Source organism: Glandiceps talaboti, chromosome 12 (assembly GCF_964340395.1).
Source record: "Glandiceps talaboti chromosome 12, keGlaTala1.1, whole genome shotgun sequence".
In the NCBI taxonomy this organism is placed as follows: Eukaryota; Metazoa; Hemichordata; class Enteropneusta; family Spengelidae; genus Glandiceps; species Glandiceps talaboti.
The window spans coordinates 19,746,162-19,813,254 of NC_135560.1; the positions used below are offsets into that span (position 1 = coordinate 19,746,162).

General features: G+C 34.3%; 2 protein-coding genes across 2 annotated transcripts; both read right to left on the reverse strand.

The window, feature by feature from the left end:
* Positions 1 to 1,099: 1,099 nt before the first annotated feature.
* Positions 1,100 to 14,796, reverse strand: LOC144443072 (glycine receptor subunit alpha-2-like). The gene is made up of 9 exons (XM_078132446.1): positions 14,708 to 14,796; positions 8,174 to 8,274; positions 6,876 to 6,946; positions 5,276 to 5,493; positions 4,217 to 4,299; positions 3,563 to 3,700; positions 2,842 to 3,071; positions 2,139 to 2,276; positions 1,100 to 1,381 (listed from the first exon to the last, which is right to left on the reverse strand). The coding sequence occupies exons 1-9, from the start codon at positions 14,794 to 14,796 to the stop codon at positions 1,100 to 1,102; spliced, it is 1,350 nt and encodes a 449-aa protein (XP_077988572.1).
* A 4,341-nt stretch (positions 14,797 to 19,137) lies between these two features.
* Positions 19,138 to 37,405, reverse strand: LOC144443073 (glycine receptor subunit alpha-2-like). Its single transcript, XM_078132447.1, has 9 exons — positions 37,341 to 37,405; positions 36,695 to 36,804; positions 35,105 to 35,178; positions 33,829 to 34,046; positions 25,116 to 25,198; positions 22,643 to 22,780; positions 21,253 to 21,482; positions 20,275 to 20,412; positions 19,138 to 19,413 (listed from the first exon to the last, which is right to left on the reverse strand). The coding sequence occupies exons 1-9, from the start codon at positions 37,403 to 37,405 to the stop codon at positions 19,138 to 19,140; spliced, it is 1,332 nt and encodes a 443-aa protein (XP_077988573.1).
* Positions 37,406 to 67,093: the final 29,688 nt, after the last annotated feature.

Genomic DNA, 67,093 nt, shown 5'->3' on the forward strand with positions numbered 1-67,093 from the left:
TTGATTGATTGATTGATTGATTGATTGATTGATTGATTGATTGATTGATTGATTGATGATCGATTGTTTGGTTGGTTGTTCGCTCTATGGTGCAGGACAGGAATAATACTATAGTAGTAGCTCATATCGCTGTATAAGTTACAAAGCTTTTCCAAACAGATGCATCTTTATATCCTTGAATTTATCGGCAGTGGATGATGAAAGAAGTTCAAGTGGTATATTGTTCCATAAGAGGGGCACTGACCGCCAGAACATGACTGTATTACAATGGGGTACAGAAAGTAGACTAGTCTTGTGTTAATATAAAGTCAAACGCTTGTATCTTCATCAATTTGTTAACTAGTAAGGGCTTATTTAAAAAATATCGGAGATGTACACCTCAAAGTTTGAACTTATGGACCTAAAAATGTCGTTAATATTATCTTCCAGGCATTATGACAGCATTGAAGGTAAGGTGATTTAATCTTATCTTATCATAACTGAATATCACGAAAACTAGGTAGTATTCATGCTAATGTTGGGCTAATGATGAACAACAAGGTTTAAAATTAAATAGTATTACATTATAGGAATTCTCAATTCCTAGAAGCTCCCAATTCCATATGAGCTTAAGCTTACTAATCATATACAATCTTTTTGCGTGTGCACTTGAAACAATACACATTTGAAAGTAAAGTATATAATGTTATATATATGTATATTAATTCATAATAATGTGCCCCTTGTATTCTTCAATATTTTTACTTCTGTAATCTGATCCACAAAATTTCACTTTCAATCGGCGCTGATTCATCCAGACTATGTCACGTGACGCACAAAGAACCATGTCGTAGCAATTGTACTCTGTCCACACCGCGCCGCATCGGGCATTGTACGAACCAGTGTTGTGAAAGGTCACCAGCGGTGAATCTTCTCATTATGCAATATTACAATGCAAATGTTTAACGTGAATGATAAAGTTCAAATCGCTGTACAAGATATCATTGCAACCTTTAGGTACCAGCTGGCATCTTACAGTCTCTCAGGGAAGAACTAACAAGTAGATCCCATTGGACCAAACTATTGCCCACTATCTAGGCAGTAGATCCAAACTTAATGCTCATTGCATTGGTTTTCCATACCCATTTATGTAGGTGGATAGGAATATACTCCAGTACAGGATATTGAAGATTATAAAGGTAAGTGGAAATAACACCCTTGATGCTTTATCAAGACGTAGTGACATGTCAAAGTAGCGTTTTGACATCGAGGCAGCTACAATGACGTCATCTTGTTGAATGTGATTATATCCTTCATCTTCAGAGCTATTGAGTCGATGACGTACGCTGCTTGAAAACATTGTTTCTTGCACTTTATCGGCACTATTTTTCGTCACATTTTTCTGTACAAAAAAAGAAAATAACAAAACGAAGCCACAAAGACTGGTCAGTATAAGCACAGACAAGGAAGAAAATGTATGTGGTACAAGGCACATTACGTCTCAAGATTTCCATCAGTTGATGATCAAAGAACAGTCATAATTTAATATTGTTATTGACTTTATCGCTTGTACATTACTGATTATATGGCTCGCTTGAGTTATAGTAATCTCAGCATAGTTTTACTACAAAAGATGTTCAGATAAATAGAATACGTTATGACATATCATTTTCATGTTGCCTTCAGTGATTGGCTTAGATCATGTGACATGGTATGACTAGGGACTCAAAGTGACACCATTTTGCATAGCGCGGCCACTATTCGGTTTCTATTTTCCCGAGGGCACTATTCATGTAACACATGAGTGTTACCGGTGATTTGCTTTGACTATAGAAAGAACATGTTCCCCAGAATGTGATGTGTTATTACAGTGTAAACACCTATATTGCCTGGCCTTATTGGGGAACTAGTATGATGCCACATTACCCCTCATGCTGTTATGTATCAACTATTTTCCTCAGCTTCAAATTTTCAACCTTGGGAAATACACTAGTTGCTGCACAATAGCCTTCTGATACTATATGTTTCCTAATGCCCTCTCCATAGCCAGGCAGTAACTTTACAATAGCAAGTCAAAGTTCTAAACCCTTTACAGCTAACAAAATCTAAGTGTGACACATACAAGTATTAAACTGTACAGTAATTTATTCATAGCCTACCTTCAACACTTTAGAGTTGCTTCTTTTCGTTTTATTGTTGTATCGAATCCCCATATGATGAAGGAAATTGGCGATGGAAAACTCGACAATTGCTCCCATGACGAAGACAAAACATGTCGCCATCCAAATATCAAAAGCCTGTCAATGGGATGAAATTTTAATATTTAGAAAACGAAATGTTAGTATTGTATTTTACTATGTGTGGCTTGTTTGAATAATTTTATCCGGCCAATATGGGCCCATGGCAGTTGTTAGATCGACACCTCTAAATTAGTACACGAACTTTCATGTAAGGCCTAATTTCAATCATCTATCATCAAATTCATTTGTTGAACTTTTTTTAATTTTAAAATGTTACCAGTGTTGGCCATCCTTACAAAAACACTTACAAATAATTACCTGTCGGTATATTATTGACTTCAATTTAAACATATTTATAATACTTATAATTGCACAATTGAAGGTGTTGTTGAAAATAACGATGATAGATAGTTAAGTAATGAAATAAATATGAACGATGTTGGAAACTTAATTACTATCAGAACAACCTAGTATCATATTTCAAACATGTCAGTCCCCTCAATATTAAAAACGAGAGCTAATCTTTAAATAAAATGAAATTATGTGTGTGGGGTGGGGTGGGGTGGGGTGGGGTGGGGTGTTTGATGGAGAGGGTGCGTTCTCATGGCAATGAACATCATACCGTGATGTAGGACACTTTAGCCATATTTCCTCTTTGTCCAATCGTCTGTGTTGTTGTGGTTAGGATAACGGTGATTCCAAGACAAATTCTGGCTGGAGCTGCGTCTGCCGACATCCAAAACGATATCCAGGATAATACTACCAGTGCAAATGTTGGACCATATGTATTTAATACATAAAAACCCAATTGCCGTGTAAAATGAAAAGATACAGAAATACACGTAAAGTTTCCTAAAATAAACGAAAAATAAAGCGTTAATTAATTCGAAGGGCACTTTTATTTTCTCTCAAACCATCGCACAATGCAAACTGCCTTCCCTAAAATCCTTTGGCAAACACTTTGTGAAGACTCGCATTTCTGTTGATACTATAAATGCTTAACACAGAGAGTGGATGCAAACGGTAAGGGATATAATATTCGAGGTTTGAGTGAACATCATATAGGCTTAAATCTATCCTACTGAATTTGCTGTTGTTTTGAATGGCAACAGTTTCAGGATAGGACGTGAAACTGTTGCCATTCAAAACAACAGCAAGTCCAGTAGGATAGATTATCGTTATCAACTTCATACCTGGATGATTTAGAACATTCATAGACATCATATAGGCTTGATAAACTACACCATATTTAAAACGCCGAATTCATTATTTTTCTTAACTAGACCATCGAATTGGCCTATTTATCTTATCAAAAAAGTCAAGTCACTTGACAATTCAAATACCTGTCCAGTATTCCTTATCGCATCTTACTGTGTCGATCTCAAATAAAATAAAATGTGGTAAGGCGAGTTCTTTTCCAAGTTGTACCGGATCACCGTCGTCTTTCCACTTAAATACAAGGGACTCATTAGTGTATCCAACTGTAAACATACATTTAGTAGAAGAAAAGAGAGGATTAATCTCAGTAGAAAACAAAATTGGTTTTCAATTTGAATAATTTGTCTACACTTTGTACTGCTGGGTACACCAAACTAACTGCACCATGCATGGCACACATGTGAAACATGTCGTATTTTCAATGATTCTCACTTTTATACAATCTAGATTACTTTGTGATGAAAACAGAAACTATAGATTTGACTTTACGTATTAGAATACCATCTTCAAGTATAAATAATGTAAGCCATCCTGATTAAATGCATAAACTTAAATGATTAAGCGCTGAGATATGCATCTGATTTCTTGCTAGCAGTGTTTTAGAACTCTCATGGGTGTTACTATAGGATGTCAAATGTGTAACTGCCAACACAGCATATCACAGGGGAAAAACTGAATAATTGAATGCAATGAAGGATGATATAGCTGTCGGTATATATCAAAAACCATTGGAAGCAATTGACATTGGTGAGGTGTATTGACAGAGTTAAAATACTCACAACTTTCCATTTGTATTTCACATTCCTGGTGATCCATTGGAAACATTTGCAGTGTCATTTGACAGTGAAGTTTTAAACTTAACCTGTGTTGTGTAAAGTAAAGGAGAAAGTTAAAGACAGACCGATTGATTAGATTAGATGTCTGACTCGTTATCAATAAATAAGTGTAACACAGTTATCTGTGAAGGGCAACATCTTGTGAGTACACTGCCTCAGGAGTGAATTAAATTATCTTAGAATGTACAAAGTCCGTCATATTTTATTTGTATGTACTAACTTTATGTACACCAACTATATTTTGCCCATCCATATCAAATTAATTATACCATTTTAGGACACATCCCTGTAAAGTTGTTGGCACTAACTTTGATCCCAATTTCTTAAGAATATTTAATCTGTCAAAAGATTCCATAAAGCCGGATAGGATTTCGCACATTTCGAAAAGTCAAAATAAAAACCTCAAAGAAGAAGAATTTTCGTAAGGTTTTATGCGTTAATAGCACGATTGTACAGTTGTACCTTTTTATATTAAAAGCGTGTTGACCTATAACGTCTATGTGTATATCAGGGTTAAGCCTAATAAAAAGTTGTGGTTCCGATTACGCTCAATTTTAGAATAGGTGGGGAAGGTAGATTTTTATTTCATTTTTAAATATGTTTTTCATGTGTGAGTGTCTAGTTTAGGTAGTTATGTTTTCCATTGTTTTCCAAATGGTCTCTGTGTTATTGGTTTCTTCCCATCAGATGAACGGCCATTACAGATTGGAAGAACAGTTTTATATTGTCTTTTTAAGTTTCCGCATCCACTATTTCTGGCGAGACTTCACAATTTTCGCGATTTTATTATTTTTTTCTCTCGAATATGTAAAACAATGTTTAGGGTGGGTAGAGCAAAACTAGATGGGGTCAGGTAACTGGAACCAAACAGTTTTTAGGCCTTATCTAAGGAATTCTGATATTTGATCAATGGTTTTTACGGCGGAAACGGTCAATACGCTTACAATGGTTGTTTAATGCTTGTAAATTGGAGAGAATATACATGATGTCTAATGTCCTTACCTTTCGCTGATGAAAACATCGCCATCAGGTGAAATCCTCAATAATACATTATCAGTCGTTAAGTCATGCCTGACGCCGCTTTTGCCATTGAAGAAGAACAAATCAGGTTTCCAAAGTTTCGGTAAAAGATTGCTACTGGTGGGAAACTTTCTGTCAGGGTCGTGCTCCAATCTCTTATCCCGCCACATCTGTCGCAGATACACAGTGACCCCAAAATCCTGTCACCAAAAATAAGTGAATGGCATTCATTCATTCATTCATCCATGGATCTCTGATTCGAGGTTATACTTAGCATTAGATAGATGCACAGGTTGGCAAACAAGAAAACAATAACAAACAAAACTAAAATATAATCTTTACAGTTGCATTGAAAAGTCTACATTGTCATAGCCATTAAGCTGTCTACGATAGCGCTTTTTTGTGACATTATTTAAGTTACGTATTATAAATTATGTAACATCTCTAATAGCTGACATAATTGTATAAATGTAGGTGTTGACAATTATATAAGGTAAAGCCTATTTCTCTAAACACATTATTAAAGTTCTCCAGCTATTTCATTGTAATTGTAATAACAACGTAATTAAATGTTATCAAAAGCCTTTGCGCCTATTAAATTAATATCAATATTATATTGGCAACTATTAATGTTAGACTATTCCGGAGGGAAATTGTTGAGGCGGTGAATTTAGTCTGTATGGGATGAAATCTCTATTACATGTAAAGTAGTTTTCACTGGGAAGTTTAAAGAATTGAACGGATAATATTATAATTATGGATTACAAACTTGTAATTATACAATACTATATATATATATATATATATATATATATATATATATATATATATATATATATATATATATATATATATATATATATATTGTATATTCATATCTGATATATCTCTGTATATTCATATCTGACATATAAACAGCCCGTTTTATAATATGCCATGGGATGTGTATTATCAGAAAAATAAAGCGAATGATTGAAAAGTGCTAATATGATAACAATTTAGGTTGATATTTTTGTTACATAAGTAATTTAATTTTTAAAGTCATGAGAAAAAAAACAACTGTAAAGTAGAAACATATCTAATATTAAATTCAGAGAGCATAAACATGATAAAGCATGTAGAATCTTCTTTAATTTACAGATTCACTAATTTTATCAAGTGCTTATTACTGTACCATAGAACTGTGGAGGAATTTGTTACTGTATTGGGGAGACTCACTAGAGTTGAGGTCACCACCAAGCAAACTCTGTTTGATTATATCAGATCCAGATGAACCTCTGTTAGTTAACTTTATTAGTTTGCTGGTAAGAAAACATACTTACTACTGCAAAATGAACGGAACTAAGCTAAGTTTTGCAGGATTGGCGTCCTTTATAAGACGGATATATCAGATAGAGAACTTCATTGCAAAACAGAAAAACAAAATGACAGTGCATTTGGAAAAGTGGTCCCCTATATTATTATTTGTGCGATAATTGATGTTGTATTCACACAGAAAAAAAATACTAGTATACTAGTATTATGACTTGTACATTTAAGAAAGATACCCAATAAAGTACTATAAATACAAAAAAAAACTTACCATAGATGGTTCATTGATAGAATCAACATTACTCACAAAGATGTCACACGTGACAATAGTTGGAGTGCTGTCTGAAAGGATAAAATTACAATTGTACTTCTGGGTAGACTGAAGATTTCGCGGCTGCGTAAAGACTTTGAATTAATTTTAAAATGTTTAAATTTGGGAAGTACTTACATTTCATAATAATGAAAGTTTTGTATTGCAACATTTTACAACCAAGATCAAAGTTATGTGGAAAGTACAGGCCATGCAAGATCAGTATAATGAAACCAACATTCTACTTCCGATTGACCCAGTGACACGTCGACAATCTTGGTTCCTATCGAGTCATGAGTCTGTAGTAATAGCATAAGTTTTAAACCTGTACTATACTGCAATTGAGGCGGGGCATCTTTTTGATCAAATAATCCGAGATATATATAGTTACTGTAAATTGTTAACATACCAATAATGGTATGTTAACATAATAATAGTGTACATGTTAATTAATTAATTAATTAATCAATCAATCAATCAATCAATCAATCAATCAATCAATCAATCAATCAATCAATCAATCAATCAATCAATCAATCAATCAATCAATCAATCAATCAATCAATCAATCAATCAATCAATCAATCAATCAATCAATCAATCAATCAATCAATCAATCAATCAATCAATTTGTATCGGACCAAAATCCAATACGACGTAATGTTTTATGGTGCTGAACAGAAACAATAGTAGATCGCAGTAAAAGCTCGAAAGCTCTTGCAAACAGATGTGTCTTGATATTCTTGATTTTATCGACAGTGGGTGATGAACAAGTTCAAGGGGTGCACAGTTCCATAAGAGGGGCGCTTTTCGGGAGAACGCTCGCAACTATGACTTTGTATTACAACAGGGTACATGAAGTAGACTTTGATTGTTTGAACGAGGTGAACGAGTTGCGGGTTTACTGTTAATCAAGTCAGCGATTTAAGCAGGAATAGTGTTATTGAGTGCCTTATATGTAATCAGTAATACTTTGTATTGAATCCTTGGGAGGTTGTTTTGCTCTGCATGGGGAGGGAGGATACATATCCACAATGGGACTATACATGCCAGTAGGTTTCATTGATGGGAAAGGTAGGCTGGCATGTGTAATTAGGATTTCATCCAGTTATATCCCCCTAAGTGTCTGTTATGCTTAATATACTCGTTTATTGCCCGTGGGCACAATAAGCATAATTACCCGGCAAGTATCCAGGGTTTTCCTATCTGAAACAAATTGCAAAATATTAAGGTATATGTAGTAAAAGATGCCGACTTACCGTAAAATGTTGGAGTTAGTCTCTCATCGTATCCTTTCAGTAAATCGTCAATATATTCTGTGACAGTTGTCTTGTTATGTTGCTGATGTTCAAGCCGAGTACTTGTATAAAGATTGATAAGACAATGTGAGGTTAGATATAATTTCAAACAAATATAACAAGATGTAACGATATTTAATTTACATGGAAATATATGTTAGCCTTTGGAAATAAATCATGAATCAATAAGTACAAGCCTCCTTCTCAATAGCCACATGTTTTCGACAAGGTCATGTTCTGAATAGCGTGTGACTTTATTGAACAAGGCTGAAGTGTGAAGTCAAACATTTCAGGTACCAATTTATTGCTGTGTATCTCCACAGTTGATAAATCTCTTTGATAAGACATATGAACAAAATGTCGCAAGAAACTATGTTCATTAAACATGGCTAGCCTAGCATGTGCAGTTTCATCTTGGTTTCTGTGTGGCTGTAGCAAGAAGACCCAGGGAACACTAACATTAAACGGACTGTATCTATTGATTTTGGCGTAAAACAATTGCGTGGTTCCGATTACATTCAATTTTAAGATAGGTAGGGTAGGTAGATTTTTTATTATATTATATTTTATTATACTTTTTTCAGTGTGTAGTTCAGGTTTTCCATTGTTTTCCAATGGTCACTGTGTTGTTTATTTCTTCCTATCAGAATACAGCCATTACAGGTTGGAAGAATACTTTTATATTGTCTTTTTAAGTTGATGGGAGTTTCCGCACCCACTATTTCCTGCGAGACTTCACGATTTTCGCGATTTTATTATTATTTTTCTCAAATACGTAAAAAAGGTTTAGGGTCGGCGTGAAAAACTAGGTGGGGTCGCGTAACCGGAACAAAACAACTTTATTTATTTGTCCTTAGAAGAAATGTGATATTAAAACTGATATCCTTTTAAAACAAAATCCTGACATAGAATGACAATCACGTACTTTAGAGTCCCTAGATTGAGCATATCTCGTGGTTTATGTGTCACACCTTATCATGAATAGATATGGACAAATTAAGTGTAATTTATCCAAAGGCAATTTAATGTAATTAGTAAAAGATATCATTATGAAGGATGAGCATCGAAGGACGTCGACACACGTGAGTTGAAACATTTGCCATTATTAGTCTTTAGAGAGATCTTACACTATTTCCTAAACCTAGGCTCCATTTAGTCTAATGTTAGCTGGGTAGGATTTGTCGAAAGTGTCTTTTCTGCCAACTTAAATTGCGAATATGTTAACTGGGTCGATATTATGTTACAACAGTTTTCACATAACAATATTGGATGAATTGTTCTCCAAGAAAATACATCATGATTTCTCGCAAAATTATCAACCGCCCATGTGTCTTCTTAAATAAATGTCAAAACTTTCACACATTTTGTACGTTATCATGCTAGCTATATTTGTTGTAAGAAAGAAAACCTTCATATCTTATCATTAAGTTGTCAGTTATTACAGCTGACGTAACACAGTCTACAAATTCTATGTATGACGCAAAAGTTCAATTGCAATGGCCGTATGGAAATGGCGGTAAGTCCTGGAAAAGAAATACCAAATTTACCTCTTTTTTTTAAAAATAAAATGAGCTATTTGTCTGTCTATAAATGACTAATTAAGATCCCACCCTGTTACAATTACATGAGTTGTAGTTATGTATCATACAGTCACTGTGGATAATAACACTTGGTTCCTAGGATTTCATATGACCTGCAAGCAGGAAACTTAGTTTTTGCATTCAACAACATTTACCTAACCAAGTTCTTCATGTAAGCCACATAATGCATAAACAACAATATTAGCAATCCATTTCGAGTTTATTTCACCCAGATAAATGCATAATTTAACAAATTGTTGTTCGTTATCGCATATTTGACACATAAACTAATAAATTATATATTGTAAAGAAGAAATTCAGTGAACCGCGTATAGACATCATCAGAAACCACCACTTAGTGCTCAACTTATTACATAATGTTTGAATTTTGATTCAACTCGGACCTAATTACTAACATTCGATGAAGGTATCAATATCTCGTGTGAGAAGGATGCAATAGATAACGACTGTCTATCACCAGCAAACTATAAATTCAATGATACAAACATAATATATTAATTACCAAATGTCTTTTATTTTTAGAATGGCGTGAATCACAATATCGAGCGAGCCTATATGTTAAAGAATAGATTATTATTTCAGTTAGTTATTCTTTCTAGATAAACATTGTACATTTTACTTGAATGTTTGAGTTTCCTTTAAAATATGGAGATGGTATTTATTCCCAAAGGTCTTCAGGTTTTAAGATGAGTTCTCTCAGACAGTTGATTCAAGCATCTTTCTACTGATCATGTTCAACTTCTATAGAACAGATTATATCGTTATTATTATTATTATTATTATTATTATTATTATTGTTGTTATTATTATTGACACTCTGAAACATTGGTATAAAATGAATAGAACATAATCCAAATGGCATTCTGAGCAAGGTTATTGTATAAATAACATGAACTTAGTGGTCGGTCATTTTGGAATTGCTGGGTTTTTAGTTTTTCGAAGTAGAGTTTAGGTTTTCTCAAATTGTACTCCCTCTTTGTGATGGCCAAAGCTAATGGGAATATAATGCCAGTTTTTGGGTGACAAAACAATAAATTATTATTTGGACCTATCCTCCCACTGCAGTTTGCCATCATGAATTCAAACGAAATATATATCCATCTGGTTGCAATTTGAACATTAAATACTTATGACAATCAAGTGATGTAGTCGTTATTAATGTTAAGTAGTCAACACATGTAACACATTACATATGTAACCATCCATGTAGCAACTTGTATTCAATATTCCGTCGCATGTAATATAATTACAAAAATTCTTATTTAAAATATAGAAATATTGTATTGTATATAATATTAGAACCGATTCTAAAGGTAAAGTAAAGCTTATAGTTTCAACCTGCTGTCTACGTACACCGAAGTGGTGATAACTAGGCATTTTACTGCTATCAATGAAACACCTACTCAATTAAAATGCACCATTTAGGATACGCTATCTCAACAGAATTGCATCTGTCACCAGGAACACCGCAAGAAAGTCGCAAAAACGAGTTCTGTTTGGTGCGATGCTGTCCCCCTCCCACGAACATATCCCCAGCTATAGTTAAAAGTGACCGGCCCTTACTATATAAGGGCTTTCAAATGTCAAAGGAAGATTGATTGGTTTAGATATCTGACCATAATAATAATATGGGCGTTTTAATCAAGGAATTTCTTGACAGATATACCCACATTTGCACTATATTGCCTTCGTTTACAAGCAATAGTTCAATATGCTGCATTTTCTATTATAATACATCAATACACACATCTGTTTATCTTTCTGCCAATAGATATCACAATACTGCCTGGAATTACTGAACAAGTCGTGCATAACGATGAAATGTATCTGTAAAGATACATCAAAATGCAACTTGTGTATCCTAGGTCCCATAAATGTTACCTAACATTTGATTACTGTTAAAACAATTTCCTCCACTGAGATAAGAATTAGCGAAAATGGCTTTAATTGTGACTATCTCGTATTTATTATTCTGTAGACGACATGATAGTGTAATTTCATATCCGTGTACGTACTCAAAGGATGAATAATAAACGACGTCCTTGTTACAGTAGACGCTAGTATCCATTACGAAACAATGCAATGCTCGGTACCTGCAGTAAAATTCTACCACCTAGGTATGTCACAAAAATTAACGAATATGCGTTCACACCATAAGGCGTAACTTTCACTCGCTACACATGCGACCTTCTTGTTCTATTTTGACCTTCTAGCATAAGGCAAAATGCTATTGCAGATACTGAGAATTCGGTTTTATAATAGTCAAGTTGGCTAAACTTGAATTCAACCTTTATTTGAACATTCGTTATCCAAAGTTATCTTTGTGTGCATTTCGATATTTTTTGTAAGCTAATACCTTATGTTAAACCTGCAGTAGCTGCAACTGAGTCATTTCAAAAACTCAAAATCATTCATACACTAAAATTAGTCAGTTACTTATAAAAAGATATTGTATCTGTGCATAATTAGTGGTCAATATTATTATCCGTAGGTAGTGTATGGACAAATTTAAATCTTGATGGAAAGCTTGGTTTTCAGTTGGTCAGCATGTGAAAACTTTTCTAGTTTGTAATTGTAGTAGCATTTTTCTCTGAGACAACCACCACAGTCTATTCATTGAAAAATGTTAAAATGCCAATAATTACACATTGTACATGCTAATTGGAGGTGGATTTTTATCCATAAGTGGTGCATCATCGTGATCCCCGTTGAGGGCGCTGATTTTCGGTGCGGACTCAAAAATTAATTTGATTTTACGTATTGTACCGTATCATGTGTACAGCTACTGTCAAAACAAATGCGTTCACCTACTGTGATTCAATACAGTTCAAGGTATACCATATTACGATAACGTTATTGTATCTAGCAAAACATTTTCAAAAAATATTCACTTGCAGCTTCTTTGAAATTCTAAAGTTGCTATTGTCTAATCTAACTTCAACTTCTAGCCGCCCTATTATTGAAACAACACTCTTTTCCATAACATTCATGCTCTTCTGATATTATGATTGTTGTCATGGATACTTATCTCTGAAAAATAACAACTGTCATTTTGATGACTATATATAATGATGTAACTTTGCTACTAATATTGATTTTAGCGAATCAAAAGGTTAGAGGTCGCCTACATACTTGGAATATTTCTATATATTGTACTCATTGAGTATATTTTATTCATTTTTTATATTGAATCTAATAAACGATAAGAAATATCGAGAGACTGTCTGCAAATGTATATGTAATTAAATACAACATCAAAATATTTTGAGCCGTCACTTCCTAATTGTTATTAGCGATGTTTTATTGACACCAAACGTATTAGACGTTTAAGGTGTAATACTTGTCTCCTTTGATAAAAGTAGTAATGGACCTGATGATGCTGTGCTAACAGGGCGAACACTTGTGGGAGTTTTTGAAACGTTTTGAGTTTAGCTTTGTTGTGACAATTGCATGCACATACATACATACATACATACATACATACATACATACATACATACTTGCACTCCGGTGTGGGCGTTAAATGTCGACTGACAGTTACAAATGAGGCTATTGACCAATCAGGGAAAAGCATGAAGACTGGTGTATCAGCTGAGTAACAAATTTATCTAATATCTTTGGCGGGAGTGTATTTTCTGTGTATGAGATCCAATTAATGCCATCCTGGGAAGAGTGATTAGATGCAGACAATCATAACAAAAACATGGCCCCTGACTGTGTGTGACCAGGAAGAATGATTAGACACAGACAATCATAACAACAACATGGCCCTTGGCTGTTACTGAACTGATAAGACTTGGTTCACTTGCTGAACGTAATGTTTAGTAATAATAAATGTGAACATGACCACAGAGGGTATTTATAAGGTGAACAATATCAGTTTCTTACTTGTCTGTTATAAATTCATGTAAGTCGCAACTTGCAAGGGATACACAGTATCATGGCAGGGAGAAAGCGACGGTTTGCTGTTATGACATTTGAGGTCACAGATGATAGCAAGTACATAGTGGTATGAAATACACTGTCCATTGTGATGTAATTGCTATTTTCGTCACAACGTATGTAATGATATACGTGTGTGTCATTGAATGTTGACACCGGCGTGTATCAATGTTGTCGGCTTTAGGCGTCAGTCTTCTTATCGGAAATCAAAACACAGACGCTGGATGTATGAAGTTCTTCCTGGGCAGAATATGTCACTACAAATGAAGTTCCCGGGGTACAAGATAAATGCCACCCGGGCAATACACGCCTCCTACGTCGGCGTGTACTTACCCGGACGGCATTTATTACATACATACATACGTACATACGTACATACATACATACATACATACATACATACATACATACATACATACATACATACATACATACATACATACATGATACTCATATTCGAAAACTGTCAAGTGCACTCAACTTATTAACCAGCCTTTTTTTCAGAGTTTATGAAAGTGCACCTACGATATTTTACCCCATTTAAAGGTGTCTTGGCAAAACACACTAAACAAAGAAACAAACACACAACAAACAAACAAACAAACAAACAAACGAACAAACAAACAAGCTCCACTTGTGATCCGGATTGTATTTACCATACAACTATGTGGCATCAAACCTGCCAAGATTGCAAATAATTTTAGAAACTTGATGTATAATTTATTTCAATGGTTCACAATTCGAGTAAACCGTACACTGATGATGATACTATAGCCAACCTGAGGTATGCTGTGATCAAACTATGTTGACTGTAGCATTATTGTAGTCACAAACACCTATATTCATCTGACTCGTGTTACAATATTTGATTAAAAAATGATGGCGTGAAGAGACGTGAAAATTAAAAGTTAGTATCGAATACAGTTACCGTAAATAGTTTGAATGTACTTACCAGATAGAGCAATCAAACACGGATAACATTAAACCACTCAGTAGCCACAGCTTCATTGCTGATGTGTGATACTGCCAGTAATAGTCCATGACTATAGGACGCGTACGGCTGTCGTCAGTGATGCTTCCAAAGAAGATAGAGCTATATGTACCTCATTTGGTCCTTGCGCCACCATGAGAGTAACAGCGTTGTGATATACATATTGGAGTGGGTCTGGGATGTCACGTGATCACTTATCATCACTCGGAGAGAATATTGAACATGTTTCACGTATCTATGTTTGCTCAGAATCCATCGATATTGTGAGATAAGAAATTTGATCGTTAAGGTGTGACAAATGAAACTGTCATGAAAATAATTACACTATGCCGGTATACAAACGTCCCATCGGAGCGCCTATCTTCTAAGTCTGCTGTTACAAATGAAAAAATATTTCAAGCACTTGACAGGCGAGAAGTTCGGGTTATTAGCATATCTCCCCGGTATGACTGTTCATGGATCAAGGAAACGTGTCATTGCTATCAACAAATCCTCACGATGGCTTATCATCTGTATAAATCACCTCTTTTTGACCATTGTATTACAATGTAACATCTGCTCATCAGCTGTACTGCATACGACCTCAGTTGTATTGACCTCAAAACTATTTTTGAGAGGTCATTCTCATGTAACGTCCTCGTCCTTCAGCCTAAAATACTTCAGCACATCGTAAATTTAGAGTGAATAACAAAACAACCACGCACTTCAACGTAGCTCTAACTTTATTGAATACAATTGTACATTTAATCTTCCCAACTGTCAATCATAAAAGTTCAAGAATTTTACAACTAAATCATTTAAATATTTACTCCGTAAATTATACAACTTAGTCATCAACTATTCACTATGTATACCTATTGTGCATAGAAATATTGAGCAATTGTATGTGTTCCCTTCACCTTTATGCAATAGTTCAAAGCAAGGGAGCATGAATATATAGAACGATCATCATGTGATCATTTGGGTTTTTTAAGTTATTATCAGAATCTGTCAGCGTCAACTTCAAGGGGCAAATTTATTAGTCCTGATGTTAATAATCAATTACCATATCTCTTAATGAAGAAGACGGAAATAATTACTTTTGTACTCTTGGTGATTGTAAAACAGTTGAAGATAGCAATGATGGTGCCTATCAACTAAAATGGCGCCAAATTAGAGGCCGAGAATGTTGTTAAGAAAACCAAATTAGAGCATGAAGATTCTATTACTCGTAATTTTGTTTACATATGATAGCATTGGATATCTGGACAATTGCCTGCACAGTGCTTAGCATTGTAGGTTAGTCTCGCAGTGAAGTACATCTATTTAGTATGTGTATCGAATTGATAGCAAATCAAATAGCCCACTTTACCCTCTACCAACACGATTAGTGTTTATCATTTTCCACATCACGTATTTCCAAACAGTCAAGTTTGATTACTCACAAATAATTGCACCGGATTGTTAGTTAATGAAGTTTTACGTATTGAATCTCATTTACTTTTACGAGATCAATCTACTTGGAACATTATTTACAAGTGACGATCGACGTGTACGAGAATCGAGAGAGCAGATGATTACTTTGTAAGTCTAGGCTTAGTACTGACTAATGTATCAAATTCACATTCACAGACTCATTAGTTTGGTATGGGATATGAGATACAATCATGACATAACGTGAATGTTTGGGTTTCTGCATATGGAACATTTCCCTTTTCATAAGATAAAGTACGCATAACTTGTCATTTACCCCATAATTTAGGCGGCGAGGAACACTGATATAGTGATTGGCACACACGTGCATCCAATGTTACAGAAATGTTCCCGTTTGTACCCAATTGGTGTTACTACTGCGGAAACCGAACTTTTAGCTTATTAAGATACATTCAAACTAAAGCTTATTGTTTTTTAATGTGGTAGATTACATAAGTGAGCTAGCGGTGCCTTTGTTGTGTGGATATAACCATCCTGCAATCAAAATAGTGTAAGTACGGGAAGTCCCTAAATATGTACATTGCAAGTTCATGGAAGTCGTCAGACACGCCACTCTACTACTAGTACAATTAAATCAATGTCAATTCAGGAGTATATATCAATGTCGAAACAGTAGTTTTAGTTTGTGTGTATCTTATTTTACTGCCGAAAGGTAGGTTTCGCTGTAGTATTTATTGGTGTTATTACACTGCGTCAGACTAATGTTTGTTCCTACAGGTGTGGCATTTACTGTCAAGTAACGGATACATGTACATGATAAACAGCCAATCACCAAAAGGATTTGTTGCCACATGTATGGAGCATGATGTCGTGTAAAACACTCGTTTCACCTTTTGTTGATTGAATTCATTTTTTCAACGGTAATACATGCAGGACATTGTTGTTCATGAAAGCTGCACTGAAGAACACTATTGCTTCGATATTAGTGTGTAACCGTTACATTTCAATCCATTCTGACATGACCAAAATGTTCGATGAAAAGTTCAACCCAATGAAACTTAAAGTAATGACACATTGTTATAGTTTTCACAACAAACTTCACAATTTTACACCTTGCAACAATATTTGACATGTTTACCAACAAGATGAGAATTTAATCGATAGCGTTGTAAAGGTCGTGTAAGAAATTGTCATGACAATCTATTATATTATATTATATTATATTATATTATATTATATTATATTATATTATATTATATTATATTATATTATACCAACGAATTGACCATTTTATCAAATTGACATTGTCCAATATATATATATATATATATATATATTGCTATAATTAGCTTTTAATACTAATATTTGGAAGAAAACATACTATTTTATTAATAGGGCTACTTTCTCATCAAAGTTTCTCTGTAATTCAGTTTGATAATATTAGCATTAATATAACCTTACTCCGTTCTCAAAGAACTGTTACAGCCCTGTTTTCAAACTAGTCACAAGTTTAAGACTGTATATGGCCAATATTATTCACTGTACAGGCTCCCAGACCAGCAGGAAGTTTTATAGTCAGCAGTTACACTTTAAACTCAGTTGAAAAATAAATGTTAACAGTTTACAAAACTAACTAATCCATATACAGTGATTTTCAGTACAGAATTTAACCATGGATAGTGGCGGAGTTAAACACAGTTACTGGTATGGTGTTATAACGACGACAAGATTTACAATCGATCGCCAATAACTGACTTCTAGTTTGTTGTACAACGCATCATACTAAACATCGGACTATTCACTAAGTTGTAGGAGTTAAGTGAGACGAGTTGTATTTCATCTATACATGAGGTACACTGAGAACATAGTATTATTTAACATTACAATGCATTACACAAGAAGGTCATAAACACACACACACACACACACACACACACACACACACACGCACACGCACACAAACAAACACACATGGTATTGTACATTTGTCCTTAACACTGTGGAACACATGTTTGGCGCAACCAGTGGTGCAATATTGTACACAAGACCGACGATTAGCATGGGAAACACGAAATCGTTATACAAATAGCTTTGCATGTTAGTTTATGCGTGAAAAACGATTACTGCCATCTGCATGCTGTTCACGATAACTACTGCTAAATAACTACTAAACCCCTCAGTACTGCCCTCGCCCCCTCCTGCCCACCACCACCGCCAGAACCACTATCATCTTCATTTCATTGTGTTAACCGTCTCTCCTTTCATGTTGAAGTATTTTAGAACTTTATTTCAATTTAGAAGAGACATTACAGGATACATTTATTTTAATTTCAAAGTACCCTTATCTATCTATCACAAAATTATTCGACAGTGAAACATATGTGACTCTTAGCAGTCTATGAAATTCATTTCAATTAACCGTACTAATTATGCAACACCTGCAAGTAAAGCTGTCAATTTTGTTCTTCTAACTATGCTACATTCAATATTTTCACTAAATCTCTTAGTTGTAGTCAGGTATTGACTTATACATGAATTATCAGACTAGTCATCTAAATTTATGTACAAACTTGGAGACATCTTAAAACAATTTTTAACGCATAGTTTCCAATTTATCTCCGTTAATAGATGTAGTCACACATAAGTAACAACACGTTTTACAACGACCCTGGTCTCCGGAGGAAAAAAAAGATGTCTAGCCCTTACAGTGTATTTTCAGACTAAAGTATGCTGGCATTTAGTTGTTAAAGTTTCTCACTGAGTTTTAGTTTTGATCCTTCTCTTTATTTAGAGGATAAGTTTATGCAATATATTTTCTTTTTAATAGTCTACAAAAACAATTAGTATTCTTATAATAATAAAATGAAAACAACAATCTTACAACATCGAACGCGTACGTCTCTTCTGCAAAGTTCTTTACAATGAAATGTACATGTTGATGTTCTGTATAATTCAAACTTGAATCCACAAGGTTGATATCAATTTCCCACGTATTTAGATGACTTATATGAGGTTAGATATATGCTCCAATAACAAACATTAAAGAGAAGGAAGGAACAAGGGAAGACAATCTTTGATACATTATCAATTCGTGTAGACATGTTATAATAACGTCTTGACAATGCTGCATTGGACACAACATCTTCAAGTGGGACGTCTTGATATTTTGTAGGAGTTCCCAGTCTGTGACGGACTGGAAAGCCAAAGCTTGAAGTGTCATTGTCGGAATTGGCCACGCCATCTTTTGTAGTTTTCTGAAAAATACCGATAATGTCACATTAATTCTTCATAGCTTTTGATAAATTGTAGAATGGCTATTGGTATTTATTGTCAAAGTCGAGGTCACTGCTACAAACTATAAGCTTAATCTTATGTTCTGATAAGTTGCTGTTAGGATAATCACAATAATTTAAGAATTGATATAATTACGTCCTATATATTATATTATAATAGAGTTCTGCGAGCTGAGCCTTAGTTGTCTCGAAAATTATTATAGTGCTTTTCACGGAAGAGGGAATTCCGTGTCCCGATTTTTATATTCCTTGTTTTTCTGGAACTATTCACAGTATACTGCCTGTTGATGGCATTCACACTTTGTAGTCACTAACTCGTTCCAGTTGTATAGCTGACATTCCTATATTCCTAATTGTTACAGTTTCATGTCTAATCAAGTGAATCTGTCATGTTTCAACATCTGTGTAATATTACAGATTGCTTTCTGGAACTCAAAGTACAATTAAGGCATATTTTGGAATCATACGGCTGTATGATTCACCCGGGACATCATGATGGTTCTTTCACCGAGATAATTCTCGACACTCTTAGCAGTCTACTATTCAACATGTATAGTGTATCGTAGCCACAAAATCATTTTCTAAACGAACTATTGCATAATATATTTATCATAATATAAATACCATGATATATTTTATATATATCACCCGCAAACACGTATTGATTGAAGAGACATGCTTCGCTCCCCATGTTTCATCATAAAAACTACCTTGGTTGAAATGTTCGATTTGTCAGAAAGCTAATATGAAATTAATCTGTTGAAAAAATACCTACTTATTTGTATGCAGGCATGATCTAGCTCAATTGAAAAAGAAACATACCTTCTTTCCTTTCAAACTGATTGATCGCTGTGTGTTGCTGTGTCGTGCACTTAGATGATGTAGAAAGTTAACGATAGAGAATTCAACAATTGCACCCATAACAAAAATAAAACAGGTCGACATCCAAATATCTATTGCCTGTAAAACAATTAAAAAACAACAATGATATATGTGCTAAATAATTCCTCACGTGCCGATCTTATACAAAGTTGTAACCCTTTCGGAAATCGTCTATCGCGATGACTGTGTTCTGTAAACAATGTGTGAGGGTTTTTATTTTAAATAGTAATAAAGGAAGTGAACAATTATAACACACACATACAACACAACAAAAACGAAAGACAAAAACCCAATGGAACTGGCGAAGCATAATGAACGTTTTATCATTGTACGCACGCACTCACGTACGTACACCGTATATGCGTTTGTGTGTGCGCGCGCGCGCGCGTGTGTGTGTGTGTGTGTCTGTCTGTCTGTCTGTCTGTCTGTCTGTCTGTCTGCCTGTGTGTGTGCGCACGCGTTTGTGTCCCTTCACTTACGGTCATCATGACACCTTAATTGATATCAATTCTAATTTAATCCATCCATCCATCCATCCATCCATCCATTCATTCATTCATTCATTCATTCATTCATTCATTCATTCATTCATACATCGCTTCCATGTTCACCCATTCGCCCACTCTGATGTTGCTTTGTATTTAAATATCAAAATGATATAATTTAATGCATGAATTTTGGAAACATCTAAATCCTGCCTCACAGAAGATGCTTGTTAGTTTCTGTCTTGTTTTTGGTGTAGTACACAATTGTGGTCATTCATGCAAACACTTTTTTTTCGGAATCTAATTTGTTCATTGTTCAAGTTTTGCTATATTGAATTTTATTTTTATTCAAAATCATAAATGAATAATAAGTAATGATATTTTGTGCAAGATATGGGTGAAATAAAAAACTATAGAATTTTATTAAGAATACCGTTATGTATGAGACTTTTGCAAAGTTTTCTCGTTGGCCTATAGCCTGTGTTGTGGTGGTTAGGATAACGGTAATGCCAAGACTAATTCTAGCTGGAGCTGCATCTGCCGACATCCAAAACGATATCCAGGACAATACTACCAGTGCAAATGTTGGACCATAGGTACTCATCACATAGAATCCCAATTGTCGAGTAAAACTGAATGACACACTGATACATGTAAAATTTCCTACAAAAAAAGATTAAGAATAGGATTAATCACACCGAATAATATTATTTTTATCCGAACAATCCTTTATGATTATGGCAGTTCCACACTCTAGGGGGAAGTAACCACCAGTGTCAAATAAAATCATATTCATGTAATATAAAATGTATTACTAACACAGTCATTTGATAACCTTCTTTACTTAGGAAACATTCGATTACGGATTAAATCTCTAACTGTATTGATAATACATATGTACATCTGTTTTATCTTCTCAAAAACAAGATTCATTGGATACTGCGTTGGTAACATGAGAGTCAAGTCTTCGCGGATGTTTCTAGCGCCATGTTGCACTTCGAAGCTGTCTGATATTTCAAAATCGGAAGAACTTATTTCGTGTCGTTTTATGTACAGGAACAACGTTATACACAGACTAAAACTGCTATTGCTACTGTCGTACATAAATACAAATAAAAGTACGAAAACAGGTTCATTGTCCATAATTGTAAAACTTAATGGGAAAAAACGAAGGGGAATTTGTCTTTTTTGTTACTCTGGACAATGTCAATTACATACACATTTATGTACACTATCAACACGATGCTAGCAGTACCGATATAGAACCACTGTCGGGTCAAAGGTCTTTTCTTCTGCAGTTTCTTCTTTACACAAAAGGGGAAAATTTAAAATGTCTGAAATGTGTATTTCTCCGTAATTAGTTACAACAAACCATGGAGGTATAAGGGGAGGTTTATACCTCTATGATGTAATGACAAAAATCAGTCTCTTAGACCCGATGCTTCCTACATCTACATTCTTCTTTGATTCAACATAAGGTATACAGGGCTGCTATCATGACAATGGAAACCGAAGATGCAAGAACGGGGAAAGTGCTAGATGATAAAATCAGACTACAGCGCCATCAACAGTCAGAAGTGCTATTATTTATGTGGAGCGCTGACATTTGATTTGATCTCATTACATGCGTTGTCTACGTACATGTAAATCGATGTATCGGTCATTGACTACTGTACGCAATTGCTTCTTTAATTACCTTAATTAATCATCGCCTTGTTATCAAATGATGTACATTAATTATTAAGGTTAATAATCTCTATGTCACTTTCACTTAATTAACTTATATTTCATTCAAGTTCATAATATATAATCTGATCCCTCACCTGTCCAATACAGTTTATCACACCTGCCGGTTTCCTTACCATACATGGTAAAGTGAGGCAAGGTTAACTCAGGGTTGAGTTGTACTGGATCGACATCATACCGCCACTTGAATATCAGCTGATTATTTGTATATCCAACTATGAAAGGTTTACAAATGATATACATGAAAATTAGGTCTAAACGGTTCCGTATGTATTCAATTCGTTAGTGTCATCGACATGTACACTCTACTTTACGGTGTCTGTTAATTGTGTTACACAGAGCGTATATTTGTAGATAGACCACCTTTTGCAAATGTAACGTCATCATGACCATATGAAAGTGCGCTGACCCTACTTCAAAGGAGGTGATCATCAGACTAATGGGGAGGGGGTAATTACATGGGTAATTGTAGGTTTCAAGCAGACGTTCAAACTCAAAGTGTTGCTATACCCACATTTTACATTAAAAGGATACCCTTTCTCATACCAAAGCCTAATGTTTGGCAAATTCTGACATGGTAATAAATTTATTGTTCCATTGGTTCTACTATGGTTTTAGAACCCTACCTAAAATGAAAGGCAAATAAGATTACAATTATTTACAAATATAGAGGAGAACGTAATGACCACCCGAATCAACAATTCTGTTTAAAGTTTCAACATGAAAAATATATAGAAATATATCTCATACTTCAGGAGTTATAAAAGACCCCTTCACGCGGACCCTTCCCGTATTGCCGTTTATGACAGTTATCCCCTTGGGAGACCATTGAAATGCTTTCAGCTCAAAACTGTCATGTGCTCTCATCAATAATAAATTTGGAGTGTCGAATAACTAGAGGTCACAATACATTCGTTATAAACTTCATACAAAGAGTACAATGTATAATTAATTAACCAATTACTATAGAGATAAGAAGACGATTCACAAGAGGCTAGGTGAATACACATATTCGTATCAATACTGATGAAATGTTCAACCAAGGATACACATTCATTAACATGACGTGAATGATAGTAATATTTGTGACATTTACTGACTTTGCACGAACTAAATGATACTTAATTTTGTGTTATTATTATATGTACTTTCATAAAACGAATATTTGCTAGGACATGTAAATCAGCAGAGCAAGACTATACTATTTACTAGGAAGAACAAGCAGAGGATGAATGAGCTGAGGAGGAAGAGGAAGAGGAGAAGAGGACCAAAGAAAGGGGAGGGATGGATGAGCAGGAGAGCAAAAGAGGCGAACACTAAGACGATGATCAAAATGAAATACAATTGAGAAATACGTGACGGTGTCAAACAGTCAACACCATTTACTTGATGTCGGAATAAACTCAATAAGAATTGAATTATTAAATATGTTCAACCATCTATATGCCTTGTATATAAATGATGAAAATATTTCAGTGTTTGACAATCATTACTCTATCCTGTTTGTCTCCATAATTTGAATACGTTGTCAAGCCCCTCCTTAAATGCTTTGAAGCGTTGACATGATTCCATATAGTTTGAACTTATGGGCGCTAGATATCAATCAGTTGGCAAAGTACTATATATATAATTAACCTTTACTTATGTATCATAACATAATTTGAATATAATTATTGCTGACCCAAAACGTCTGAAATGATACTCTGGAAATGTTTCGTTACTTGAGAGGTCCCAACTGAATCATGCTTAAGCATGTACACACTGTACAATTATCATAATGATGGTGTCTTTATGCAAATATGTTATTACTAGTATTAAAGACTATGCAAATGTAGATACCATGCGGTAAGAAAATATAAATCGACAATACATTACATTGAACAGGATGAAAACTTAGTTGATTTAAGCTACTAATTTGCTTACAAAATCTTCAACTTTCACATGTTTGTATATCATTTCGAATTTTCATGACGTACATCATGTAGTGCGCCCTTTACGGCGTGGTTATAATTTCATTTTGTTTCAAGGATTTATCCTGGTCGCGGTAATATATCAAATATATCAACCATTTTATATAATAATTTCTTTTTGTAATGTATCTTACAACTAAGAGATCTTACGAATTCAACCATTAATTATCTTGCATAATACATGTTCTTGAACATTGAAATACAAAATATATGATTTTAAGATTGGCGTAGATCTGAAGGGTTCTTTTACCATATACTCTACAGTCATGTGGCCACTAAGTATGTGGGCTTCTCTACCAAATGTAGTAACTGTAAGAAAGATTCTCAACCATCTATATATGTCTTGTATTATTACTTCATATAAAACTCGCTCCCCCTGCGCGAGAGGCGAGAGAGAGAGAGAGAGACAGACAGAGAGAGACAGAGACATAGAGAGACAGTGAGAGACCGAGAAAGGTGAAGGGAGAGTATGTTGTGTTCACGACCGTCGTCCTTATTCTGATCTTCAATCAAATGGACAAGATGTAAGGTGTAGTGCAGACCATGAAACCATTGATAGCTAATAAACACTAATACTCACAGCTTTCCATTTGTACCATGCACACTTGGTGGTCCATTGGAAATCGGTGTAACGCCATTTGACAGTTGAGCATTAGACTTAATCTGTGGTAAAGAGTGATAACAGGTAAATGTTTATATATAAAAGGAATGGGTTTTCCAAAGCTCTATATATCTAAATAGATATACGTCTTTGAGTGAAAGTGGGTAAGAGAATATCACCAATTTGTGATAAAAAACGGGGGTTTAAAATATGAATGAAATCATTTTCAATGAATTCCTGGGCTTATTTTTACAGAATGAACAGGACAATGCGTTCAATTGTATACAATGAACAAAGGCTAGTCCTTTTGGTCAACGATCATTAGTCAGTATTATCATTTATCAGTTTATGGTGTATATTTTTCGACCTAGTTTCATTTTGTAGAATTAAAAAACAAGGACTCCGAGATACAACTTGATCGAGATTGTAAGTGCAACATTTTCTAATCTTAAATCTTTATGAAAATGAACATATGTAGCATGTATGAAATATGTCAGAGTTGTGCACCGTCTTTATGAAAGTTATACCTGTGTCAGGAAAGTTTTGGCCTTTCATTCTAAAATCTGTTTTATCTAACTTCTAACCTCTGTAATAAGCTTACCCATAAATATCAAGGGCACTTTCCTCAGGATGGTGTAATTTATAGTGTGCTTCGATTTATGTAATGTTGTTGGCTTTCAGTCATCGTTATTTTATAGCCAACCCCTACTTGAGTCATTTAACAGTCGATAAAGCATTTTATGGTGTTTTTAGATTAGTCATCGAAAAATAGTCCTACTATAATGATGTATAACTTGAAATTTCGCTAAACAATTTGATAGTTATATGACACAGTAACATTTTACGATTGGATGGATTTCCGCATTCTAGTCGAGAAGTAATTTAGTGTGATGTATCGATACAGGTTATTTCAATGAACCGAGAAAGGGTTGCAAATAAATGAGCAATGTTGAAAATATGTAACTGTGCATTCGACATTACAATTAAGTACATCGAATTATTCATCATAGGATTGGCAGTTTGCAGGATATGTGTCTTCTGTGGTATCAACATCAAATGGTCGTTGGTATCAGCAATGAATCGTGTGACTCGTGATATGACGTAATGATTGGTTTTGGGAACAAAGTCGATTCTGTAATATAACTACTGAAATTATCTTAGCTATATAACATATAGCTAAATCCGCAATACTATATTCACATATTGTTCTAAATAATGTTAATGCATGAAAATATGGATCACAATGTATAATTTCGTAGACGTGGCTATAATAACTAATGATGTCGGTTAACAGAGACTGTCCTTGCCTTAGCATTGGATATGTAAACCGACGACATCGAACTCATAAAGCACTGAAGGAACGATTACTTGAACCGGAAAATACGAAAAACATCAAAGTTCATCGTCTACTGATTAAAATCTGTCAAACGCTACATAAACCACTATATTTATGTCATTCAGGGATAATGTTGTAAAGATACCGAATTCACCCCACTTTCGTAATCATTAGACGTTAGTTCCTCGGCCTCGTCAAACATGATTACGAGGAATTTGAGCAATGTTTCAACTGCTGTCCAGAGGGCATTATTCAATCTCTCCAGATGTCATTTAATCATACATTGATATATTTTTGTTATATGACAGGTACTTTTCTACTATAATTATATGAACGGGAAAGCCAGTAGATATATATTAAGTTAAAACTGTAAGTTAGATATAAAGTGAATAAGTCCGATTGATGCCTCTATGGTTTGCTTGTACAAAACTTCTGTAGCTATGGAACGATTTGATAATGGCTTTGAAAATAGAGGTCAGGTTCAAAGGTCAAGGCCTTTAATACGAGAAAGGGGTAATACTTATGTAGTCAAGTCCGAATGGCGTCCTCTGTTTATATTCATACGCTTGAGTTATAGACATTGTTTGATCAAAATGTTTAGGTAGTAGAATAAGGTAACATGCATTTAAACCCTTTGACATCTGACACGTGTGCCAGGTTTGATTTAAATCGAGATGAGCGAACACGTGGACATACGGATGGATAGATGGACATACATATATGAGTCATTCCTATAGTGTCTCTGTGTTGTGCTCGTTCAGGGATACACACAAAGTAACCCCACGAATTATTTTAATGACACTGTAAATTATACATGTTTGTACTATAGCGATAATGGTGTTATGTCACGGTTTATAGACACCATATCATTGCACTTTAACTATTCAAGGAATGGGGGTTTCAATTTTTCTGAACACGATCACCATTGCCACAAAGTCCAGCAATAATTATATTTTATTTTCTAGGACAGTCGCAACCACATTTGATTCAGCTTAAATAATTTACTTGTGTCGTTGCTTTGGTTGTTAATGGCTGCCTATACAAAGTCATACTACTAGACTAGTGACTAAAGCGAACACAATGTATCGAAATGATAGGGTTTGGTAATTATAAATAGTAAGGTTTCATTAGCGACCCTATAATTGCCGAGTAGTCGGATTTGGTTTTAGTGATACTATTTCTATGGATGTAGTCATTGTTGCTAGGTAATTTTGATTTTGGCATATTCATTTCCTCGGTTATCCAATGTCGTGTTTTAGGCCGGCGACACCTCAGTATGCAGTTATATAAACCTACTACTCAGATTTTGTCTTGACTTGCAAATGCTATTCATCTATGTATCAAGATCAGTAAGACTGATCACCAGGTTTCATGTTGACATAGACACACTAACGATGACACACAAACACTCCTTGCACAGTGTCTGCTCTGTATTTTGCAGACCAGTTGCAAACTAAGACGAAATCTGATGTATTGATATTCATACCAACGATAGTTAAACAGACGCCTGTAAAACTGGCTAATAAACTCTCTCTTAATAGTGACGATGTCATTTTATGAAAGGTGATACCGACATATATTTCAGTTCCTTAAAAGTGTAATATAGTTCATTTGAAGGTCCCGGCTTAGCAGATTTGTGTCGCCAGCTCTTCATTAAAAATGCACGTTCCATTGTCCTATCACACAGAACAAATATTCATTATATATAAAGGAAAGTTTACATGATACGTTCGGCCTTGGCATTGTTATAAACAACTATAAATTTGCACTAAAAACCGCAAATTTGCATAAATGCATAAAAGAGTACACATAATACATTCGACCCTGTCTTAGCAGTATTACAAACAAGTGTTCATTCTCATGATTTCTCATTCATATAAATCAAATTTTATATGAAGTATTATAAATTATTTACAGGTCGTTGTTCTAAAGTAATTGATAACCTCATAAGAAATATCCTACTGTTGCTGCAATATCTAATATGATAGCTACTTTAAAACGTACTTCTTGTGTTATCCCATATACCCTCCATACCAAAATAAATGCCCAATCCTCATCCATATCGCCACTTTAACAGCTATACGAGTCATAAGAGTTATGTAATACTACCGAAAAGTGCCGATGAGTAATTTTCTCCTCATTTTTGACTTTAAAAACTCCAGTCTTGTCTTGAACTAATTTCTTGTCAGACACCCCTTGACATCCATTACATTAAATCAACGAAATATTCAATCATTCCTCCCAACGGTTTTGTTTAGCTTTAGTCATTTAACGTAAGAAAATCACATTTTGGCACATGTTATGATATTCCCAGTGAAATACTTTTGCCCCTGGATAAGCTTATAAATCACACACACGATGCACAGGCTAATGGATGATAGACAATGCCTGAAGCACTTCCTAAATCATTCAATTTCAGTTGTTCTAAAATATCAGTAGTGAGAATTTATCATTTCACCTATCCATTTCATATGATGACAAACATATTCCGCATAAAAATATGAAATGATTAAAACTATAGAGTAGTCTTATATGGCTCAATTGCTATCAATTTGTATTAAGCTAGTAATGAAACGAATTCGCAACGTTTAACTTTGCATTTTGTTTTTGAGAGGCCTCTTAACAGAAGTGGCATGACCTGTATACGTTCAGTAATGCACAAAGCATTTATCATGTTACATATGTCCCATTCTTATCATTGAAATCTCGTATGATTAATTTGTTTTATTAGATAAGTGTCGTGAGTTTGAGAAGATGGATTGTACTAAAAAAGACATATTTAGGAAGATGTAGCTCATATGTGGTGACTAATGACTCTGTTTGCCACAAATATATATAGCATTTAATATGAACATAGCAACTAGATGTGTATTTATAAATATGATGAGACTCATTATGACAAATTTACATACGCATTTGCAAAACGTTCAAATAAATGCCATGCAACATTTCTTTTGTCTAACATGAACGAATTATACATTGCAGCCATTAAATTCGGACATGGATCCGATATGTTCTGTAGGTGTTCAAAGTCTATAATTTCACAAAGTTTCATCTGTTGTACTCGTACTGAACCACTTTTAATTGTAAACAAAACATTTCATATATGTTACTACTGTGGAAACCGAGCTTTCAGCTTACTTAAATACACACAACTAAAACTGTTGTTGTTCGGTGTGTGGTAGATTACACAATTACAACAAGTGGGTGATAGCAGTGTTATTGTTGTGCGGAAATAATCACCCTATCATCAAGATAGTGGACAATATACTTTACAAGATCATGGAAGTCATCAGAAATGCCACCCTACTGTGAGTATATAATTAAACGACTCTTTTCAACAGCTTATATCAACATATCACGACAATAGTTTTCGTTTTGTGTGAGTTTGATGAAAGCCGGGTTTCCGCTGCCATATGCAAAACATGTATTGTCGTTAAAAAACTTCAGGTGTGTCAAATGTTTGCAAAGTAGGAGACATAATGTCGCCAGCTAAAGCTGACAGCTTGTTTGTCATAGAAAAATGCAGAAATGTATTCTCGACGGATGAGAGAACTAGCCACGATAGCTATTAACCGTGTAAAGAAGATAAGATAACATAAAAAAATTACTAGTACGAATATCGTACAACATCTTGGTATAATTACGGTGTATGCTTGAAAGATTGAAATGACTCTCAATTTCGTGATAAACTATTCAACAGCAGTCGCAGGGGAAATTTTGTTAATTTGCTTGATAAGCATTTTGTTACACATCTCCCAATTGGCCTCTGACAAGTTGTAAACATAACGATACATTCAGACATACAGAATAAATTAAAGTGTGAAAACATTTAGTGTTATAATATATGGTTAGGAGACAGTATTGGTGGCAATACAGAATAGAGTAATTATGATGCAATTATTGATCCTGAGAAAATGACTTCTCGTCTTGGGTTGTATTCAATCTAAGAAGAATGAGTTGCTTCGGACATGTCATCTCATTTTGAAAATGTATGTAATGTCTCTCGAGCCAATAGCTGCAATTTTTAACCAGTTGCTTCGGATGGTGTCATGGTAATAAGGCAATTCGCATATGATTTTCGTGTGATTGTTTTTTCCCATATATACACTCTAAAGATTTTGACGCTTCGGACAGTGTTCTAGTTTATAAGATTTTAAACATATTGTATGCGTTCAAAATAAAAACACTGTGTTCTAAATCTGAACACACGCGTTCTAGTATTTATATTGAACACATATACTGCGTTCAAAATCTGTTACAATTAAGTGTTCAGGAACTGAACACACCACTTTAGAGTGTAGCATGTATATCGCCAAACATGTATATCGCCAAACACCTCAATATTCTGAAAGTCCTGGATAAAAATCTAAATATTAAGATATTCTGTTATTCGAGCAAATTACTTGATTGGTTCAATTATAGAATCTGTTACAATATCTTGTGTAACCATGGTGATATGTGCATGAATGTAAATGTCAATACTCTGTATGAGCTAGTAGTAGTAGTAGCAGTAGTAGTGGTAGTTGTAAGGTTGTTGTGCAACCTATACCAGCATTTCGACAATAGTCAACTAGAAGCCCAGTAACTGTTGACTTATATTGCAGTGGTCATGTGTGAAATTTTTATTATCTGGATTCTATGATAAAACCAGCCATCGGATTGCGATAGCTATGTTACAAATAACAGTACAGAGAGAGTGTTATATCCATACCTTGTATAGGATTTTATCAGCGGAGATATTCAGAAACAGTTAGACCCAATTTCAAGATTCTGCATCCTTACTTCGTCTTGAATATATCAAATAGAATAGGCTAGAAATGCTCCTGCTTTGCGATGTACGATTCCAGGATGTCTAAGTTTGAATTATGCAGGTCCCGACAAACAACACAGACAATCACACAATCTAGCACAGACGGTTTACAGTGGATTGAATTATTGAACCTATGTTTTAAACGTGCTTTCTAACCCTAAGATCTACACAAGTATTGATTTGATTTGATTTGATTTGATTTATTTCAGCACAATGAAAAATCATTCAGTATACAGAAAACAATTACAACAGATGGGATCGAGTTCTATATAAACAAATGGATCGGATAGATACATCGGGGCCAATCCAGTACTAACTCTATATACATGGTTGAGCTTGATATATGTGGCCGAAAGGGAATCATCCCAATTCTTTAAAATGGGCTGATTCAATATGAGCCCGCGGTCGCATATCCAGGACAAATTGTATAACCTTATTTTGAGGAGTTTGAAGTTTTTGTTTGCTTTTCATAGTCAAGGCACTATACCAATATGAGCTGGCATAATCAAAAATGGCATTGAACTAGACAATTAACATTATTCTTGGACTAGACTGACAACTCAGTAATAGTCGCTTTTTGATGTTTCATTAAAATGTATTATCTGAGAACGCGTTATGGCGAGAGATAATGGAAACTAAATCTTGAGAAATGCATATGGCCGGTTGATATATTTCACTGCCAGATTGACCAAATTACAACATCCAGATGAAAAAATAGCCTATCAATTCAATGATGTAAGGTTTATCATACAATACTTTAAGAACGTCCTTTAATATTATCTATTCATTGGACGTTGTCGTACTCCTTTTCAATCGAGAAAATTCCATCAAGGCAGACGGCAAGCTTAGTAAGTTAAGATACGGTAGAACTGAGTAAAAGTATCATAGACCGAAACAAACACGACAACTTTAATCCAAACAATGATTTATAAATAACATTGTATAAAGGCAACTGTGAATACAGCGGTATATGTCATGACTTGATATAACGGACGTAATCGACCCAGTCATGCGAAAGACGATGGTATAAGGATTACCGGTACCTCTATCTGACAGTATTCCCTAAACGAAAAGTCGGTTTGAATAAGGGAATACTGGTTAGATCTATCACTTGAACCACAGTGGCACGTATTATTGCTTAGATTGCCCTTTTCTTAGGAAAATATCTTACGAATCCTGCTTCTACAAATGTATCAATCTCTATACTAGTAGAAATACTCTTTTCTCCTTTAATACATATAGGAATATATAGTCAAAATGTTGTTATATTTAGTCTGTAGACCTGGAAAACAACAATCTATGAAATAGTACACGCCCCTATGATTTGAACCATGCTTATGTCGTGTATTTCAATACTATACACCCATATCATAGAGATGTAAATAATCAAAACATAGATATGTGAATTAAAAACACACACATTTAAACGATATAAGAGTTGGGTAAACTGTGTTATACATTATCGTTCTTTTATGTTGCCATCAAAGTGTGAACACATGGGAACGCGTTCCATATTACTATTTAAACATCCAGTGTGTTCACCTTAAATTCACACTTATTACAGTTTTGGTGTAAGGTTGGATGGAGGACCTTAACCTAAATACTGTAAATCTAACATGTACAATTATTCACTGCCTGGTGAATTCGAAGTTCTGACATAGGTCCATTTTTATATGAATAGATATCAATTCATGCATGAGTTTATAAACAACGTATAAATTCATTATTTGTTGATATTTACTTCACATACCATTGGAATAAGTAAAGCATGTACACAACTTATTTTACTATCTCCAAAGTACGAGGCAAGTTGATTCTCCGGATAAATCTCAGTAGAACCAAACCTAAGCTTCCCCATTATATAAAAGACCTGTACTGTCGAACAACGTTTGGCAAATATATACTAAACTGTACCATTTGCTCTTTCGCGGTGTTTGTAACAGCAGTTATCTTGAATAAGTAAGCTTACAAAGAGCAAATTCAAAACAATGCCTGAATTCATAAAGGCTGAACACACATTGCAATTTCGACATATTGTGCAAAGGAATAGGAAACTTGCAATCCAGACTGAGCATGCTCAGATGCAACGGACTATAGGATTATCTGCGGTTATCGTAATATCTTATCTGGAGTAACCGATGAAATAAACCTCCCACACTGGTCAGGCTAAATATGAATTGATCATTCGTGGTTATAAACAACGTAACAATATTGTTTACAATACTAATTGATTAGTATTTATTATCACATTTCCCATGATGCAACATTCAACATGGTGGGTTTGCAAGTTCCCTATTGTTAGACGTTTACACATGTCCTTCTTGTGGTATTCGTTTAATACGGAGTTTGCCCTATTGTAGCCACCTGAGCTGTTTCCCCAGTATTTCCAGTTTACGGAATAGCGTACAGATATGTTTCACTTTCTTATACACTTAACTTAAGAACCAAGTTTTGCAAAGAAAAAAAGAGTCGTTCCGATGACTCTACGCGTAATATCCGTTATTGATCGGACTATGTATGTTCATTGCCAGCTCTGTACGTACCTTTGACTAACGAAGACTTCTCCGCTATGTCTAATTCGAAGTAAAGTATTGTCTACGGTCAGGTCATGTCGATTACCCTCTTTCTCATTCGTGAAAAATAAATCTGGTTTCCATATTCTTTCCAATAGGCTACTGCTCGTTGGAATTCTTCTATTAGGACTGTGTACCAGTCTTGGATCTGTCCACATCTGTCGCAAAAAGATGGTGACTCCAAAGTCCTAGGAAATACAAGCATTAGAGTAAGTAAAATCTGGATTCCTCTTTAAATGATGATTATCATTCTTAACTTTCCTACATTTCTTGGAGATCTTTTCCATTTGTTATGTTTGTCCTCAGACCATTATAGTTCTCCATAGTGGTCTGAGGTTTGTCTGCACATATGCATTCTGAATCAATGATTGACAGTCTTCAATCTCATTATAAACATTGTGTTCTTGAAGAAAAACAATTGTCCAGAAAGAATATTTATATACTTGTCAGAAATCCTGTATGTGAGTTACGAAAACACTGCTGTAGTATTTAGTTGCGAGTGTCTAGGGTTAGATTTACGGCTTATAGTATTCGGCGAAACGAAACGAAACAAGGCAACTGTGAATGAAAAATGTAAGGGCATATGCATAACCCATAACACCAAAGTAAAGTGTTTTCTGCATGTTTGCCTTGTTTCGTTTCGTTTCGCCGAATACCATAAGCCCAGATTTGTCAGGTTTTGGTAATCCTCTAAACTCTATTTCCGTTTCATCTACCCCACAACAGACGATGTTAACTGCACGCTGTCAATATATAGTTGTAACGTTTGTAGTAATGCGTTGGATTAAGGACAATTCTAAATATCTAAACTATAATGTCTATCCTCATTCATTCCCTGTATGTTGTCAGCTTTTTATAACTGGATATGCACAATGATATATTAGTAATATAAACAACGTTTTTAAACAACACTACCCCAAAACAGCTCCAAAAACCAACACACAGACACTTCAAAGTGGCGATCATACGCGATATTTTGGGTTGGGATTAATTGAATCCCACACCCCAATGGATGGAATAGCTCACACGTTATGAGGAAAATGTGTTGAATATAAGGCAAAAATTCCCCTACGAGTATAAGGTAGTTCATCTTAGACCACCTGGTCGGTGGGATTATTATACCGCCCTCTTTATTCTGACAAAAACAAAATGCATCTCACTCATTGATACAGAGTGTGGGATCAACCCGACACTTGTTGTCTCACACTGTCAGACTACAAGAGTGTGAGAAGAATGAATATCTTACCATTGTGGATTCCTCAACGCAGTCAATATTACTGACAAAGACGTCTATTATAACAACGGTTGGGACATTTTCCTCTGATGATAAAAGAAGATGGTTTAACATTAAACAGTAGAATTCTCGGTATCAATGATTTAAGAAACACCTTTTACTCTCCCCACAATATCCATTTTCATCGATTGTGTGGGATCCCATAAAGGCATTTGAATACAAATAGTCTTGAAAATGTTATTTAAAAAGACCATCACGTCGTTATCTTCATGCACCAGGCATTTATCATTCAAATAATAGCAATAATTACTTTCTTGGGGACCGGAACGATTAAACTCGGAAAATTCATTTGAAGATAAGCTATAATAAAGGAGACAACGTTAAAAAGTTGCTCAGAAATGGGACATCAAAGCTGATGCTTGACTCTCAGCTGTATAAAGAAAACAGATGGCAAAGTTTTAGACTGTCACAACAAACCCAGCTGATAGAAAGTTTCTGAATTATTCCAGTTCAACCTTAGAATTCGACGGTTAAACATTCGTCGAACTTAAACTGATCGTTACAGTCATACATAGTCAACTACGCTCAAACTTAATATAAAAAGGTTGTTACATATCATACGATTGGGTCCTTACATGTAAATACATCAGTATCATTTTTCTCATTAGAAAGAGTTGTGGCGAGCATTTCTCGGTCATGAAACGATTTTGATCAACGGATGTTCGAACCATTAAATCACAACAGTCGCCTAGGAACGGTTATGTTTTCTGTATAATACAGTATTAGTTATTCAACTATTTGTAACATATTGTAATGTCTCAGTACTTTGTAAACCCAGGGCGAGCATAAGCGCTGTCACATGAAATAATGATTAAGGATGACGTCATTGTATTATCATTCTGTGTAGATCTATCAATTTAGGAATATTTAATTACTGTTTGACATTACCTGCAAAGAAGAAATTTTGTACAATATTGAAGACAGAATCGTTACATACTGGGTGAAAGGTCCCGAGAGGTTATCGAAGGAACGAGTACCGTTCCACATACATGGCTATTATAATTGAGAATATGGAGAATTGAATACATTGGGTAACGTTCCATATAACTACATATAACTAAAACATGGAGTATTTAATGTTTCACTAATTTCGAGAAAGATGGTTAAACTCAACCAAGTATTATACAGAACAACATTTCAAAGAGGCTAAGCAAGTAATGTTAGGTAGGGTTTACTTGTATGTGTTACATTTGACCAACTATACACTTATGTGATCATGTAAGAAAAAGGATATTCAATGTATTATGCATATGGAGAGAGAAAATTAGCAAAATACATTCTTTAGAGCATTTACAAATTATATTACCAATTGCGCAAATGGCCACTTATGTACTGACGGATACAGACGAACAAGCCTCCGTTTCGTAAAAACTAAAAGGCATGGACATATGGTTTGGAAACCAGAAATGACTATATTGATGAAAACGTATTTGCTCATTAAATGATGGAATATATCATTTTAAAAGATCCACAATGACACGTGATATATCTTGTAATTTGTTACAATCATATATTGATACAGCGAATAAAACGTGTAATTACCATGGAATGTTGGCGTAAGCCTTTTGTCGTATTCGCCAAGCAGGTCATCGAGAAAACTTGTTGCTGATGTCAGATTTTCTCTTTTAGTCAAATAGTCCTCGTCTGGCTGACTGAAAATTAAAACGTAGTAGTTCGATATAAGGAACAGAAGAATGTGATATTATACAGGGATAAAACAATGATAGGTGGCGTTGAAAATGAAGATAGACACATGTATATATATTGTGTATTGTGATATGCTAGGAAAAATGTGTTGGTAGTAGAAATAACATTTAATTTCTATTTAGCGGTATCTCACATTTAAAGCGCAATCCAGTATTAATTCTGGTGTTGACCTACAACAGCTGTTGTATTTCCTAAACTCCAAAGGGCAGCACACAACTCCTGCTGCCTCTATGAGCGCATAGAAATCAACCTTTTATATGTCACCCCAAGTATATCCAGGTCCCAATTTATACTTCTGGGTTGACAGGTACAGAATACGAGTCAATTTCTACCACTCCCTTCATACATGCGATACCACAAAAATAGCGGGGATCACAGATGAAAAATTCCCGTTAACAGTTGCAAGAGTGGACTTTACTCCATCCTCAACAATAAAACAAGGTATGCTTTATGTCATAAATGTTTGCATAAATTAATCCACCAGTCTAGATCTAAGAAGTATGGCTCTTTCAGACTTTGGTATGATAGGTCTGGTAGTTGCGACATGACGTTCGGACATAAGTTCGGGATTTCACGACTGCTAAATGATGAGTTGAGGGTGGTATATGGGGTATGTTAGGGGAGGGAGGGAGGCTGTGGTAACGGATGAGCTTTTGCAGTGATAACCTCTTGCATATATATGACGAATATGGAAACTTTGAAATTATGGAAATCAATTCTAATGACTTTAGGTAAAATAACATAAGTTCAATCATTGCATCGGTCTTTCATAAGTGCCGCTTTTATACATGTATGATCTTGGTTATCTGCTACCTGACAGCCCTTTTTAAGATGGCAATACAATATATGAAAAGATGTATTTCAGTGAGTCCTATACAGACCTCGCATTATCTATAAAGTCTTCCCTAGTTGTTTAGTTATGAATTAAATTCACAAGTTTCTAGAATTCCTTTAAAGGAGCCAAGTGTAAATTAATGTGTTATATTGGATAAACGTCATCTCAATTTTATTTGATCATTTCAATGAAATACTAGTTCCATTTGAATAAGTGCGAATAATAACGACAGGCTGTTGACTAATTCGTGTATGAGAACAATTCAAGCATGGAAGTATTATACTTCCATCTTCATACATTGTATATAATGTACACACATATATCATAGATCAGCATTTTTGTTTGATGAGGTAGATTAAATTTTACTTCTTTTTGGGCCCCAATGACCCACAACGTTACCGCTGTGACGAACATGAAACTAATTTATTTTGCTGCTACAATGCCATGCTTTTACTTTGCTTCCCCCGTATTATTTTAGTAGCATATTCTTTAAAACACATGACCATCTTACCTTTTCCTTTGTAAAAGAGTCTTAACTAGAAACACCAGTAAGTTTAGTACTTGTAGGGACGGTATTAGCAATAACTCAAATTTACATCTTCATATTAGCAATGTAATTTCCCAGATTTTAACACATCTTTCAAAAGTCATAACATGTTCAAAGTTTACTTTTACACTTTTACAATTTATGGGTTAAATGTAACATGTTCAATACACATACACTACCTATCATGTAACATCAGATTCGGGATTCATCCCAGAAAATCATCATTCATCACACATAAACATACATGTATATAGTCCCCCATACACATTGAAACCATCATTACACCGTGATGTAACACACCATTCAAAACACGTACAAACACGATATTCCCCAAACACGTCTAAACATGTACTTTCTGAAATATTGTTCGATTTATGTACACAGAATCGGATGTAATATCCCTTATGTATCAACGCATTTTTCCAAACATGTACTCAGTATTCAACAATACAGTTCTACACACACACAATTCTCCTACTTTTTGTTGTTAAAAAAATGTTCACGAACATGACTTTGCACATTTAAACCTGGAACGTGCCAAAAGTGATATGGAAGATATCATCACAATATTTGTTTCTTTCCACGCTAAGATCAACCATATACGGCGTTTCTCTAAATGTGTATACAATGGTATAAATCTAGCCATTTACAGTATTATGAAGGCATCGCCATGTTGTAGGATATGAAAACGAGGTTACTGAAGAGACAAATGCAAATTTTAACACAGTAAAAATCAAAGTAACGTACAACAAACAGACAGAACCACCAAACAACCTGTCAGAACGAGTTATGTTATCATAGACATAGTTATATCATTTATCAGTTTTTAGTTTTAGTTCTATCATTAATGACATAGAGACACAGAGGCCCACAAACTAACCAGCAACTCGTTTCTGTGCGTTTTAACTGTTGTGGGCTCGACACGACAAATAGTATTTAAAAAGGTCTTAGATGGATATATGATAAATGCAGTGACGTATTGTAACCATTCTTGACAGTTAACAGTGGAAAGGCTGACAATCTTTTTAAATATGTTTAATGGTCTTTGTCAAACACATGAAAAAATCAAACTGTTGTTGACCTTATTAAATTTGGCTTGAACGTATTTTATTTACAAACTAATGTACTATGAAGCTTTTAACCATACCGTGACTACAAATTTTAAAAATGTTATAAGCTTATTAGTCCAAAAAATAATAGCGAAATAATTTGATATACGCATGAAACAAGGCAAACATAAGATATGTAGACAGAATATGTATAATATTTTTACAAAATTTACCAAAATCAATATATGTAAAAATAGACAAACAAGATGGCCATGTATTTTGTGCCTAAAAATAAACATGTTGGCTTGTGTTTGTTGAACATGGTACTTATTGTGTGTGCGCACCGAGGCATGTTACAAAGCTCCCACTCTCCTGTCCACATTGATATACATAGACACGGTAATTATCAAGACCACACAGGGTCGTAAATATTAGTCAGTAAAAAGAGTAGTGTCTGCTGATTGCCATATAGTCTTAAAGTTCAACAAACCTGTAAAAAAACTCATCAAAAATTTATTGGATGTGTAAAATAATAGGCATCATTATTTTATGAAGGACATATATTCTTTTAATGATTTGATAATTGGACTCATGTAGATAAAAAGGTTTATGACTAAAGGAGACCTAAACGAAATTAAATGTGCCCTGTGATTATCGATTATGCTTTATTTTTTAAGTGTAAAAGATTCTGTATTCAACGTGAATCGATTCTTTGCTACATCATGAACTCAGTCTGTTTAAGATATTCAAACTGACTTAAGTCTTACATTAAGCCAGGCGTTTTATTGAACCAACCACCAGATCAATGAAATGATACACATGAAATCAATGAAATGATACACATGAAATCAATAAAATGATACACATGTACATGAAGCACATCAATTTCCTTGCTCACGTGTAGAGTGATTTATAACGGCCCACTTAATAAGCAGATCACTCTCGTTTAATCAATATTAATGTGCAGGAGTAATTTTTTATTGAAAATATATAACATTTAAGGAGAATAATCTAGTGCAAGACAGTTTTATTACATCAAGCCTATAGGATCCGCTAATGTTTATGAATATTTTTTATATTTTGATGTATTACAACCATGCGATTTTCATTATCAGTAAGCTAAATCAATACAGTTTATAAATCTATATTTTCTCACATAGAACATGTATTTTTCACTCTGGCATATTAACTTCCAGCTGCGTCTCTATTCCCAAGGAATAAATCATTACGAATGACGTGTAGTGCCAACTACCTCGAGGTTATAATCTAGGATGCCTGGATGGTATTAAGAGTAATGTTTTATGCGTTACTTTTGACCACAAGAAATGCAAATCGCCAGTAACTTAGATAGTGTACTTTCAATATATCCTATATGATATGAAAAATCAGATGTCAAAATTAGTAAACAAAGGAATTATTAGTCGAAAGTTAGCATATACGGATCGCTAAATGAAAGTTAGCATGTATGACAGTATGGATCACTAAATATCCTTCAATAAGAACACTGTCAAACACGATTACAAACAAATATATGCAAAGAGAAGGGTGATACAAAGTAAAGAAAAAAATGCAAAATTAGTCACACAGACCCTGAAACCGTAATACATTTGCATTCTTAACTCTAGCGTATAATTCTAAAAGGAAAACTGTTCAAGTACGTTAAGCATTGCACTTAACAAATTAATGAAGCCATGAGATAAGGATGTCGGTAATGATAAAGGTAATGGTAACTATCATGAGACAAACCATAACTATGAATTTATGAAAGTATTATGAACTCATGGATAATTAATGACTATTTTTATGTTATCATATTTTAAGTATCGTCACAATTATGATGTCTGTGATGGTATATCTTTCATATTAGATATAATTTGTTTGATAATTGTTTCTACCATTATTATTATTGAACAATTAAATAATTGGTGTAGTTTGTTCAAGAAACCTCATTCTCAGTTAAGATCAAGGAAACATAGGGATCAACATGCAATATTTTATGTAGCTCAGATCAATGTTTTGGAATGTGAACCCGTTTTTGATTCCAAAATGGCCGCCGAATAATGTTTTAATATATATATATATATATATATATATATATATATATATATATATATATATATATATATATATATATATATATATATATATATATATATACATATATATATATATATATATATATATATATATATATATATATATATATATATATATATATATATATATATATATATATATATATATATATATATATATATATATATATATATATATAACAAGTTAAATCTGAACTAGTTGCAACTGGAATATTATTTCATCAAATGACAGGGTTTTATTCACTAAAATTGTCAATTTCTTACATTAAACGTTTGATCAAACCCATATTCTTGAAAACGGTTACCTGAAATTTATCATTTTTTCAATCAGACAACCAGAATATGTTCATTGGAAATTGTTAAAATACCAATAATTACACATTGTTCATGTAAAGCAGTGGTCGATATCATTCATAAGCATGGAAGAAACAGGTTGAAATTATGATCACTAATTTTTGGATGCTGACCCAATTGCTAAAATGAATTTGATTTGATTTATCGTGTATAGAGAGCTACAACACATGTTTATCCACATGTACAACTCAAGTGATGTAGTGTACGATATTACGAGTACGTTATTAAGGTAACGCAATGTTTTTTTTAAGTAATGTTCCAGTTGCAGAAACAATACAAATTATTAACATATAAAGCGACGAAGCTCGTTTACCAATTAGCAAATAGACTACAATCCTTGAGAAATGAAGAATACATATCAGCATTAGACAAACTAGTAATTTATAGTGCTATCAAAGGTAAATGTACGTGTCAAAGTGAAGCTTTCGTGTAATTACGAGGATTTCTTTAACAATTCGATAGAGTCTCGTAAATGATAGTCTCGTAAACGATACAACGTTTACAAATTCTCGTGCTGCCAATTTCTTAAGAAAAGTAGCAAAGAGTTTTTGATCCAAATACTACCAAAAGGGACTGTTATAAATATCGAATAAGCTAAGTGGGCTAACGATACTTAGTTAAATCGACACCTTTCTCATGAAAGAAAGTTCAAATTTGTGATTTCGACCGTCGTCGTAAACCACAGCCTCTTTTACGGCACCGCCCAAGACGCACCGCCAAGAGGTGTCGCAGTGTCTCGGAAGAAATAACAGCTCTGATTTGAGAGAATGAATGTCGACATGAAAGTTAGACAACTCACTAATCAAAGTAAATTTTCGCCATTAGTCACCACACGTATTCAAAGAACATTTACCCCTTTGTGACATTTCTTATATTTGATTAATTTCCATTTATTCTAATTTTGTTTTAATAGATAATAATGATACAAAAAATATAGACAGACACATACTTTAGAATCAACTAACCTTCTTTCTTTATATATCACCCTCCTCCGTGTTTAATATCAAGTCACATTAATAATGACATAACTTATTTCAATGATCACCTCAAAGTAAAGTATTTACATGTTAACTAATACGTTTGATGGTTTTTCTGAGAAGGATAGCTTTAGTATTATGTGTCCTTCTTTAAGGTATTTTGCAAGATATTCATCATAGATAGTAAACAAGGATGATAAAGATGATGCTAAATATATACCAATGATTATATAATATAGTTCCAGTCATTCTGTTTAGGTTATTAACTTTCATAATTACTTGATACACTTAAGCATGAACTAAGACTGATACTATAAATTATTAAAATGTCTCAATATCATTAAACATGACATAACGAAAGGACGGTTTATGCAAACTATCACAGAAAAAAGAAAACTCAACGAAATAACAAAATCAACAGTTTATATAACAATGACAAGTTGTTATAAGCTTTATGGCTTCCTTCATTAAATATGACGTATGTAGACTATTAATACCATCATTGGGCTGGAGCAAGACAATTGCCATCCAGTTGCAGTGCAAATAAAACATGATTAATTAGTATGCGTAATTGCAGTGTGCTAGTGGTTCTACATTATGTCTAAAAAGTCAACCAAACAGGCACTGGAATAGTTGACCTTGTATTCACAGGTGTGGCATTACATGTACGGATATAACTAAACGTCGCACATTTTTTTTATGAGAGTAGAGAGCTTAGAATAGATAGAGTATCATGACAGTTATTAGCATACTACATGCGTACCTTTTGTTGGTTTTTGTGTAGAGATAACCTTTCCCCCCTCAGAGTTAAGTCTACGTTCTCTTGTTGGTTTTTGTTTAGAGAGATAACATATTGTAAACTTTGCCCCTCAGAGGTCAGTCTAAGTTCTTTGTTGGTTTTTATATAGAGATAACATGTTGTAAACTTTGCCCCCCTCAGAGTTCAGTGTAAGATCATTATAGGTGCTACGTAGATAAAGTTATAAAACAGGAAGAAACTAGAGTACCTTGGGAAAACATACTTTGTTCGGTAGGGCCAAAGTGAACCACACCCTATCATGTACCTGGTATGTATCTGTTTATTCAGCGCTATGTGGGTTCGAACCAAGACAGTATTAAGAGACACAGTACATGCGCTAACAACTATGCAACCGACAACCTGAAGACTTCAAGTACTTAATCATGGAAATGTCGGTGCAGGTTTACACCTGGGGAAGACTTGTTGTTTTGTTTAATGTTAAATCAAACGTGCGTTGTCTGTTTCCTTTCTTACATGTCTTCAAACCAAAGACGTACATTGGCATCTGATGATACCTATATTTGACGGAGTTTATAATATTCTGTCCCTGATGAAAGAGCGTTGATTAGTTATAGTCTAATCTATGCATGCTGTCGAAGACATTACAAATCGTTTTGTTGCATTTTTGAACAGTTGGTGGAACAATAGGATTGTCCTCGACATGTTATTATATATTTCCTAAACTACGTCATCAACTCGTTTATGTAGCATGAGTGACTATTCACTGTTCTGCCAATAGCAACTATCGGTTTGATAACGGTTAGATTCATTGTACCATGATATTATGTGTACGTCTGCAAAAGTACATTTACCAACAGATAATTCAATACTTGTCAGGGTTCGCGATAAGAGTAATAAGTCATTAATCTAAGAAAACAGTTTTTAAAAACTCGTTCCAGGTGTAGCTTAAGACCTGTTATGACATACTAGTACACGCCTCATCAAATACGCTATTAGTGCAGATTAGTACAAATACCCTTGAAATATTAGATATTTCATAATAATCTGAATCATTACAGTAATATGCCTCGTAATCGGTATTGAAATATTATTTTTTTACCCGTGTTTTGTTTGCAATGTTTTAAATACCAGCACTCAAAAAGCGAAAAGTCCAATTAATTATATAACAACTCGATTTAAATCTCATCTGTACTCGCCTAATTTGTGAAATTCCGACGTTATTGAGGCAATTAATGAGCGACAAACTCATGACTAAATAAAGAAGGTGTCCATACATCCAATACATCAACAGTAATGGTAGAGTGCGTCTTGTTGTATCACCACTCCTTGATGCACATAAAAAGACAAGCCTAGAAATGCCCCCCTGCATACATTATGTCAGGACGGCAGTAAAATAGTTTCCTTATCATTCAGAAAGAAGTGATATGTCAATGTTGAATATGCATTGCTTACATTACGTTGCTACTGTGTGCACATTATCAGCAATAGTAAATCTACCATATCTTGTGCATGGTAATTTAACATACATACCAAGGTTATATGGAAAGGTAAGTGAAGAATTTCAGAGAATGATGACACATTCATCTTTTAGCAATTCGAATGCTGTGGGATACTACCACTTTGATAGTATTTCATTTAAGCCTGAGAATTCGTAATTATAGTTCATCTGATGAATTTCTCGTACAATCTATGAATTTGCTTAAACAACTATCGGTATTAATACGCTGTCCACTTGATGTATTGCCTAGTCTTTTAGAGCAGTCGCCCGTACAGTAATTACTTCCAATAATATGGCATGGTGGGTATAGATGTGCAATACTGTGTGGTTACCTAGAGATAAGACATATACCCTAGGTATACGGATCGATGCATTGCAAATTATTACAACAACTTACCAGCTACTATATCCCTGGCAAAATAAAAGTGATGTGAAAAGCAGCCATACTGGTACTTTAGTCGAGCGACGTTTTCTGCGCCGTGCCATGTTCCTGTCGACTAGCTTTACTGGAGCTAATGACTCGAATGCCCGAATTGCACAGTAAAGGCAAACATGTGAATGTGTTTCCCACAATTCACCACGGTGATACCATATCCCGGTTTTACGTCTGAAAGTACCCAAATAAATAGGGTCAATTGATTTTCATGCCGCAACAAGATCGCTACTAGGTTGGTTACATAGTATGTGACGTCATGTAGGCCTATAGCAATTTGACCAAAATTCGTGTATTAGTTACATAAATATAAAATATTATCTGATTTCATGTGATGTGTTTGTCCTTGTGCAAGTGATGAAAACAACAAACAACATGCCAAACACAAAATGATATGCAAACGGACGAACAACAACTACAAAACCCGAAAGAATATTACAATATCTCGATTTAAATTAATAATAATAAAACACCCTATCATAACTGCATTTAATTTAACATTCTGACAAGCATATTCAATGCTTTAAATACTTGAGTCGTGTCATAGCATTGAGACTTGGATACCGACAAAGGCATGCGTTTGTGAATGATAAGTTAATTATAAATGAAAGGATAACATCAATGACCCCATCGAAGATAACGATCAAGGCACGCACATATTTTATAAAACATGTATAAACATTGAATAGATGTTAGTAGAATATCTGGCGTTCGTTGTAAAACCCTAAATCCGGCCCTTGTTTTCGTAAAGTGATATAACTCTTCAAGTATGAAGTTTTTGTTGAAATTTATACTACTTTAACATTCGATGAATTTTTAATAAACACACACAAAAATGAGCCGAACAAATTACTAGCATGATGTATTACTTTGACGTCTAGATAGGAAGATTGATATAAAGGAGGCATAAAAATACTTGAATTAACTGAATCAGATAAACTTCGCATATAACACCCGACTGCACATATTATAGTCAGTTCTAGTTCCAGTATTTATGGCTTGTCACCTGACGGCATACTAAACGTGTCGTTATTTATATCTGTTCGGGTGTCAGGAAAATTTAATTTCTTACATAGAAGTTGGCATTGCCAATTTAACAGTAAATCTTTCTGAATCTAAGATAAATGCGTCCGCCTTCTATCGATGTGGATGTATGGCAATATAATCTATATTATGAATAATTACCCTTATAGTTAGTTTGAGGCACACGTATGTAAAATTAGGGGAATATATCCTGTTTTTATTGAGTCAATGTAAACATGCTTAGTATTCATGGCACATTAATCATGTTATCTTAATTGATGTGGACGGTCTTGAAATATAGGTATGCAAATTACATGTAGCAAAATAGTTCGATATTCCGTTGTATTTATTTCAGGCGTGGTTTCAGTTACACCCATACATACATACATACATACATACATACATACATACATACATACATACATACATACATACATTCATACATACATCCGTACGTACGTACGTACGTACGTACGTACGTACATATATACTTTATTTTCATCTTGTTAACGAAAGGTAAAGACCCAAATCAAAAGTTTACTAAAATGTATAAAGTCTGCAACATTGCTGTGGAAGGCCTGCTGCATGCCCGTGATGGGTGACAGGCCAATCATGTCATCATGTCATAGACACGTGTATTTCTTTATATTTATATATATATATAACTATTACGCTCTGCCACTGCGGTATAGAGCACTGTCTTAGCAGATTGATACTCACCGAGTTATATATATATATATATATATATATATATATATATATATATATATATATATATATATATATATATATATATATATATATATATATATATATATATATATATATATATATATATACACACACACACACACACACACACACACACACACACACACACACACACACACACACACACACACACAGGTCCAGTTTTCATCTATAAGATGAAAATGAGTGATTGATATTATGCTGTAACTCATTAAGGTGCTCGCTATGATCAACACTAACCATTGAACATCTGTGGTCTAATTTTAGATATATTTTAAATATATTTATGACTACAGTTACAATTGTCACGCGTGGCTTGAAAGCACTATCTTTTCATATGCAGATATCAGACATACAAAAGAAATGATAACCAACAATGTGCTATGTTTTGTTCAAAAAGAAGTGTATATAAAAATATTCAAGGTCACGTCACCCATGAATATCAAAAAGCCGGAAAGAAAAAACTAACACCAACCCTAATTTTATCCATTCTAGAACATGACAAATTTACATACATCTTTTATTATAAATTAATTGGTAATGCATTTTTCACGCCACATTATTTTTCTTGATACGCCACGTTGTTTTTTCAACTTTCTTTCTAAACTTATTTACGTTAAAGACAAACTATTACCAAATATATTGTGATACAATATAAATTACAACAACGTTTGGTAAATATTCTAAAAGATGCCATGCACTACATATCACCGACCCTTTACAGGGGAAATGTCATGACTGCAATTGACATTGTAAAAGTATGTATATTGTAAATAACCTTGCAGTGGCCAACTAGAATAGAAATAGGTCAGTATTAGTCGTGCTAAGCCATGCATGCAATTAAAAAAGTGTCCATTGTATTCACTGGGTAGTAAATATACGTGTGGGCTAGTTTTCTACGATCTCTCTGTCTCTCCCTCCTCTCTCTCTCTCTCTCTCTCTCTCTCTCTCTCTCTCTCTCTCTCTCTCTCTCTCTCTCTCTCTCTCTCTCTCTCTCTCTCTCTCTCTCTCTCTCTCTCTCTCTCTCTCTCTCTCTCTCTCCCTCCGTATGTTCAAATGGACATATTGCACCAAATATATCTAGCTAAGTCTCCTGCTGGGGAAAGGGTGAACAACGCATGTCAATAGTAATCCATCACACATTGACCAGCGTTCAGTGTACTACAATGTGTACTACAATGTACTACAAACTCAACCTCCAGTCCAAAGTAACTCACGTGAGAACGCGATAACCTTCCAATAGCATTAAACTACTGTTGGCGGTGGTAAGAACGGAGTGTCATACTAGAAAAAGCCATTTGACTACATGTTGGAGAGAGAGATCGCAGAAAACTAGCTCACAAGTATAGTTCCTAGACTAAATCAGTATTGATCGCCAAATATTTTGAGATGGCGCTGTTGGAAAGTATTGTGACAAGATTGCTTTACGGGCGCTACCTGCACTTGCTTGGGCGTAGTTTATGTTGGATATTTGTAAGGTACTGATGGTATTATAATTACTGAAGCACACTTAGCCACCGCTTGCAATTAATTGAACTCTAATCTGGTAACAAGATATAGTTTATAATCAAGATATAATTTATAAACGATCTGATGACGTAATTCATCTTATTGTATAACAATGTTCAGGAAATCCCTACTATATGATCAACTGTTTTAACAACACCAGAAGACAAATGTAATGTTAAGCATGCATTGACATTAAATTAGTTAAATCGAGGTTATTATGTAATTATAAGTATTTTCACTTGAGTAAAAAGGCTTATAAAACTCATCCTGTACCACTTTAACAAAGATCAACCGTAAAACACCACGGATTTTAGTTTAGCCATTTGTCACAATTAGTGATTATTTTAGAAACAAATCTCGAAATTGAATAAGAGAACACCTACTTATTTATTTACTTCAAAGTGATTGCCTTTGATGGTTATGTATTGATTTGGAAAGATAAACTTTCTCTTGTGAAGTCTTCATTGGGTTGGCTTTTTTGTGACTACATTTGTAACAAATCTACTGAGGGCTTAGTGAATGCTGAACAAGCTCACGTCAACCATATGTATCCTTTTTAGCCGTATAAGACGAACATAGAGGGCGATATACTGTCTGAGTGTATCATTGTTGATAAACGGCCTTCTGGATAATAGTAATCTTCAATTATAGATATTTCTTTGAGTTTTAGCAACTGGTTTAACAGCCTTCATTCTAACACGCGCATGCATGTGTTCCTCTGTGTGTGTATGTATGTATGTATGTATGTATGTATGTATGTATGTATGTATGTGTATAAATTTACCTGCATGCCTTTATATCTGTTCGATTCGCGGACGTTCCAGGTATCTGCGATGGAAACGCTTTACCATCGGATTAACTTAAGCCGGGCTTGTAATTTAGATGTATAAACTCATTTATGTTATTGATCTAAAACTTCCTAGATGACTGAACAACTGCAAGGGACACATTAATATTATCTTGACTGATATAAAATTGAATTACACCATGATCCGTGTATATATCACAAATCGAATATTTTAACTTATATCTCTATTAAAAAGACAAGGCAGACATTAAAACATATTATGTACAATGTCGAATACACTATACTGGTCCCTTCCCTGGCAATTGCGCACTCAAGCGACGGTAGCTCCCCTGTATAAAGCTTTCGTTTATTGATATCACTACGGTGTATCATCATCATAATCATCAGATTTGTTACCAAGACGACAGTACGTTCACACACCACTTTAGTTTTATTTGATGGTCGATTTCAAGATATCTAGATCTCTATAAATTTCAATTGATGGTCAGGATGTCCCTCAAACGAATCAGAAAAAAATAGCAGTGGAAGTATGTCAACAAAGGGTATAGTAGGTTGTTGAAATAAAACAAAACACAAAACATATTCATTTGGTTTACAGATTACAAATTTAAAAATATAAAAATTAAAGTATGCGTGCTGATATGATAGCGAAAAACTAACTTTCTGTTATAAGCTAAGATAGACACAAACTGGTGATATAAGATAATGAGTGGACGTTGGTTTGATTACACTCACCATAGAGTGGCGTTCCCTGATGACTTGCTTGATCTTGCAGTGTACATTTTTAGGGATTTCAAGCTAATTAAGTTTGCATATACCGTGTAAAACCTTTGTAAGTATGGTGCAACAAAACAATAAATCAACAGTGGTAAGTATCATAACATAACGTTTTATATTCTACCTGGCGTATCCACAGGTCACAATGTCAAACGAATATCGATTTGTCACAGACAGGGTAATTCTCATAAAAAAGTTTACCTCAAACTGATACATAGAGAATGTAATTTAATTGTAATTATTTCGCCCAGGACATTCATATTACCGCCGCTACAGGCGACCATTATGCCCCCAAATACCTTAATTATCTAGTCGGTTTCATCCATTTATCAATTACTATTTTTCATTTCCTTACAGTTGTATAGCATATTGATGTTGCTGTCAAAGCGAGTGATATTACATTTTCGGAATGAAAGGAAGTAAATAGAATTGTAATGGTTAATATTTTAAAATGTCAATTACCGTATAGCCTTTGCAATTTGAAGTTTAATTGAAGGTGATTTAATAAGATTACAGAATTAACTGATTGGGAAAATATATCTTTACTAGGGCTAATGCATTGTTACTGTTTCGATTCCATGTTGTCATCCCTGATATAGAGCAACTAGTACCGTATTGCACCATTAAGGGGGGGGGGCATAAGCTGGGGTTATGTGTTTTGGGGGTGTAATTTCTTTTCATGTACATTAAAATGTACCCAATGTATTCTACTTATTGATGTATACTTAACCTTCACTTGCAATTGACTGAACTCAAACCTGGTATTAGGATATAACTTATCAATGATCCGATGACGTAATTTATAATACGTATAAAATGTACAGGGACTATATGCAATAAACTGTTATAACAATGCCAGATTACACATTGTGATGTCATAGAAAGCATACATTGACATCATTATGCTAGAATAGTTTTAAAAATGTATTTTCACTTGAACAAAAAGTTTATACACTTAGCCTGTGTCACTTTAAGGGTACACCTAGGAGAGACATGAAAATCTGTCAGGCATTCGAAACAATTTGTTGCATATGTAGAGTTGTTATTATAAAGATACCAGCAACTATATTATCTGGTTTACGATAATTTATTTACAAGCCTTAGAGCGCTGCGGTTGCTGAATTTAATATTGGTGAAACTTCCTTTATCAGTATGATTTGCATACAAGTCTGCCTTATACATATAGTACTTAGGTAAATGGTGTACCAGCTTGCATTTACTTAGTTTCAAGTATTCGATTTGGTGCATATAGCAGTAACACTATGTCAATGTTATGCCATAATAACCAGTAATCCACGGTAAAGTCTTGCACATAAATATTCAATCATCACGTTGTCGTTGTCGTATAAAAGAAACGTTGCTTCCATTATTATATAATTAAAAGCAAATACCCAATATTTAATCTTTCGTTGTTTCAAACCAGACTTTCCGTATATGAGAATAGTTTAAACGATTGATATATTTAATACCACCATCATATAATATTTACGTATATATTCCATTTATATATTTAACAAATACACCTGAAATATAGAGGTTATTATTATTCCTTCAGCGTCGAACATAAGATGATATCTGATGTAATATGACATGTTAAGGTTTGTGTGTCGAACATATTTGGTATGATCCGATCTGATGAATGCACATATGTTTTGAGGTTGAGTGTGTGTACATGTTTCGAAGATCATGTGACGTTATCTGATGTGATGCGTGTCGTAGTATCATGAGATACTGAAGTGGTTGTGAGAAGGTATGTTTCGAAGGAGAGTGTGTATGCATGTGTTCACGTATTGCAAATGTGTGAGTGATGTGTGTGTGTTTGCGTTTCAGGTGCACGTGTCTGCATTTTGTGGTGGGGATTAGAAAATTTAATTAAGTTACACAATTTTACTATCCCTCACGATTTGATGCAACAAACATTACGACCCTTCCAACGCCACAAGGCATACGGAGGCACGTGGCGTTAATAGAAGTAGATAGACAGATTGTATCGTTTGTGACACATACCATGTTGAATGGTGGGAAATCATAACCCTTCTGCGCAAACTCAGATTGTTTCTAATTTAAAAGAATAACTGTACTGGCTCATGATCATTTCACATTGAGTGACAGGTATAGCACACAGTTGGAGTTAAAAAGATACTGGTTCTTGTTATTCAGCTCGGTGTGGTCGACAGTCGTCAGAAGAAAGCCTGAATACGCGTTGCAGCAAAGATGTCCTTGTCGAAATCCATCGTGTGTATATGCTATCTTCTATCCTTAAGGTAAGCGTTAATATTGTACACAACTAGATTAATCGCTGATATGTGTGCATGTTGCCTATGTGTACAAAATGAACACGAAAAATGAACGTTTGTAAACTTCGATTTACATTTATTATTGTTATTATTAAAAGGTAGATCTATGACATCAAACTTTTGAAATAAGTGTAGCGAGTCAAAAAACAACAACACATGTTTCATATTTGTCTGCTGATTTTTTCATTACAATTTCTGACTTTGTTTATATTTTTTAATAACACAAACATATGCCATAAATTTGGAAATGACAAAAGCTAAAAATAATACCTCCGCAGGAATATTCACCCACCATCAGAAATTAATAACAAATTTTTAGTGAAACATAATACTTATGAATAACATGAATTGAAAGCCACCATAGTTTTATAAGAGATAATAAAACAGATGACACTTGCAATATTTGTTGGTTGGCATGACAATTCGTTCTCTTTGCACGTACAAAGTTACAAAATTGCTAACCATGGTACCATTACATGTAAGTTTCATTTGGTTAACATAATAGTAGGGCTATCAATACTACTATCCTAGGGTGTGAGTGGTTTTTAATTTGAGATAATTGATTATGCTAGTTTAAGCAACGAGACGACTTTTAAATTCATGTTTGATCGATATATAATAATTTTGGTGTATATGGAGAACGATAACCAAAGTAGCAACATGTATGGAATATATAGGACACTATATTTTGCTTACCTGATATCCTAATTGTTGGCACTTTACGTACATCATTTGTGTATATATATTCATTTATAGACAGGTGTTGCAATACTTAAGCTATAAAGTTTTAATAGGTTGGAAATTGGCATGTTTTGCTTCATGTACATGCAACTCCAAGCTAGACATACACAATTTTATCATGTTTGTTCATATGTCGTTTCTCAACATAACACTAACGCCTTCAAAAAGGGTATAAAACATTCATGCAAAATAAAAAATCCAGCCTCATTGTGTAAAATAATATAACTCGGCAAATGTTTATTTTGTACTTTAAAATTTGTAATTCAGTGGAGTATTTTGATAGTTCTGGTCGATTATTTAATACCTTTCATTTTTTTAGTTTATTCATTTTCATCTCATAATACATTAAAAGTTTATGTTTATGTCCAAAGCATACATCAACCAGGAAAGATAGCAGGGCAATGTAACAATATATGTGTGTGTGTGGGGGGGGGGGGGTATTTCTAGTGTAAACGTTGTACAGTGACATGTTTTGAGTAATATTACCGTATACCACACTACCAGTGACAATGACAAGTAGATGACCTTGATATCAATGGACAAAATAAGTCTTGATATGTCTTTGTCAAATAGTGTTCAATTGCACTTTTTTATTACTCACTGGCATTAGCTATTGGTGTGGGTACTAAACACAACCCTGAGCATTGACCAAGTACATGTATCAAGACAATCTCAACAAGATGTAAACACGCACAATCAAAACCGACCAAGCGAAAATCTAACATTTTATCGTGGTGCTTTGGTTTTAATCACATAATACAGTTACTGTAGTGAATCTCTCACGTTATAAGTTACACATCACTCTTAAACGACTTCCCGATAACTCTCATAAAAAAGAGGAAATTTATTAACAGCTTTCCTTAGCATGTTTCCATTTAGTCATCCAGCATGTCTGAGAGTGAACGAAATATATATTAATAACACAGTCGTCGAAAAACAACATTTCTTTTAAACTGACAGTCAGCAAGCTCTAAACCGTAATTGAATAATGACGTTTCATGATATTTTGTGTGTGTTAAATTGAGACCGAGTAGCTAGCAAGCGTCGAAAAGATTAAATACGCAGTGTTCATCAAACACGTATCAAATTTTCGATTGGACTTATAGCAAAAGCTATTGACTAATCTATGTTAAACTAACAAAAGGTCCATGGAAATTTCTAATAAAAATGAGACAGGTAAACTATGGTTCTTTAGAAGACAAATCAGTTGGTCAATAACGACCATACAGTCATTCAAATTACCAACAGTGTGCACGATGTATCTTTTAATTACTGATACCAGTCTATGTATTAGAAGAATCAATATGAACACATGCTCCTAGGTTTGAAAGCGAGATATCGTGATGTTAAAGACTTGAATACATATACCCTTCCAATATAAAATTACTTTCACATTTCATTGTTGAGGAAACATCTCAATTAACTTAGTCGACCTTCCAAAATTATGCATCTAAAATATGATGAGGTTTATGTAATAAATGACACAAACACCACATTTGAAAAAACGTACACGAAGGATGTTTTAATCAGTGTTTATGTGTCGAGTTAGTGTCGTGACATTGTAGACTAAATTTTAACGTACATGACGGGAAGGAAAATTGGTTCGGGTTAAGTACGACGCATACTTGTAACGCAAATCTACTTTCTGTAATAATAGTAATTCATCGTGTTGTGAAAATTGATTCACAGTTCATCTAGGGAATAGCCGTACATATGGTTGTGTAACAAATTACCGATGTGATTGACTTCACTTGCGTTTAAATGTAGTACATGTAGAAGTTAGTTAACAACAAAGTCATTCTACGTTTGCAGCTCGTGCTATTTCTTTCGACGAATCAGCTCATGAAGTTCCATAGCTTCGAATGACATGATCGTAAACCGCTTTTCTCTTTGCGGCAGATCTAGCTAAACTACATCCTACAGCATGAGCTGGCTGGCGAGAATGATAATGAATAAAACATCCTGCAGTACATGTGAGTTTTAACGCAGCTACACTTATACACAAACGGATGTCCACTCCTGCAAGGGAAAGAAAGGGGGGGGGGTTAGTTTCTTATGCCCCTGTGTATATTGAGTATTCAAGATTGCCTTTGAAGTGTGAACTAATGCACACTTCGCCTCACGGCGACAGAACTAGTAACTAATACTGAACAGAAGACGCTACAGAGGCAAACGCTTCATTCGTATTCATATTCATTCGCTAAACATATAAATCACATCCGATCAAATCGAAAGTACGTGACATCACCAATGTACCAATGACGTTTGAATAAATTACGAGCAATTGGTTCATATAATTAATTATATCAATTAGCCCCATAATATGCAGATTACAGCTACAGTATATTGGAAATATATGGGATGATATCACAATAATATGTTTTTCAGCGATGACCGATAATAGTTTAATTAATTCATAAATGTCAATTATGCAGCAATCAGTATAATAAATAAACAGTATAAGGTAGGCAGACAAATGGGAAAATGGAATGGCACAGACAGATAGAAATATAGAGAAACAGACAGACAGATGTCCATACGTTAGTACCATGTGGCCATTCGAAAAGTAAAAACGTTAAATTTCACAATTGTAATGTAGTTTGTAGTTGAATACACACAAGTAAGTTGTAATATTTGAACTATGGATTTTATTCTGTTTGAAATCTTCGCCATACACATTGTATGAAACACATCTATCAATTATAAACCAAACCCACCGTGGAGACTTTTGTAGGCACTCCGGGAAATTTATTATGTTCATAGTTTGTGTGAAATTTTCAAAAATCGTTATGACAATTTCTCCTGATCACATCTGCTGAAAGTGGTCGATATCTAATATAAATATCATGATTAAGTTATATGTTATTGTTCCATGTGTCTAGCTAATTACTTTAGCAAAATTATTCCAATTATTCTCGGTAATGAAATTTCAAATTACATCACCATCGATTATTGTCACTTGGTTAATTAAAGAATTGAATTATGTCGTAGGATTTATATTTGAAAATATTTGAAAATATTGTAACCAATTTGTTCTCAAGTTTTTTGATAATGAATTTACCCAAAGCTGTGCCATATCCCTATTTGGAAAGTTGATCCAAAAGTATACGAGATAAAAGTATCCATCCATCCATCCATCCGTCCGTCCGTCCGTCCGTCTGTCTGTCTGTCTGTCTGTCTGTCTGTCTGTCTGTCTGTCTGTCTGTCTGTCTGTCTGTCTGTCTGTCTGTCTGTCTGTCTGTCTGTCTGTCCGTCCGTCCATCCATCCGCCTGTCTCTCTATTTAGCAGTCTCTTGCTCTCCACGATGATGAAATACTTATGTAAAATGACATGCTTCGCTCGGATATCTTTGTATGCGGTGAAGACCTACCCTAGCCTTCCTAGATTTACCTAGTAGTGCTTGTTAAGGCTAATTAATAACATTACAGACGAATTTAGTTGACCAGGTCAATTACATTGTACAAATGTTTTGTTTTTGTACTCTGTTTACTAGGAATAATTGACATGTTGACGTCAACGGACCTCTTTGACATGAAAAATAGTGTTTAAAGCTGAACATAAAATAATATTAATTAGCTGTCAACGTTAGAACAGATCCAAGGATGTTAAGTACTTACTTATTGGTTCGCTCTACCTGACTGTGCGCTGATCCTTAAATGACGACACATATATTGTAGTTAACTATTGTCGTCAACTGTTTGAGTTGATGAAGTCATGCGTGAAAAGTCTCGTTCAGCTGGATTTTAAATAAATGACACAATATACTCCTAACTTCGACACTGCAAAGACCCACAACATATTGCGATATACGTTATATTTTACCATACACAAGACAATTTAGTAGTATTGTCTTTGAATAAAAAAACATGGATTATACACCCTGGTCGTTCTACGTCACAACAACCTGTGTCTACGTTACTGTTTTCGTGGTGCTCAAAATGTGAGTTTGACCCATTGAAGCGTTTCAAATTGCCATTATTTTTTCCGATTAATTATGCTTGAAGAAGTATAATTATATCATTCCTCAATATTTTTCTTCCTTCAGCAGGAAAATAAGGGTGTGTCAATAGGAGTAGTGACAAATCCCGTTAGGTCACCTGCATTTTCCTTGGTTGAACGAAGAAAAATATTGGAGAATATTCAAATATATATATATCCAAATGTCGCTTCTTGTAGTAAAGACACCTGCAAGCCGTGTATTCTGGACCACATGTTGTGACATATGTTGTTAAATTAATGTCGTTAACCTCGCTTCTCGTAGTAAAAATTACCTAGATTTAACGCACACTGGACTGCATTATGACGTCATTAAAGTTGTAAACAAGTCTTACCTCGAAACGTCGGCGACTTTACATACTCTGGTTTTTACAGAATTGCATTATTGATAACCAGACGTGTGTACCTTTATTGTAGACCCATATAAGCTTAATGTTATATACTCTGAATTTGACACTTATCAACCTGATATTGTGCATCTGTCTGTCTGTCTGTCTGTCTGTCTGTCTGTCTGTGATTTCCTTGATATTGATATTCCAACAATATTAGCTCCTTGTTTTCTTATTGTCCTCAACCTTTTAAATTTGTGGCCTACGTGTTAGTTTTGTAGCTATATATGATCTTGAAACAATATTCTTTTTCGATGAGGTTCGATCATTACGTCACTTCCGTGCTATGTTCCAGCAAAACCAGCCACACAAATGATATGACATGATTTCACTACATGCAATGTTGCATAAAACGTGATCACAATAAACATACACCTGATTGGGGATCACAATAAGCATGTTGCATCTATTTGTGTCATTGCTATTAATGTGTAGTATGCTGTTCCAGGGATATACGTGGGACGTACTCCATAAACAACTGTTACTTGCAAATCTATTGTTGAAAAGAAATGATGTGATATGATGTGAAAATGTGAAATTAATACGGTCACATTCTACCATGTTGGTTAAATTATGAAAGTTATGCTATGCAGGCAAGAAACACGACGCTAAACAAGTCTTTGCAACCCTTACATCACATATTTTCAAAGATTTTTTTGAGCAAATGACTGTAACGCGCAGTATGTATACAATTTTGCAAACATGTTAGTTATCGTTACTTTAGGACATCATATAGTTGTTGGTAGATTTTCCTTCTTGAAAAACCCGTGATTTTATTCATACAAATTTTCATTTTCACTTATCTCATTTTCCATCACATTATTGCGTAAATTTCAAAGGTTCAAGGGTCAAACAATAGATACTACAGTGTATGTCATGCTATGCGATCAGAATACATGATTTTTCCCGCGTAATTGCGTGCATGGGAACAAACATCGTGTACATGTGTTGACTTCCCTTGCATGAAGTACTATATTGTATAGAAATATTAATATAAATTAAATATTTTCAGAGCCTTTGTATTACCTTATAGAAGATTGTAATCACTTACACAATAGATTTGTATCGTCATTTTTGTATAAAAAGATTTTAGATGAGAGATTGAATCAGCGTTAGAGGATGGTTTAAAAGAAAGTATATTAAAAAAATACCAGATGTGAAATATATATGAAAACTCATCAACTGCACCACCCAAGTCTTAAAAGGGACGCGTTTGTCTCCAATCTAACGACTTTGGATTACTAGTTTTTTTATTTTATTTGGGTTGATTCATGTGGGCATTGTATTATTTTACAGTCATATTGCGAATATGGCCGAAAGTCGGTCAATTTCTCTGGCAAATTATCGCGGGACAGTACATAGACCATATGTACTTTCATATTGTTTGAGAATATGAACATCGTGTCGATAAATGTGTAATGTTTGTTCGAACACAACGTAGATTATAAAAATATCAAATTATGTTGACTACGTACAGTGATTTTTTTCGAGGGACCCATCTCTTTACAAAATTGTTGTTATTAACTAATTCAAGGCTACATACATTTATTAAAAATATCACGTGTTCGATGTTATGGTATATATATTAAGGTCAATATACCTCTTCAAATGTTATAGCTCAATGTAAATCAAGAGCCAACGTAATACACCCCGAACCGTCCTAACAGCATTTAATTTATCACGTACAGGCAATGTTTCATAGAGGTGACATTTAACATCTTGACACGTAACCTAAGACCTGTATGTATTCCAGGTAGTGTGTTATTTGTAGGGGGGTATCTCGTTATCATGTCACTACCTATTAGTGTGTAAAATACAACGATGACACCCAGGTAATGGCTTTACGTCATTTGCTGTATGATGCATTCTGATATCAATCCATTACGGTTGAGTATTTTAGATATACTCACTCAGACGACACTGATATAAATGACAAATAGGTTGTATTAATGCTACATATCAGCACTTTGAGACGATAGCTGCATCAATAAACAGTATTTTAGAGATAAATAACAGTTTATTATTGGCATTTCTAAACTCTATACTTTATTCTTTTTTTAATTACATTCAGGAAAAGTGTATAGATATGTACAATATACATAGATAAATAGTTGTAGTTGTATAAATGGTGACATGTATTAACCTGATTATCTTGTACGTCATACTGACGAAACGACATTGACAAACAAGTCCATGTAAACTTTGAGTTGGGTCTTAAGTGTTGATGAGATGAACAACAAGAAGTGTGTGTGTATGTGTGTGTGTGTGTGCGTGTGCATGTATGTATGTATGTATGTATGTATGTATGTATGTATGTATGTATGTATGTATGTATTCTCTATTTAAGTACATTTTTTCATTTGTAGATGATACTCTAGCAAGTGTCACAGCTAGATATCTCAGTGATATACTTAATATTTTCAAGACATTGTAAACAGCAGTGTTTCATTCGGTATATTTTCTTGCCAATGTCACTTCTTGTGTACACGGATTAATAAATAAATAAATAAATAAATAAAATATGTATGTATACAATGCAACATATAAATATATATATATATATATATATATATATATATATATATATATATATATATATATATATATATATATACTTACATCTATACTATATATATATAGACTTAAGTCTATAATGCTTTGCTACTAACATTAGCATCGAGCACTGTTGTTCTCTCCAGCGAGACACTTAAATTCATATGAATATATATATATATATATATATATATATATATATATATATATATATATATATATATATATATTGTCTGATGATCGCACTATGCGTGAAACTCCGAGTAACAACCAAGAAAGAGTTCCAGTACTACCAAAACTATATATATATATATATATATATATATATATATATATATATATATATATATATATATATATATATATATATATATATATATATATATATATATATATATATATATATATATATATATATGCGTGTGTGTGTGTGTGTTCACATTTATACCGATTCAATTCTTGATCGACTGACTGCTGTTAAAATAAACGTTAGATAACACTTCCAAGATTTATTTTTGTGTTACAAAAACATATTGTCTTAGAATGTTTAAGTGTGCATGCTATGAAAACAACAATTACGAAAGGCTATAGAGTAAGGTCAAAAGGCTTCAATTATTATATTGTATATAAACATTATCAAGTATTGATTTACCAATTATTGTGCAAAAACAAACAAGTGGAATTTCTATCTTCTTCGCGGGACCGGGTTATACATTTGACACAGAATAACTCAAGACGTCTTTGTCAATTACTGACTCACATGAACTCTGACATTTATGGCGCCTTAGGATTGACCAAAATACCTATTCTACAGTTGCAATTATGAGATAATTTATTATTTATTCCAATATCGTAATCATAGGATGGATTAAATTCTGCGAGTGCAGAATAGTATATACGATTTCTTATCTTTTAGTTTTTGCATGGTCAGTTTCGAGTGATATATATTTAAACAGATAATTCGTGTAAGGTCCGAAATACATCCGTACAATATTAATTAGTTCATTGGAATGGAATACCTGTGATTACAAGTTTAATATGTTGCTTGAAATAAAATAACAATAATGCAACATGTTTCTCAAGTCTCAATGTTTATCTGAGTTCGATGTTTTTGCAGCATACAAAACTCTAGCAAAGCGATAACATCCCAAGACCAATACCGTGATACATAGTGTATACCCCAACCGTTTCGGAACATACTCTAACAAATAGTGGGGGATCGACTGTCACAGTAGGGTTAGCGGCGTTGGAAAAAACAACATGTTGATGGAATAACCGGTTAGGGGCTTCAGCAATTTTGTTATTGCATAGAGAGTTAGGCCAAGCGTCGTTCAGACATTGCAAAATTCTGCATTGCAATTTTTGATTGTTCGGCGTAGTTACTCTAGACATTTATCCTGTGTGAATGAAATATACAACATCATAATTGAAACAACAAACACCCAGGGGCAAATAATAAACTATGGGCTTATTCCAGAGATTAGACACCATGTCACAAACTGTTCAACATGTAAGATAACACGACTGTGTAATTTATATACTGTAGTAAATGCCTATAAAGTACGATAATTAGTACAAGAAAAACATAAAAATTGGTCTTGATGAAATGCACTAGGAAATTCCATACCTTGTAAATCACTTTGGCATCAACACGGGACTTGAAGCATGCTATAAATTACACGTTATGTAATTAATAAAGACTATTTCGTATTACATCGTACATAGCTTTACAATCATTACTTCTGACATTTACTGATACAATTTGATTTCCTGTAGGTTATTTCTTCTCCGTGACAAATACCCTTACTACTGTCTGGTGTATTCCGTTTATCCTCACCAACTGTTAAACGCTGTATTTTATGATATATAAGTACCTTTGGGCGACAGGGGCTGTGCCCTTTGAATCTTTACATATCAGGAGCTAAACGCTACCTCAAAGAGATCAGACAAGCTCAAAATAATTCAACCAATAAAATGATAAATGTTCTCCATAAAATAACGATCGAATGGTACTGGCTGTATGAATTTATACATAAGATTTGACGTCTGACATTGTTCGGTTGCAAAAAGTAAATTACCAGTAATTAACAATGGTACGATAGTTTTGCATACGAAAATTTGGTCTAATGTTCATATTTTATTAAGCAAAATGTCACACACGCAACGAAAAGACATTGCGAATATGAAACTGTTTCAGATAGGTGAAACACCCAAAACGGTATGGGAAGGAGTAATATCTAAACACGTAGTAGTAAGTAAATAATTTTCTCGAAAAATATTCCTCATAAATCAATCTTTTCATTATCTTGTTTAGAAATGAATCAGAGTATGGGAATTGAGTAAAATAAATATTTAACGTTACGCAGTGCATATTTTGATCTCTTATTCTACAACAAACCTTGTGCCCAGTGTTTGCCCAGAGGAAAATCCCACGAGAAAGGTGATGCCAATACAAGCATGTAAACATATGACCTTACAATTCGCTTTTAAAATATCCAGACTGAAATATGGATCCCTGTTGTGTTTTTGGTTCTTCGCTGTACACAGGGTTATTAGTATCACATGTGCTTAATACAACAATATTGACCCAACCTTCATAAATCCAATCAATTCTGACGTGATAAATAAAGATTTACAGTAGCTGTGGGATTTCAACTCATGTGTCGGTTTCTACTTCAGACAAAATATTCAATCTTAGACATTATATGGATTAAAAACCGTCAGCTGTTTTAGTTTATCGTCGAGCCTGTCGGAGAAATCCAATTTTCTATAATCACTTCAAGTCCTGCTGGGACTGATCAAAGTCAAGTATTCATTACTGAGTGCCAACTAATCACCATAGAGTACTATATAGTCATAACATGCAATTCATATGACATATGTTCTAAATCGGCTTTCGTTATTTGCATCTGCGTTCACTAAAATGACATTTGGTAGACATTATACCATTAATTGTACAGAGGTTGGTGAATGTGGGATGAAATAATAACAATCATGATAGTGTTTGTGTGTGCTGGTGTACTTTCACTAGTACACATGCATAACTGGTAAGCTTAGATATATAACTTGTAATGGTTGGTGCATAATTATGGTGAATCACAAAATATAAAATGTAGTAGATAGATACTTATATTTCTTTCAGTGTTTCCTTAGATGTAAATAGCCTTATGTGATAACTTTAATACAAGTCACTACAGTTTGTACCAAAGCTTTGACATTTGATTGAAGACAGGCAGTTGATTGATAACGCCTAAAGCTAAGTTTTTTGTGTTTACAATATTTAGGATGACTCTTCTACGGTCCGATCATTCAGCGAATTGAAAAGTCCGAATATGACAACCAACCTTTGTACGTTATTTGACGTACACAAAAGCTTTGCCGCCATTTCCAATATAATCAACCACATATACATAACAATGGTTTCATTGTGTACATACGAAATGAGGCATGGACATAGTGAGGAAATCCTGTGTGGATGCGAGTGATAGATCACAATGTTGACATTTATATGAACAGCTGGATGTACAGATGTATCAATACTTTGTGAAACAAAAAAGGTCATTATGTAATAGGGAATACAGACGAGGAGTTTCATGTCGATACATGTCGTAGGAATAAAAAAACTCACCAAGTTTAGAAAGATTTTAATCTTATTTAAAAGTCAGTAGAAGTAAATGTTATAGTGGCTGTGAGGTTGGATATTTCCTGTAGTCTGAACAGTACTATTTATTGTTTGACGGCTACCATTGGGTCTCATTGTGGGTTTCCGTATATGAGACTAGACTGGATAGATGTGAGGTTGAATCTAGACGTAGTCTCGTCAAGTCACATACTGTCCTCCAATGAGGCCAACGTTAGACACGTTAATGAAAAACACAATGTATACCGTACTTTCATATTGGACGAACTTCTTGTATAAACACAGACTGTCATGTCAATCAGACAGAAAATGAGCACGAGAGGTATATGGAAGATGATATGCACTGGTATGTAATGGTTAATAAACGAGAGGAGGGCTACAGTACAGATATTGCACCAACCGAGTGTGTAGCAGCGAAGCGATCGGAGCGTGTCAGCGGCCGTTGGACGGAGTCTACAAGGACGGCGACTTGAGAACAAACTGACACTCATGTTAACTGACACTACGCATCAACTAAGACAAGAATTTAATGACAGACAAATTAACAGAAGTGGTAGACTGGGGCTACCGACCGCTGGCACGTGTCGTTATGCAAACTTTTTCATATCAGAAGCAATCTGACACCATCAAATAGTGGAATCCTCACACTAAAGGTGTAGGAAAGATTATGATTTTGGACGGATAACGAATACATCTGTGTGTTGTCACAAATTAGCAAATCGGATTTGAGGATGTATACACAAATTAGCCAGTCATTGCGAGCAACAGGCAAGTGATTGGCCAATTCATGTTAACCACGTGTCACTTGAGGAACACTTGTTTCCCTCAATTTTGTCATTGAGAGTTTAGGTTTCAATGACATGTAGTTGGCACTTATGTTCATTTATACTGGTGCAAGAATTGTTGATGGGTGTTTTACCGTTTGTAGCGATAGTACTCTAGTTTGGATTCTCCACGATTTCGGGAGCAGACTGGTGAGCTAAAAACTCAATTATTGTGATCTCTACATTTTTACACCTTCTAACATTTTTGTTTTTGTCCACAAGACCAGAAATCTGCCCTGCATGCCTCAAAATCATGTCAAAGATTTCACTAACCACAGAGTTATCACAGTCACCCCTCTGTAATTGTAAGTCTGTTTGTTAGCCAGGGTCTTTTAATGATTGGTCATTATACGACATTTCATTATCAATAACGGATCGTCAAGATTTGGCATTGGTGTGAGGAATAGAAGAATGTGAGAGAATTAGCGCGACTGCCACAGTACCACGTGGAAGTTTTGTTCAATTCGCAAGGAAAATTCGTTTGCATATGAAAATAAGTGGAATGTTGCCAGTCTGCAGTGTGTCCAATGAAAGAACGTATAGGGTGTACTTGTACAGAAAGCTGCTCTGTTGATCAACTTTCAAGCAACTTTTGTTTTAGAGTAAATTGTTGGATAACCTTCAGATACTAAGCATTTAGTATACATACTTGGACATTCAACTGATGACGCAATTTGTACTTTAATACATCTTGTGACTAAGCATCTAGACACAGGGTCGTTGAATACAGCCCTATTTATTGATTATTCCTTAGCATTCAACACCATTCAGCCACTCTTGATGCTTAATAAACTGAACAGGTAATACAGGTGCACCACAGGGCTGTGTGCTGTCACCTGTTCTTTTGGCATGGGACAGTAAGGGCGCAATGATTGAGAAATATGCAGATGATACAGCTGTTGTCGGATTTATATCGAATGATGATGATAATGAGTATTTGGAGTATATTGAGTTTGTCAAAACCTGGTGTCAAGGTAACTATCTTGATCTTAAAGTGCCCAAAACAAAAGAATAGTTGTTTGACTTTCGATGGAATCAAGCAGAAAAATAACATGTTCAAATTAACAATATGCAAGTCGAAAGAATATCAGTGTATAAATATCTGGGTGGTATGGGCGACGATCAATTCTTTTCTAAACACGTGGAAAATCAGTTGAAAAGACCAAATAAAAGAAAGGGCCATGAGAAATTTAATGTAGACGTCATTGCTCAACCGTGTCTAAAGTTCTCAGCTATGGTAACACTGCCTTCTGTGATACGCTGCCTATCTTAAACACGGTCTAAACCGTCCTAAGAATATTCGTAGAAAATGTATAGTTGATAATGGAATCTACGTACTATATCTTATATCTTCATACTGCTGCAACCATTATCAAAGATTGAATGTCTTCCAAGTTGTCATCGCCTCAGGGTACCACATGCACATACAAACAGGTTTAAGTTCATTTTCATGCCAAGATCAATTCAACTCATTAAGAACATGTAATCACTGCTAAATGTATTTATTTGTATGTATTGTAATCTCTACGTTTGATTATTTAATATCAATTTTGTGTAATTGTAATGTATGAGGTTCTTGTCAATGCAAAAGATATTTCATGTTTTTCATGACTAATAAAGTAATTAAAATTATCTATTCAAAATATGGTAGAGATGAATTTCATCATTTAATTGTTTGTTCTCATTATACAAATGAAAGAAAGGCACATTTTTCTTCTTTGTCATTAAATGATTCAAATTTTCATTTCTTAAATCATATTAAAAATACAAGACATAACCTTACACCATGAGTACATCCACAACGTTATATCACCATATATCAGCTTGATGACATTTCTCGTAATGGGAAAATATACTTAATTATGTAAATTAATCAGCAAGATGATAGCCATACTCATCCTATCTGTTGGTGATATGTATTACAATATTATCAATATGGCCATTAAATAACATATGAAGTTCTGAGCAGCCATTAATTATATCCAACCCGATGAGTAGATACCCCCAGTTATCCATATTAATTAATTAATTAGTATGCATGGATTTCACTCAAAAATCAGCTCTTACTGATAACATAAAGAGCTGCATGTTGAATTTCATTTCATCGCTGCTGGTTTTCGAGATAATATTTATACAGGCTTACGAACAGACCGTAGATATATTTACAGACGTACATCGCTATCCTCATGGGAGGTAAAGTGAACTCCATCTGTCAACACTCATGCTCGTCCTTAAACCAACCAATTGCAAGTGACTCGTGTTTGAACATTGCAATATATATCGCCTTATCATAAGATCAGTGTGAATTCTAATTCTTATAGCGTACATGAACCATGATGATTGCGTATGTGTGTGTGATCTCAACTTAGATAGCTAC

Coding starts and splice junctions, on each gene's coding strand:
- LOC144443073 (XM_078132447.1), bottom strand. CDS start 37,405: ATGTCGCAACTACCAGACCTATCATACCAAAGTCTGAAAGAGCCATAC. Junction 25,199..33,828: donor GAAGTCTTCGTTAGTCAAAG/GTACGTACAGAG, acceptor TCTTTACCACAG/ATTAAGTCTAATGCTCAACT. Junction 22,781..25,115: donor CATGGTACAAATGGAAAGCT/GTGAGTATTAGT, acceptor AACCTTTCATAG/TTGGATATACAAATAATCAG.
- LOC144443072 (XM_078132446.1), bottom strand. CDS start 14,796: ATGGACTATTACTGGCAGTATCACACATCAGCAATGAAGCTGTGGCTA. Junction 3,701..4,216: donor TGAAATACAAATGGAAAGTT/GTGAGTATTTTA, acceptor GTATGTTTACAG/TTGGATACACTAATGAGTCC. Junction 3,072..3,562: donor CGATAAGGAATACTGGACAG/GTATTTGAATTG, acceptor CGTTTATTTTAG/GAAACTTTACGTGTATTTCT.